Below are 60,948 nucleotides of genomic sequence, written 5' to 3'. Positions count from 1 at the left end.
TGATCTTGGTTTTCTGGTGACTGTGGGAGAGGTTGGATGTTGTGGTTGAGGTTGTTGAGGCTGTTGATGTGGTTCCTGAGGAAGGTTCAGCCTTGCTCTGAATGGAGCTGGGATTTGCAGAGGCCTGAGAACTGGTCTCTTCTCATCTTTAGATATGAGATCCTTAAAAGCCCTTTTATGAAGTTTAAAAGGTTTGATCTCATCTGCAGCATCAAAATCCACTTCTCCAACAGTGGCATTAAACAACAATTGGCAAAATCTTGAGAAATATATGACTTTCCTGTTCTCAAGCATTCTTTCACCAATATTTCTAAGAACTAATCTACCAAAATCAAAAGCAGTAGAATAGATCAGAGAATACCCGATCTGTAGCATGTCCATTGGAATAGCATCCCAGTTTGTAGATTTCTTCTGGAAAGCTCTGGTAATGCAATCAAAGAAAAAACTCCACTCCTTATTGAGCCATGGACGCTTCAACTGACCCAGTTTATCCAGAGATTCGTAGTACCCCAATTCAAGCATCATTGTTCTGAGATTTGCATCTCCATTGGTAATGTACGCAGAATGTTCTGGCAAGTTGAGTGCCTGACGAACTGTTGCTGGAGTAACTGCATACTCCTCCCCGTCATAGGAAAACACAATTGATGGTGATCCATCTGCACCACCATTGTCATATGTACCCGACTGCCAAAAGCTGATGATTTGGCTTCCTGAAAGTCTTGCAGGAGCGGTGAGAGCGGTACCGATGACACTCTGTGCCAAGAATCGCTGAAAGGGATGATAATCCCTTGGGGCTTCAGCAGTGTCAAGGATGGCTGCATAGTTATTAGGAACGAATTCAACACCTGCCAAGATAAAAGCTGTAGTGGCCATTAGAACAGAGATTATGAAAAGAAGATGTTTGAGGAAGTGTGTAGACGAAGATTTGAATTGCAGAGAACAGAGTGTAAGAGTTTTTGTTTAGAAGGTGAATGTAGAGAGTAAGTGTAAAATTGAATAATAAGCAATAAAATCTGATCTGAAAAACTCTTCAGATTTTGTTGAACTGAGCACGCATGGGCTTTTTGTTCAATCAGACACCTGTCAAAATGTAACTGGTAGATGAGTGTTAGTGGGATGGAGAAACGAGAGTAATAATCATGAGTGCAGTAAAACATGCGCAGTAATAAATGCTGATTACACGTTCTCCTATTAAAATGTTTTGCATGTAAACCCACTAATAATACATCCGTTTGAAACACATTCTCTTCACATTCTCTGAATATTTGAAAAAAAATCAAGATCAAATCTCTCGAATTTTTAAACTCTGAGATTTAAGACAAAGAAAATAAATTTCTGCGAACCTCAGAATAAAGACATAATTTTCAGAATATTCGTCAATAAATCAGAGTTTGTTCTAAAATCCATAGCTCAATAATGTGCTTGTGAAATGCGTGTGTGGTCATGTTAAATCAGAGAATATAAAATTTCACAATTTCGTAATTATAAGGTAGACTTTGAATAATTTATTCAAACTCTCAAAACTTAGACTAGGACATACTCTGAAGATAATCAATAAAATAATCTACCCCTTTTTTTTTTTTTTTTTTTTTTTTTTTTTTGTCAGGACGCTTCTCAGTGTGAGTGAGGCACGACCTTTAAATATACCATTGCATTAGTATTTCTCCAGTAATCAGAGATTGTGACTGGTCACCATAGATTATTAAATCTTAGCAATTACTTAATACCAGCAAATGTTTGGTTCTTCCCAGTCACTGTCATATTGACATCTAAGATCTCAAAGGAGTACCATGCTTATTTTTCAGGGGGTTTTGTCTCAGGTAACAAAAACATCAGAGTTTATAATCACTGTCTAGTATATGAGAGAAAATTTAAATTAATCAGTCTCACTTATAATTAAGATATGTGAAGTAGTAGAGTCTCAATGATATCAGCATGCATAGTGTGAACTAGTGTAGCACAAAATTGAGATCAGGATTAAGGAACTTAGCTGAGATTCATGATTACTCATTCAGAACATGCTTCATGGTATCTTCATAGGTGATTTGTCTCAGAGAAGATAAAAATGAGATCACTTATCAAGATTCAGAGTTTTATAAGCATCAGAGAATATTATCAGAGAATGTTATCAGAGTAAAGCAAACAGAGTATATTATCAGAGAATGTCATCAGATTTTATCAATCAGAGTATATCATGGCAGATGTGTGAGTAATACATATGGTAAATTTGACAAGTTAAATTTTAAAGATCTAACCAATATGTTTACTCAGTTCCTGATATCATTCCTAGCTCATTCACCAGCCTAGTAAAAGTTGCTTCACTTAATGGCTTGGTGAAAATGTCTGCTAGCTGCTGTTCAGTAGGAACAAAGTGAAGTTCAATGGTTCCTTCCTCCACATGCTCCCTTATAAAATGATATCTTATACTGATGTGCTTTGTCAGAGAATGTTGAACTGGATTTCCTGTCATAGCAATAGCACTTTGGTTATCACAATAAATAGGGATTTTAGAGAAGGATAACCCATAGTCCAACAGTTGATTCTTCATCCAAAGAATTTGAGCACAACAGCTGCCTGCAGCAATATACTCTGATTCTGCTGTTGATGTTGAGATGGACTTCTGCTTCTTACTGTACCAAGAAACTAGTCTTCCACCCAGAAATTGACAACTCCCACTTGTGCTTTTCCTGTCAATTTTGCAACCTGCAAAATCTGCATCAGAGTATCCAATAAGACTAAAATCTGATTCTCTAGGGTACCATAGTCCCAATGATGTGGTTCCCTTGAGATATCTGAATATCCTCTTTACTGCAATCAGATGAGGTTCTCTTGGATCTGCCTGAAATCTTGCACATAGACATGTGGCATACATAATGTCTGGTCTACTTGCAGTCAGATAAAGCAATGATCCAATCATTCCTCTATAGTTTGTGATATCCACTGATGCACCAGTCTCTTTGTCTAGTTTTGTTGCTGTTGCCATAGGAGTAGTTGCAGCAGAACTGTCTTGCATACCAAATTTCTTTAAAAGATTTCTGGTATACTTGGCTTGATTTATAAAAATCCCATCTTCAGTCTGGTCAACTTGTAAGCCCAGAAAATAACTGAGTTCCCCCATCATGCTCATTTGGTACCTAGACTGCATGAGCTTGGCAAATCTTTGACAGAGTTTAGCATTAGTGGAGCCAAAAATAATGTCATCAACATAGATTTGAACTAAAAGCAGATCATTACCATGATTCAAATAAAACAGAGTTTTATCTATGGTACCTCTAGTAAATCCACTTTCAAGAAGAAATTGAGCTAGAGTTTCATACCATGCCCTTGGAGCCTGCTTTAGTCCATAAAGTGCTTTGTCCAACCTGTAGACATAGTCTGGATGTTTTGGATCCACAAAACCTGGAGGTTGTTCAACATATACCTCTTCATCCAGTTTTCCATTTAGAAAAGCACTTTTGACATCCATCTGAAATACTTTGAATTTCTTGTGTGCAGCATAGGCCAGAAAGATTCTAATTGCCTCCAATCTTGCAACTGGAGCAAATGTCTCATCATAATCAATACCTTCCTGTTGTGAATACCCTTTTGCCACAAGCCTTGCTTTATTCCTTGTAATGACACCCTCACTGTCAGTTTTGTTTCTGAACACCCATTTTGCACCAACTATGGATCTGTCTTTAGGTCTTGGTACTAGGGTCCAGACTTTATTTCTTTCAAATTCATTTAACTCTTCTTGCATTGCTTGAATCCAATCAGGATCTTGAAGAGCTTCCTCCACCTTTTTGGGTTCTGTTTGTGACAGAAAGCAATGATGTAAACATTCATTTGCTGTAGCTGTCCTTGTTTGCACACCTGCTTCTGGATTGCCAATTATTAAATCAGGTGTGTGAGATTTTGTCCACTTCCTAGCATGTGGAAGCTGACCATTTTCATCATTGGATCCTCCCCCTTGATCCATGCTCTCCTGATTCTGTTGATCATTCTCTGCAGCTCCCCCTAAGTCTGTGCTATCAGAGTTTGAATCAGTATTCTCTGATGAGTTTAAGTCAGCATTCTCTGATGAGGCTTGGGTAGAGTCTGGAACATTCTGATGCTCCCCCTCAGCAATTGCTTCATCATCATGAACTTGTGAATTTTTACTAGAGTTTGCTGTATTTTGTTCACAGTCAGAGTTTGACTGTTCATCAGAGTTTGTTGAATCAGAGAATATTTCTTCATTTTCAAAATGCAGTTCTTCATGATCATCCATATCTGCTAAGCCCATAATTCTTTTGTCATCAAATGACACATGTATGGATTCCATGATGACCTTGGTTCTCAGATTATAGACTCTGAAGGCCTTTGTTATCAGAGGATAACCTACAAAAATACCTTCATCAGCTTTTAAATCAAACTTGGTAAGCTGTTCTGGATGAGTCTTCAATACAAAGCATTTGCACCCAAATATATGAAAATACTTCAGATTTGGCTTCTTTTTCTTCACCATCTCATATGGGGTTTTGCCAAGCTTATTAATCAAGGTTGCATTTTGAGTGAAACAAGCTGTTTGAACAGCTTCTGCCCAGAAATAAGTGGGCAATTTAGCCTCATCAAGCATAGTTCTGGCAGCTTCTATAAGAGTTCTGTTTTTCCTTTCAACTACACCATTTTGCTGTGGTGTACCAGGTGCAGAGAACTGTTGCACTACACCTCTTTCTTTGCAGAACTCTTCCATTGTTGAATTTCTAAACTCAGTTCCATTATCACTTCTAATGATTTTCACTTTGTCTTCAGATCCATGATCCAGTTGTGTCACATGATCCATCAGATGCAAGGCTGTTTCATCTTTAGAGTGAAGAAAATATACCCAAGTGTATCTAGTATACTCATCAACAATGACAAGAGCATATTTCTTCCTTGCAATGGATGGTACATTGACTGGTCCAAATAGATCAACATGTAGAAGATGATATGGTTTGTTTATTGAGAATTCAGTCTTACTCTTGAAAGATGTCTTTCTCTGCTTGGCTTTTTGACATGAATCACACAATCCATCAGATGTCAGTAGTGATTCAGGGAGTCCTCTCACAAGCTTTTTCTTTATAAGCTCATTTATGGAATTGAAATTTAGATGTGAAAGCTTCTTGTGCCATTTCCAGCTTTCTTCTACAGAGATCCTTGTAGACAAGCAAATTGCTTTTTCTTCAGAGTTTGTAGGCAAGTGGATTTCATAAATATTCCCATGTCTGTGAGCAGTTACTGCCACTTTGCCTGTTGACTTGCTTACTATCTCACTGTGTTCTTCATAGAAATCAACATGATATCCTCTGTCACAGATCTGACTGACAGAGAGTAAATTGTGTTTCAGCCCTTGAACAAGAGCTACATTTGATATGATGACATTTCCAAGATTGATGTTGCCATATCCCAGAGTCCTTCCTATGTTGCCATCTCCATAAGAAACACTTGGGCCAGCCTTCTCCACAAACTCTGATAGCAGGGTCTTATTTCCAGTCATGTGTCCTGAACATCCACTGTCCAAGACTAGGATATTCTTCCTGTTGCCCTGCAATCATAAAGACCACTAGTTGTTAGTTTTAAGGACCCAGACTTGCTTGGATCCCTTGGCCTTATTAAGTTTGTTAGCTTTTGCAGCGGTATTATTATCAGAGTTTGAGCTAACAGACTTTGCAACAGAGTTTGTACTGGAAACAGAGTTTGTACTTGCAGAGTTTTTATTAACCTTTAAAGAAGGTTTCAATTGATAATAATCATAATACAAACTATGATATTCTTTGCAAGTATAAATAGAATGCCATAAACTACCACAATGAAAACAAGGATCTTGTGGTTTATATCTAATACTACTTTTTCTAACTCCAGACTTTGTAGGTAAAGAGTTAATGTCCTTGTTCTTCCTGCAAAAATTAGCAAGATGATTAGTATTACCACAGTTATGGCATGTCTTCCTAGGTGCATTTGGAACAGGCATGTAGTTATTACTCTTGTCTATGCCAATTTTGCCATTTCTATTTTTCCTAGGCTCCTTGTTTCTGTCATCAGACTTTACCTCTTTAAGCTTATGTTTAAGCTGTTTCTGAGTCATCAGTCCTATGTTAACCTGTTTGGGCTTTTCAGATTTTAAATTGTTGTTAATCTCTGATTTTGGTCTACATTGTTTAGGCTTAGAGGATTCAACAACAAATTTAACAGGTTTAACCTTAGGTTTTTGAGTTTTAACAAACTCTGTTTTTGATGACTCAGCTTCTGAGTTATCAGTGTAACCTAGTCCCTTCTTCCAGTTTCCACTACCTAAGATATCCTGAGTAGTTTTGCCTGAATTAGTCCATGTTTTAATGATCTCTCTTTCCTTGGCAAGTTCTGATTGAAGAGATGCATACCTCTTTGATAATTCATCTTTGACAATGACAGCATCATCTCTTTCTTTTTGAACTTCCAACATTTGAACTAATTCTTTTTCTAGAAAATCATTTCTTTTCTTTACACTCAGAGTTTCAGATTTTAATCTTTCATTCTCTAAAGTCTGATCTCTAAAACTGATATGTAAAGTTTTAAGAAACAATCTTAACTCAGTTATATCTTCAGTATCAAAGGCAAGAGTAGAGTGAGGTACCTTAGCAGGAGATTCAGTGTTTGCCATTAGAGCATAATTGACTTCTTCTTCTGAATCAGATGTATCTGTCCAGTTTCCTTTCTTGGTGATAAAGGCTTTTTCTTTTTCCTTCTTGGCTTTCTTGCATTCAGATGCAAAGTGTCCCTTTTCACCACAGTTGAAACAGGTATACTTGTCAGTTTTTCCAGCTTTTCCTTCTTTGCCCTCATTCTTCTTAAAGTTTTTCTTGTCATAAACTCTGTCAGAGTTTCTGTCTTTCCTTGAAAAACTTTTGCCTTTGTTGAACTTTTTGTAGGCCAACTTCTTGAAGCTCTTCACCATCAATGCTGCTAACTGCATCATCTCATCATCACTTTCTTCAGAGTCTGAGGGAACATCAGAGTTTGAGTCATCAGAGTTTGATGTCTCAATGTCAGACTTTGTGACATGAGCTTTTCCCTTGCTCTTAGCAGCTTCCTCTTGAACTTTCAGAGCAACAGACTTTGATTTTCCTCCATGTCGTTTGCTCCTCTGTTCCATCTCAAGTTCATGAGTCTTCAGTCTTCCATAAACATCATCAAGAGACATTTCTCCAAGATCAAGATTGTCTCTTATTGTAGTGACTTTCAAATCCCATTTTTCAGGAAGAGCTAGAAGGAATTTGAGGTTTGAGTCTTCAAGATCATATTCCTTGTCCACCAGAGATAAGTCATTCAGCAGTTTGACAAATCTGTCATACAGATCTGTCAGGGACTCACCAGATTTTGAGTCAAAGTGCTCATACTCCTGTGTAAGGATTGTTTTTCTGTTTTTCTTAATGGCCTGAGTTCCTTGACATCTGGTTTCCAGAGCATCCCAGATTTGTTTAGCAGTTTTGCACCCAATCACCCTATTAGACATTGCATTATCAAGGGCACTATGCAACAGATGCTTCACCTTTGCATCTTTACTGATAGATGAGATGTCCTCTGGAGTATAATCTTTCTTTTCTTTTGGAACCATCTTTTGAGGTTCATCTGCAATCCCAACAGAGAGCTTGGTGGGCATATGTGGTCCATCATAAATCCGGTCAAGGTATTCTGGATCAACAGAGTCTAAGAATATGATCATTCTTTCTTTCCAGACTGGATATTCAGATGCCTTAAGGGTTGGGACTCTAAAGGATGAAGCTTGTGATTTTTCAGACATGATTGTGTTTAAGATCTCACTGTAGTAATCTTAACAGAGCTGGCTCTGATACCACTTGTTAGGTCCTATACACTCACTATATAAACAGATATAGTGAACACAATCAATAACACAATTCGACAATATAAGAGATTGAAAGCAGTAAACTGTTATTCACAAAGCTTAGTAGGTTACAAAAACTCTCTCAGTGATTTATATATTATCACTAAGAGCTGCTAGGGTTCTTAACAATGTACTTGATAACTCAACTCATATAGAGTAACCCTAATCTGTGTTTATATAGACACAGTTACAAAATCAATCTCTGATTTGATATCCTATAAATCAGCTAATAAATCTATCAATCAAAGATTGCTCCAGTTTTCTGTTTAGTTTCCATAGTCAGCAAATCACTCCTCAGCTTCTATCCTTCCTTGAAGTATATCCGCTTCTGAGCTCTTTCCACGTGTAAACTCTGTCGAGTCTTGACTATGTAAACTCTGATCAGACTTTATCAAACTCTGTCAGACTTTACTAAACTCTGATCAGCTTCCAGTTTAAACTCTGATGATTCCTGTTCTAAAACAAACCTTAAGAACATTAGTAATCATCAATTATATCTAACAGGATAAATGCAAAAAACAAATAAAATACAAACCTGACTGACCGATACTAAAACCAGAGACTTAACAAACCATGTCAATAGACAAGACTGAGAGCTTTCTTCCTTTGTATTGTTCTTTTTTTAAGTTATTCTGTGGAGTGCAATTCTTTCTTTATATATTTATATATATAAACGGGCTTAGAAAATTTTGAGAGCGACTGTTTATTCTGCTTTACTGTTGAGCCGGCCATCATCAGAATTCTTATGCTTGGGAACTCCTGACCCAAACTATCCAGAAGAAAGTGCAGCATGATGGTTGCCCTACCTTGACTTCCGAGAAACCCAAACCTTCTATCATGGCTTCTACCGTTTCTAATGACTCCCTTTTGGCTGTGTCCAGGATTACGCTCTTCGTGAGCTCCTCTTGAAAGTTTGTTGTATTTTGTTGAAGAACCATAAGGTCATCCTTCTTCCACAACCAAGTGCTAATTATTTAAGCATGTTTTTAGAGGTTCTTTACGTGCATGTGTTTTAAATCCCGGGTGTTAATCTCTTAAAATAAAATCATGTAAAACAAACGGCATTTCTTAATTCATCTACTTCTGCAGAAACATTATATCAATGTGATGTCCACCGTTGTGTATCCTGCCCTAAGAGCATCTCCAACCATGAGAAGTCCTTAGCTAAAAGTCCAGTTGGCTTACCAAAATTAAAAATTATAGCCAATGTCCAAAAAAAACAACACTCCAACCATAGCAAGCCCTTGTCTATAATTATAGACATCCCCCTATGGATGACTATATTTGTCGAACCACTACAGATCTGTAGTGAATTCCACGTCATCTCCCGCAGTTTATTTTCCTCCTTCAGGCTGATTACAAATTATTAATTACCATATTAAACTGATATATTCTATTTATAACAATTTGAAATATTAATAACATACTATTTTTAAATTATAGCCAACCAATATAGCCAATATCATTGAAACACAATGTCTTACAGGTTCAGCAAATTTTACATAATTTCTTACAGGTCCAATTTAGTCAACGATTATAGCCAACGCCATTGGAGATGCTCTAAATGAACCAATGCAGGACCGCAAAGATGGAGCTGAACTATGAAGCTAAATTATGTACAGACTACAGAGGCTGCAAAACTGTCCTTGAATTCTAGATTTCTATACATACAGACTAACAAGGAAAAAGGCTAAACGAAGGTTCTACGTGTACCTTTCTGTTTATAAAACTAATTGAGCTTAATTTACTGCGACACCAAGCAAGTTGTTCCATAGTTAGTTTAGACATACTTAACACCCTTGACACTAACTTCAAATCTACTTGAGAGAAGAAAAAAAGAACTTGATTAGAAGAAGAAGAATCTTCTTCTTGGCAGTTCCGGAACTTCTTTAATATGCAATGTGAACTTCTCATTTGGTCTTTTAGCTTCCTCGCTTTCTGCATCACATGATAAAAGTAGATCAGTCCGTCATATAACAAAATAGATGACCAATATAAGATTGTTGTACATTAACAACTCTTCCGTGCTACCTTTTGAAGATCTTTCTGAAGCTCTGACAAAATTACAGAGGCTGCAGGCTCTTGAGGGTCTACTAGAGTTGCCTTCTGCCTTCTGTTTGCATGGGTACACTGCTTATCCGCACGAACAAAACGCCAGAACAATCGTATTGACTCTTCCAAAATCTCAACCAGCATATCACTGCTAATTACATAGTCACCCCTCTGGATTCCTTTACCCTTTTTTCCAACATTTGATTTGTCGTCTGCAAAGTCGTGCATAAGTGATAAACGAGATTCTATTTCAGCCAGGGGCGGATCTAGGATCTAATCTTAGAGGGGACACCAAAATATTTTCTTAACTCATAAGTAAGAATGCCTTTCGAATTCTATCTCTCTCTTTCTCAGTAGGAGCAACAGTATTTAAATTCTTTCGCAATCCTGGATCAGCTTCAAGTTCATCTACTACAGTTTCTGGGTTTAAATCTGGTGGGTAAGATTCAGGAACATCTACAATTGGAGGCTCATTTACTATTGGCTGGGGAGGTGTTGGAGATGAGGGGGGAGATGTTCGGAGTTTTTTATAGAATCGATGCATAATTGATTAACTGTTTAACAAATATAGGGTTGACATTTTAAGTATCAACTAACGATAATCAAAAGCTTACAAAGTTACAGTAGGGGAAAAATAAACACACCTTAATTTTGTAATCACAGAATTGAGAATTCCCCCTTTTCAGCTGCTGCCTGCTACTCTGTTAGCCTGCTGCTACCCATGACCTAATAATTTGAATTTAAAGCATAAACAGAAGTACAGAACATATATCTATAAATTAGACACACAATGACAATATAAACATACTTTGTTTAATCTTTAGATTCCGGAATTACTCTGCAGAAGAAGAAACATCCATGGATTAGGCGGAGCTCGGACAGGTGGGAATTACTCTGCAGAAGAAGAAACATACTTTGTATTCGGTTTGTATTTGATAGGTGGGTAAATTGGATTAATAAAAAGGTGAGTACTTACTGGGCAGTGGGTAGCCAGGCACAAGCTCGAGAGAACACTGAACAGACCGCAGAGACAGAGACTAAAACATATGATTATATGAATAAACTATTTCTTTGTTTTTAAATTATATATCTATTCATATTTTTAATATAAATATATGTGTACAAATTACCTTTTAGTTCCTTTAATTTTATTAAACCACTGCAACTTACTTGAACTTTTAAGATTCGCGGGGACACCCCTAAATTTTCAAATTTTTTAGGGGGACACTTATATTTTTTTCCCGAAATCACGGCGGTAATTTTTTTTTTTTTTTTAATTAGGGGGGACACGTGTCCCCCCGTGCCCTTTACTAGATCCCCCCCTGATTTCAGCCATCATCAGCGCAACAGACAAAAAACTTAGGTGTTCAAATTATTAGAATTCAGAACTCTGAGATTCTTACCTCTTATTACAGGAATTTGCAGGAAATCACGAAAAACACATCGATGTTTTATGTAGTTTTGTACCCTGGGCCCTTGGAAAGGTTCATCCTCTATAAATCGTTGGACAAGTACTTGAAACTGTTGAAATTCCCCAGCTACTTCATTATAGTGGCGTATCCCACGAGGATCAGAGTCCCAAATATCTAAGGCTATCCCATATTGCCAATGTAGGAAATCCCAGGACAGACACATCTGGCCTACATAAACCATTTCTAATTCAGTCTGCAATTCGTCAAAGAGTTTCTTCTTGGGGTCACTTTCATGTTTTTTGGCTTTGTATTGGTACAAGTTCTCAGATATAATTGAAGCTATATCTGGGATAGAAGTTTTATTGTTTGAACCTAAAATGCCTGGTTCTTTCAGCTGCAGAAAACCTGTGTGACACTGGTGTGTTAAGTGTAGGAAACTAAAATATTAAGAAAACTGTAAAACAGATTATGAGTCCATTACATTGTAAATTACCGCTAGATATTTGTTATATTGTAGCATCTGTTGATGACCATTAATTTTATATATAATAACATATACCGCTACAGTTTTAATAATAGAAACCTCACCAGATGGTGCACCTTCCAAAAGAGGATTATTCTAGAAAAAATTTCTTTGAGAAGCTTAATTAGTTGAGGAGTCTATCTGATTTAGGTCACAACTGTGGAAATATTATAAAATGTATTTAAGAAAGACCAAAATTCTCGAATTCAAAGAAAAACATGAGGTATTAAGATGGGCGCCAATAAAACTTTCACTGGTATTTTCTTGCCAAGGAAACAAACCACCTACTGTATGGCATTGTATTATATATTTGTGTTTGCATACTAAGATTTATAGTATACTCTGAAGTAATGGGAAGTTATAACGGCATAAACCTATATAAAAATACTGTTACAAGGCAGCTTAGGAAAGTGATGACCTTTTAACTTATATATGCCTTAATTTGCATAAGCATCCTTCCTATGCTTAGCAGTAAGCACCAAAACAAAGATCAAGATTTTTATGTTCATGTTAATCTCATTGAACAACATGTACCTTCTTTTCATATTAAGCATAACATGTAATGGACTTGTTCATTTCAGTATATTCGCAATAGATATGAATGTATGATCTTCAATTACTACAGGTTGATGAGAAGTAAGTTCCAGTGATCAGATACGGAAGACAATAAATGACTAACCTATTGCATACATCTTCTGGTAAGTCAAGACATCGAGTTTCCTCATCCTCTCTCTATAGCTCTTGTAAAATTTGTTAAGCTCACCCATTGGATTTTGATGCTGGAACTTTTCTTCAATCTTCCATGGCTTTAAATCCTCCATTATCTTTGGTGATTCAAAGTCCTCTAATATGGTGGGAAGCCCACTAGCTCTTACCTTTTTCAACTCCATCTTCAACTGCTCAACCAAATCTTGATGTTCCCATAATGTTTCAAGTTTATTCGTATCCTCAGTTTCCACAGGAGATCTATTCTTAGACTCCGAATGTTCAGAATTAACTGCACTGCTTATACACTTATCAACTTCTCCCTGATTAGAGTTGTTTGACCTTTCATCAGAATTTTTATGAGATAAATGGTTGGATGTGATCTTATCATTGTTGTCGATACCATCTTCTAATTCTCTAAGCTCTTCCATTATATCACTGTCTTCTCCTTCGAAATCATATGACTCCCGACTTTCATCAGAGTCTGATTTAGTACCATCCATATGTTCTTCCAATTTCCGAAGCTCTTTCACTATATCACTATCTTCTCCATCACCATTATAAGATGCTAGACTCTCATCGAAGTCCGACAATTCATCACTTGATCCTGCCTTCTTGTCATCAACGTTGATCAAATAATCAAGGTCAAACGTTTTCCCGAAGTCTTTTTCTGACAAAAATCCATCTGTACCAATCCATCTGAAATCAGAATCCATAGAGGTAGATTCAATTTCTTCAGAAACTCGCGAATTGTATTCCTCATCAAAATCATCTCCTCTATCCCTCGTAAGACTAACTCTTTCATTTTTCTCATTCAATTCTTGCCCAGTTACACCACGAATCATGCTTTCTTCTGTTACTTCTAAAGGAGAGACATTCAAATGTCTATCTGAAAGACACTCTTCCTCATCATTGACATATTTACTTTCGAAAGAAACATCATTAACCTCTGCATTCTTCTCCTCCACACTAAAAGTAACAGGCTCCCCAGAGAAACTCTTCTCAGACAAATGGTACTTATCTATGCTAGCAGACGGTATAGCTTCCGAGCTAACAAATTCACCATTCCCCCTCTTAGTCGCAATGAATTCGTCATAAGTTGGAAACCTAAAGCTAAGAGCAAACTCGCTTGGTTCTTTTTCCAGAAAACCAGTACCCAAAACATCTTCACTTAAACCTTTTTCTTGCTTCTCATTCACACAACGGGAGACAATCTTGTCATTAGTTTCACATAAAGTGCTTGAACTATGCTCAACAGAATCATTCTTCATGTCCAACCTGTTAACAAAGCATAACAGAAAAGAAAGAAAGAACTAGTTATATAAATAAATATAACTAGTAGAAGTTCCTGATCCTGGCATACTCTTAACCAACATATCATTTTCTGTTCAGCGCTCTTTGAGCGCGGTTAAAAAACGTTGGACGTACTAAAATTTTGTTAAAATCCTGATTGCTGAATATTCATCCAACGGTCAGAAAACGATACGCTAGTTAAGACTTCCCTAACATACACACGCCAAGGACCAGGACCCAACCAGTGACAACAACAAAAAGAGAAGAAAACAAGAATTCACAAGGAAACAAATATACTAAGAATACCTAGAGAAATACGTTGTCAAGGCATCAAACAGAGGAAGCATATATGTAGAGACGACAAAGCAGAATTTGTGGAAGAGACCAAATAATCTGTCAAAAACAAAGCTTACTGCAAAACCCATATTTGGATCACTTCTATGGGTTTAAACAAAAGCTCCTTCATCAATCTCAACCGATAAGAAAACACAGTAGCAAAGATTTTTAATTTTTATCCAACAAAATACTTGACTTCTAGAATAAACAGTATATTTAAATTTATGTAAAAAGGGCCGACGTGTCATGTCATGTCATTGTAAGAAAAAAAACTAGAGTAAAAGGTTGCGAGAAAGAGAGGATAGGTACCTGCGAGCAATTCAGTTGAGAGGTCTGAAGAGATGGTCAAAATCTGAATCAAGTTAAATTCAAGGTTTACGCGTTTCTGAGAACAGGTTATATACATATTTAGGTTGAAATTTCACATCAGTTTGGACAGGAATTTTGTGGGTATGGAAGGTTGTGTGAACTAGGCAACACAATATCGACGTACGTGGGTTATTACATGTTGATTAATGCGTGTGTACGGAAGCTGCGCGTATCACTCTGGCCGTTTGGTAGGAGAAACTGGTAAAGAAAAGGAAACAATTAGTCTATTTTTTTTATTGACTTTTGTTTCATAGAATCTATTAGAGCATGGAGTGTCGATTTTTGAAGAGATCGGCTAAAATCTACTTCTACTTATCTATACTATACTATATTATAATAAGCCAACATATGTATAATTGATAGTCGTACAAAATTTTGGTTTGGCCATCTCTTTTGTAATTACAATTCTGTCACTTGTAGACTTCTCTTACTCTTACAATATTTTATACCGTTTAAATTACAAACACTTTGAGATGTAGTATTAGATAAAAACTCCCCTCTATTCTTTTAAATATAATTTATATACTATTTATATACTATATTATAATAAACCGACATTGGTATAATTTGTAGTTGTCCAAAAAATATAATCAGTTGGTATATATAATTTGGTTAAAATCCAATCCATCAGTACTAAAATACTAATAAAATGATGTTAAAATTTGAATTATAATTAATAAATTACGAATTTTATACTCGCCCGTGCTTCGCACGGGTTAAAGTCTAGTATATATAATTGCCCAACACGTTCGTGTCAAGTCTCCCCTGAGCAAATAAATTACCTAGCTCCGAACCCGAGCCTAACTCCGGGACTCGAACCCAAACCCTCTTCATTACAATTACACCACTCAAACCACTTGAGCTACAAAGTTAATTAATTTTTTTATTCAAAAGCATTAAACACATACATTAAAACTGTTGTATTTATATTCTTTCCAATATCTTATTTATTTGAGATAAGTTATTATTTCAGGTAAGTCTCATATGTTTTTTACATGATAGATTAATATCCATAAATTAATTACTTACGTAATAAATTTAAATTTGAAAAAGAATTTGAACAATTGGGCTCGAGCCATGTTAGAGTTCAAAAAATGGATATAATTCATATATGAATAAAATTGGACGAATTCGAATCTAACTTAATACTTTAAATGAGTACCGATACAATATTAGAGAAATTTAAGTCATGAATGTGAGAAATAAGCACAAAGACTAAAATTTCGGTGAGCATCTTTGAAAGGAAAAATTGATGGACTTTCAACATGGACTATGTCATATTTTTTTTTAATTATGAAAGGTGACTTATAAAGAGATTACAATATTTTGAAGAACATGAAATAAGATAACTGAAAGAATATTTTTGTTTAGTTTACTTTTTGTTTTAAACTTATGAATTCAGAATTCGACGTGTAACCAGATCTCTTAAAAAAAATTATAGATATAAGAATAGTGACAAAGACATCAAATTTGGTGTTAGAAAATATGTCTAAATTATGTGATTTTGGTGATATATGAATTTGAAATATTATAACTTGTGATACAAAGGTGAATTTAGGAAAATTCTATGTTGTTAATCAAAAGTCAACCGAATAATAATAAAACGTGTTTACGAGACCTACTAAAAAGAATTGAGTAAAATTTTAATTGCTTAAAATAAAATAACACAGAGAAATAAGTTATATATATATATGTATATGTATGTATATATATATATATATATATATATATATATATATTAAAGTCTTAAAACTATAATTTTAATATGCCATCCATCAATGTATAACATACGAGTTAAATAAAATGATTCAAACTATAATATTTATATTCTTTTCAATATCTTATTTATTTGAGATAATTTATTATTTCAGGTAAGTCTCATATGTTTTTTACATGATAGATTAATATCCATAAATTAATTACTTACGTAATAAATTTAAATTTGAAAAAGAATTTGAACAATTAGGCTTGAGCCATGTTTCAGACTTCAAAAAATGGATATAATTCATATTTGAATAAAATTGGACGAATTCAAATCTAACCTAATACTTTAAACGAGTACCGATACAATATTAGAGAAATTTAAGTTATGAATGTGAGAAATAAGCACAAAAACTAAAATTTCGGTGAGCATCTTTGAAAGGAAAAATTGATGGACTTTCAACATGGACTATGTCATATATTTTTTTTAATTATAAAAGGTGACTTATAAAGAGATTACAATATTTTGAAGAACATGAAATAAGATAACTGAAAGAATATTTTTATTTAGATTACTTTTTATTTTAAACTTATAAATTCAGAATTCGACGTGTAACCAAATCTTTTCAAAAAAAAATTATAGATATAAGAATAGTGACAAAGACATCAAATTTGGTGTTAGAAAATATGTCTAAATGATGTGATTTTGGTGATATATGAATTTGAAATATTATAACTTGTGATACAAAGGTGAATTTAGGGAAATTCTATGTTGTTAATCAAAAGTCAACCAAATAATAAAAAAACGTGTTTACGAGACCTACTAAAAAGAATCGAGATATAAATTTTACTTGCTTAAAATAAAATAAGACAGAGAAATAAGTTATAGATATTAAAGTCTTAAAACAATAATTTTAATATGCCATCCATCAATGTATAACATACGAGTTAAATAAAATGATTCAAACTATAATTAAATGAATTAATCATTTACAAATTAAACTAATAAAATATAATTAATTCTTAAATGGATAATCCGACGTGATAAGGTGAAAACTAATATTTGATTAAACGGGAAAAGAACAAGAATAGTTTTCCATAATCCAGAATATCGAACACCTGATTTGATTTTTAACAATTGAACATTATATGCTACATTGCTCACCCCTAAGAAATAAGAGTATCAAAATATTTAAAAATGTGAGTTTGCACAAAACTAAAAAAGTAACTATACGACTAATTAAACTAAATATTTCTTATTTTTATGAACTTCATGGTGCCTAACTGACATCTACTCTATTTTTGCTGTTTGAGAATAATATTTATGTGTTATATATACCACATAAACGAGAATAATATTTATTATATATTCTCTTTTAAGTACATAAATATTATTCTCTTTTATGTGGTATTTATACCACATAAATATTATTCTCTTTTAAGTACATAAATATTATTCTCTTTTATGTGGTATATATACCACATAAAATATTATTCTTTTTTAAATTAATTTAAATTTTAAAACAAGAAAAACGTCTAAAAAACATACATTGTCTAAGTAGCATTTTATATTTTTGTTAAATAAATTAAATTTAAATATATTTTATATAACACAAAAAATAAATAATACTTATAATATATAATATGTGACAAGAATAAAAATTATATATTAATTATTCACAAAAAAAATAGTCAATCAATAAAAAAACCTAAAAAAATAACAATTATGTTTATAATAAAATACTAATATTAGAATTTATAGGTAATAATGATAATTTTAATAATAATCGACTAACTATAAAAATATATAAACAAAGAATTCTAAACATACAATATAAAATAAAGTTAATTGTTATTTATTCAAAACAAAATTAGTTTAATCATAAAAATCATCTAAATCCTTTAATTTATAAAGGAGAGTATAATTTCATTTTTATGGAGAAGAAGAGACCTAGGGTTTTGACAGTTAATACATGTGTCTGTGTTGTCCGCTGTTATTAATAGCGGATACCCCTGTGTGTCCGCGGAAAGACCTAGTTTCCGCGGTTATTTACAGCGGATACCTAAAAAATTTTCCTTTTGTCCCAGCCGTCGAATCGACGATCCAACGGCTGTGACACAGTGTGTTGTGTCTCACAATCAATTGTCAGGGAACAGGATCCATTTTTTTTTATTGACTTTTGTTTCATAGAATCTATTAGAGCATGGAGTGTCAAGTTTTGAAGAGATCGGCTAAATTAACCAATCTTTTTAGCTAAGGCTCTTCGTTGAAGATGCTCTTATACTCTTTTTCTATTTTATTTTTGATTTTAGATTTATCCATCATTTTTTATAATCCATTCCTATCTCCCATTCTGTATTGCTTTCTACTTTTATGATTTTTCTTCTATTTTCATTTATAAGTTATTTCAGTAATTATTAAAAATAAAAAGATTATGTAAAATAACTTGGAAAATCAAAAATAAATTTTAAATTATTTATAATAAATTGAACTAATTTATAATTGAAGTTATTTAAAAATGTATTTACATGTTAAATAATAAAATCTATTCTTTTATAAAATATAATAAATTGTATTACACACACACACACACACACACACACACACACACACACACACACACACACATATATATATATATATGACTATTTTGGCATCATATAATTTTTTATTCTATTTCGGGACCAAAACCAAATATTTAATACAATTTTGAAAGGGTGGATAGATGTATAATGGCTTACTATATGCTTAGGCACAAGACGTTTTCGCCAGGATTCGAACCCTACTTCTAATAGTCTATGTCATGATCGCTCACCAACTTGGTAATAGAATATATATTATTGATAAAATCAAAAAGGGATTAAGCTTATAAGAATTCCTTGGTCGGATAGGTGGAAAAAACCTCCTAGTGGTAATGCCAAGTCGAGAGAAGATATGGAGCTGACTCAAAGTAGAATAATGAGAAGTGGAAGGAGAATACCAAGAATCGTTGCGGAGAATAAAAATTATGAAAAAAAAAGCCAAAGTGCTGAAAACTCAAATGCTAATTCAAGATCGTGGAAGAGAATATTGAGTTAGAAGCTTTTGCAAGTCGTGTCGAGAAATTTGTAGGTCCCATACCAACAAACGAAGAACGTGTTCGTAATCCTCTTATTAGTAGGAATAAGGGATGTTGTTCTCGCATTAAAAGTAACAAGGAAATCTCGATGCAGTCCCGAAAGCAACGGACTTGTGGAAACTGCAATAAGATGGACGAATACAATGTAAGAACCAGTCCGCATCCAAAAAAATAAGATGCAGTTTATATGTGCTTTGCTTTCAATTTTAGTATTTCAGTTTGTTGCTTTTTAGACATCTGTAGTCCCATGGGGTTTAGAGTGTTAGACTTGTTTTGTTTTTAATGTAAGCTTTACATTCATTTTCTGAACCAAAAGATTGGTGATTGATAATGTTCTTGTAGTCGTTTATAATTTGTTTAGCATGTATTTTTTCATTTCGACTTCTTATAGTTTTGCTGGTCAATCAGAAGTGGTTCCCTGATAATGAACCTGATGAAAGACCAATAATGCAAAACATTAGATTAAGTTTAGTTTGCATAAGTCTTTGATGATTTTTATGGACACTGACAATCATTAAATGTATGAATTGCAGCATACACGAGTCACCCTTATCCTAACATTGAATTAATAAAGAAGAAACCTCGGGTTGAAATGGATTGGATATCCATCGGGTCGGTTATTTTTGCGATCCCTAATTATATATTATAAAATTTTATATACAGTGTACATATATAATATAGTACACAAACATGAAAGTACACGGTTAATTTAGTGTCGGATAATAGGTTTTATTTTATATAAACAAATGTAGATGATATATATATATATAAGCATATTTTTCTGTAAAAAAATTATATATTTACATATATATAATATAATTATATGTTCAAATTTGTACACAACCATATGCAAATATATATAAAGATTTAATATATATTTTATAAAATAATAAATAGATTTTTTCTAATTATATTTTGATTATATTTTGTTAAAATACTTATGTTAAATGTACACGAAAAGTACACGGCATGTTTCAAAAAGGAATTGAATTTGCGATTAGGTACACGAAATCTAAACGGGTCAAATATGTGTTTCACATTCAAGTACACAAAACATGAAAATACACGACACAAACAGTTTGTCATGTGTATTGATAAGTATTAGAATCTGGTTCTAAGTTTAAGGAGTTTTGATTTTTTAAATTATGAAAAAAATTTAGGTGTATTTGATTTAAATTAAAACAATATATTAGAATTTTGGAGAATTTAGTTAAGATTTTAAATTACCCCGAAAGATATGACAGAATTCCATCAAAACTCTAAATTATACTTAAAAATTTGATTATATTGAATTAAGATTATTTAAACTTTACTAAAATACTTAGGGTGTTCTAATGAATTTGTTTGTACTTCATATAATGATGAATTTTAGATTTGGCATTATCACTACATTTCTTACAATGAAAAATAAAAATACCTTACTCAACTTGGATTCATATAAAAGCATATGAAAAATACTTGTATTTCATTATAATATTAAAATTGTTGCATATAGTATATATGCTATATTGTTGTATATAGCATATATCATGTCCTCTATTAAATCTACTATATATAAGGTACATGATAAAAATCAAATAAAGTATCAAATTTTCATCAATACTAATCTAATTATGCTATAAATATCATTTTAAACCTAATATTGATAACATCTAGTGTTGTAAAAAGCGGGAATCGGACTTAGTCGGTAAAGGCACCGTCTAGCGATTAATCGGATAATCGGGGATTAATCGGAGTGATTAATCGGATCATTAATCGGAATCAATTTAATATTATTTTTTAACTAGATAAATATAAATATATTTATAATTATATTTACAATAGATTTATAATCATATAATTCTATAAATTAAAAAAAATCAATGATTTTATCCACAAAACATCCATTTTCTAAATTTTTAAGTCAATTCATCCCATAAGACAATAGTACAATGTGCCTTAAAATTAATTTTTAATTTTTAATTTTTAATTTTTTTAGATAAGATTTATTTTTTTTAAAATTTACCGATTTTACCGTCTTTTGACCGATTAATCCCGTCTTTATATATTTAAGTATTATGATTTTTCCTTTTTCAATAATAAAATTTTTTAAATCACCAAAAACTTGTAATATGGTTGACTTTTATAACTCTTTAGACTCTAACAAAATTTCCGACTTTGATGCTTTAAAACTTCAAATATAATCCTATATACAAACACTATATGACAGACTATGTTCAAGTATTTTGTACAAGATCACATATATTGTTAGGCAAAAACTTAGTAAAATAATGGAGAATAATTGGAGCATTAAATATTCTATAATATATAATAATAATAATAATAATAATAAATCATATTATTGAACATATTAAAAGTACTTCACTATAATAAACTCAATAAGTTAAATTACTAGCTAAAATTTAAATTAAGTTCATGAATATCACGTCTGTCGTACAATAAACATGAATAATATCTATTATGCTTTCTCAATCGAAAATTTTATTTTTAACTAAAAAAACTTTAAAAAATAAATAAATTTAAACTTGAATATAATAATGTAAAATAACAAAAAGGTTGTTTTCATTAAAGTTTAAGTTGATACTCGTATTTTGTAATTGTACTATTTGATTAAGTCATAAGCTTATATCAAAATTAAATTTATATATGCAATAAATGTCTTAAATTTATAGTTGGGGCTATATGGGATATTGTTGTTAGAAAATAAATAACTATGATATCCTTGGAAAAATTTAAAAAGATTACAACATAAACAATAATATCTTATAATATCTACATTAATGCATTTAAGATGGATGTCTCTATTTAAACATAATGAACAAAGATAATTTTGCGTCACCTCAAATTGTATTAAGTAATTAATTCATAAAAACTGTATCACCATGGTTAATTCTTCCTTGTTTGTATTTGGTTTTCTCATATGCATATTTGTCTGTTCAACTTGTGAGGCTCAGGCAAGTCAATTCTAGTATGCAATGTATTTACCTAGATTTATCTGATTATTAATATTTAATTATTTTTAAGTGAATGTATCGGTGATTATTAATTTTTTCTGTACTGGTTTCGCATGTTGTAGGATACATGGTGTGTAGCTCAAGGACCTGCCCCAGATGATAAACTTCAATCATTTTTGGACTCGACGTGTGCACAATATAATTGTGCTGATATACAACCAGGAGGATCATGTTTTGAACCCAACACTTTACACAACCATGCTTCTTATGCTCTAGATCTTGCTTTTAGAAACACAGGAGATTGTAATGCTGACATTGGAACTCCATCTGTTACTGATCCATCTTTTGGAAATTGTCACTATCCTTAAGTTATATTCATACTAGCTTATATCTCGTGAAATGTAAAACTGATTTTATCTAAAATTTTGTTGGATGTGATCTTTTAAAATAGATCTAAACAAATAGATTTATTAAAAAAACATACGAAAATATAAATAGGCCTAACATTTTTTTTAACGTAGGAACCCGCAGCCGCTACCCTTCGGGTGCGTACTGGGTAAACCCACGAGCTCACGCAATAGCCTGCAAACTACGTGAACTAAATAGGCCTAACATTTTCTATAAGTGTTTTGATTATAATAGAGTAGTTAAAATATCTTTTAAAATTGAAACACCCGTAGATTAGTTCATAAACTGATAAACGAATAAGCCGACTACACGGTAACACACACACAGGTGTGTGTGTTTGTGTGGGCGCGGGCCCACACACATAAGAGTTTTTGAATTAATTTGCAAACTTATAGATTTATTAATTTTTTTTCCGATTATTAATTCACTAAATAACTCAAATATGTTTAACATTTTTCTGCAGAACTATTTTTATATATGTGTTTAATTAGACATTTAACTATTTTTACGAACGTTTAATTAAGTGAAATATATTAATTAATCAATTTGATATTTTTATACTCTAGTTCAGTTTTGGTGAACCATAAAATGATAATCTAAAGATATATAAAATATTTTAAACTAATAATAATTATTTTTGGATGAATGCTTATACACTCAAGTTATAATTACTTTCAATGCAAGTTATAATTACGTTCTAATTAAGTTATGACATTCTTTTGATTTTCTTTGACACTATTTAATTTGAAACTATTTTTAAGTGTATTAGTGCAATACAATATTATATTATGTGTATATATGAATTTTGATCAAGGAAACGAACAACATAAAATATAAATCTAAATTCAACATTGTAATATGTTCAAATGTGCTACAATTTGAGAAAAATTTATTAGAATATCTAATGAAAAACTTAACGATTAAGAATGAAAAAATTAGTGATTTTTAATACAACACACACTTACATTACAAGGTTGCCTAAAATAGAGTAACATAATGCACAATAGATTTTTTATTTTTCTGATTAGGCTACCTACAATATTAGAGCATAACATATTTTCTATGAATTGTACTTCCGATTTTCATCTTTGACAATCCATCTTGGGGTGCTCTCCAAGTTTTAAGAATAGGTTTGACAATAGTCTCACCAGAGAGAAATGTGCTACTTTATGTTCTACGAGGTACAATATTTGTTTCCATTAACTTGTTAGTCATATCCATCCAAAAACATTTAAGTATAGATATCGTGAAGGGGATCACTACTCAATATATTCATTTATAACTTGTTGACATATAAATCTGGAGTTATTGATAAGTGAATGATAATTGTCATTATGGACTTATTAATATGTTACTTTTAAATAAATCTTTTTGACTTGTCGACATTCACACTTCACAATATAAGATTATTGACTTTTTATAGATGTGATTTCATGATATAACTTTCTTCAAAATCCTATATGTGACTTCATGATATAGCTTTTTTGAGTTCTCAATATGAGCACTTCTCGAAATAGTTAAAACACATATCGATACATAGACTTCACAATATGTAGATATGTAGAACAGACACTTCTGAATATTAGTTTTGGATTTCTCAAGATGTAATGAATGTGGACTTATCTATATCTAACTTAGTCAAATTTTCAGTTTTGCAACTTTAATTTTAAAATATAGGATATAAACAATATCGTGAACTTTCTCTAGAAAATTTCAATTTATAGACTGATTGTTATTTATTTTGTAGACAAAGAAATATGGCTTAATCAGTTTTGTATTAAAGACTAGTCTTCAGTTCGTACTTTTATTACAAAATTCACCCAGTGTATATTTTGGACTTCTCTATATGTATGATAAAAACTAACAAAATAATCTTAGTAGTGAAAATGTCATTTGACTTATTATAATGCAGACTTAACTTGTATGCAATAAAATGCACATCATTTTTGTTTCTTCCTTATTTGGTAATTTGGAACTTGGCTCACACCATTTATCTTTAGTTTTGTATTTTTATTTACATCTATAGTATTTCATCTTTTTGTGTATCCAAGTTCGGTGTTGTGGACTTGAAACTTGTGTTATCATAAAAATTGAAGCTTCATTTTACTTTTTTACATGTTCATTTCTAGAGTTATCAACATGACTTTCTAGACTGGTTGATAAATAATTGATATCTATAATTCTAGACATGTTGATATGATTTGCTGACTTCTCGATATGTCACTTATCAACATGATTAAAGACTTATCTACATGTGTCACGATACAAGTTTTGACTTCTCAACATAGTGAAAATACATATCAATATGAGGACTTAACTATATGTATCAACACTTGTCGATAGAGCAACTTTTTCACACAACACTTCTGTGACTTCATATAATATATGGTGAATCTAGAATTATTTCATATAACTTAGTACCTTTTCAAATTCTGTAATTATCTTTGTTCCAAAATTTGTTGAAGAATTTAATGTATGAATAATTATCGGGTTCAACACACGAGGATCAAGAACATTGATATCAAGTATCATTTCCTTCACGAGCATGTCGTGAATGGTATTGTAGAGTTACACTTTGTACCTACAGATTAACAAATTGCGGATATCTTCACTAAACCAGTAGACGAATCCACTTTCTGTAGGCTGGGTGGTGAACTTGGGATGTTAAATCTGAATAATTAATTAGACAATCAACAACTGCAATTTGTTGGTAAGTTCACAAATATTTTAAATGTCCATATTTTTAGGACTTATGAATTTATGAATGTATATAATATTTTATGTTAATTAGTTCAATTAATTGACATGATTATCTGATATAATTTTTATATTAAAATGGTAGTTAGTTAGACTTAATTATTGAATTATTTATTTTCTATTATTCAATTAATGAATTCTAGTTTTTATTTAATTTAGTTAGTGAATTCGAAGCAATTTAGATAATTATTATGTTATTCACTGATTAAATTTTTATAAAATATTAAACTCGAGTTCACGCCTAATGACTGCAATAATATTCCCTATGTTCTTTTTCTATTTTACTCTCCAACTGTTTTTGGTCGTATACATACATAGACCTCCATATATACACATCCACCGAGAGAATTCAAGAAAATCAAACTTTTGAGTCCTCACTGCATTCACATAATTTACTTCTTGTAAATCAGAAGTCATATTTGTGTGTACTTTTCCAAGCTCTTCCATTCTATATAAGATTTTTTCGATTTGGTGAAGTTTTTTCGAGGGTATTTTCGATCTTGTAATTGTCAAAAAATTGCGATTCGGAGCCCATAATTCTTAGAATCTCCAACTCTTAACATATTTATATTATTTTCATTCAATTCTAAATTTTTTTCAAATTAGAGTTTTATTGGTTTGTGTTTTCTCATTAAATTCTATAATTCTCGTAATTTGGTCTCGAATTTTATCGTAATAAAAGTTTTAATCATTTATTTATTTAAATAAAAATGGCTACAAATTTTGTACTCCCAAAGACAAATTACACGATTGTGGAAAATAACAATGCAATTGAATTTCCACATTTTAAAAGAGAGGTTAGGTTTTTAAGCGAATTTTCAGTTGCGCGTTTTGCCGTGACTGAACAAATGCCAGTTGTCAACGAAATGTTGCGAGATATTTTTCTCTCTTCATCTATATTTATCAAGGTATCAAGGTTTAACTTTTTAGATTTAGGGACGGACTATTCATATCTCTGAGAATATCCTGAACAAAGTTTTTTAACTCCAACTAATAACTCTGAGGAACTCAGGATCTAACTGTGAAACAAACTCTGGAACTAACTGTGGAACAAACTCTAGAACAAATTGCAGCAACTAACCATGATTGAAATGAAGTCATTAATAGAGCCAAGTAGTCTCTTTTGAAACTAACAACACAAATTGTAATTGTGCACACTGCCACCAAAAACTCTGCAATGATTATCCGAGATAAATTAAGAGATTTGTTTAGCGTATTAGTGAGTAGTGATTGTTGTCTTGTAGCCGACGTAATAGTTGAATTTGTAGCACCCTCGAGGATTAAATCAATTATGATTAAGGACAAACTTAATGTGGACAATTCCGCAAATCGAATTAAAATTAATAATTTGGTATTGACGTATTCAACCCTCTTATACATCAACTTGAGACTAATATAGCAAGGTAGGTGAGGTAAACTACATTTAACGGAGAAGTGATGAGGTGGTAGCATAGCTTTATTTACTAAAATATGTAGAACAAATAGATAAAAAAGATTACTCAGGCTTCTAAATATTAACCTCACAAATTTTATTAATAATTTATTTGTCACTCATCTCTATTGCTTTTTTTTCCCCCTCCCCCACACATATCAATCTCATTCTTCAATAATAATATGTTGTGATAAAACTCCACCCTCAACAGGGAGGCAAATCGTCCAATATTTGATTGTCAGTCAATGGTTCTCTTCCATTTGATGTTCAAAAGAGTTGTTCTATTCTTGCTTGTAATAGGAACCACAATTTACTATTCCTGTCTTTTTTGTCAAAAAGTAATTTATAAGATCAGAGCAACAAAAAAGGATTATAGGCAATTTAGGGGAGACGAAGATGCTAATTCTAATACTAATGTTATTCAGGCTGCAATCAACAATAAAGAATTTTGGAATAGATTCAGATTCTAAGATTTATTATACGTGTTCGATTATTTTTTTTCCGTGTAAGTGTATAAAGTATATTTAAATTAATAGAGTATTTTATTCAAAAATAAATGATCATATGTTATATTGATCAATATGAGATCATTCTATGCTTTAATAGATTATCGCATGTATTGTATTGGTTGTTAAAAAATAATGCACTGAAATTAAAATTTATTAATATACACAATCATTTAGGTTTCATAATGAATGTCTATCATACAATAAATATGAATAATAAGAATTTTGGTCTTTCTAATTATATTAACAAATTTATTTCTAATTCAACAACTTTTAATATAAATAAAGTTAAACATGAATGAAATAATATAAAGCAATGAAAAGTTGTTTTTAATAAAATTTATATTGATACTCTTATGTTGTAATTGTATTATTTAATTCAATCATAATTTTATACTGGAATCAAATTTTTATATACAATATATGTCTTAAAATTTGGACTATATGGGATATTGTTGTTAAAGAAAAGTAAATGTTCTCTTCAAAAAAAAAAAAGTATGATATTCTTGACACAAATTTAAAAAGATTATAATATAAACAATGATATTGTACATTAATATCTCAATTAATGCATATAACTTGGATGCCTCTATTTAAAAGCAATGAACAAAGATAATCTTATATCACCTCAAATTGTTCCAAGTAATTAATTAATAAAAGCTATATTCATGACTAATTTTTCTTTCTCTGTACTTGGTTTTCTCTTATGCATATTTGTTTGTTCAACTTGTGAGCCTGAGGCAAGTCAATTTTAGCTTGCATCATATATACCTAGATTTTTTATTTAATGATTTTTCAATGAATTTATAAAGGACTTATTATTTTCGTATGTTGTAGGATACATGGTGTGTAGCTCAAGAACATGCCCCAGATTATAAACTTGAAGCCTTTTTGGACTTGGCATGTGCTGAGTATAATTGTGCTGATATACAACCAGGAGGACCATGTTTTATTCCAAAAACTTTGCAGAACCATGCTTCCTATGCTTTGGACCTTGCTTTTAAAAATACAGGAGTTTGTAATGCTATCATTGGCACTCCAACTGTTACTGATCCTTCTTTTGGAAATTGTCACTATCCTTAATTTATATAGATACTAGATTATATCTCGTGAAATTCATGAGTAATATTAATATTTATCTAAAATTTTCAAAGTATAGCACGTATATTAAAATTTAAATATTATTATAGAATTGGCCTTTCGGAATAGATCCAAAATAAGTATGTTTATTGAAGTTTTTGGATTGATATGTTTTATTAAGGCCATTAAAATATATCATAATATAAATATGCCTAAGAGTGTTTAATTGTGTTTTGATTAGAGTGTAGTAGCCTCGTTAAAATATAAATAGAGAAGCTCGTAGATCGGTTTATATACCAATTGATTAACAAACAAATTGACCGTTTTAATATTTCAACACAGTTAGTGTGTGGGGGGTTGCACTCCACAAAAACCACTTTAAAAAGAACAACACAGAACACTAACATAAAACTTCATTTTTCATAAAAAAATATTTTTTAAAATTAACAGAATTCGGAATAGAATCATATATATATTTTTTTGGTACGATTAAATTTACAAAAAATCTTATTATTTTTAGAGTATTTGTCCTATATACTGGTTTTTTAATCTCATTTTTGTTTTTACTACCCCAATTAATAACATTTTCATATTTACCACCTCTTTCAAAACCACATACTTTAATTACTGAATATACGGTACATTTATAAACATTTTAAAAATTTACGGGCTATGCTTAGTGGGCTTTAGCAGTAATAGTTGGGAGTTAGTGCTGAGAGTAACTAATTGAGCAAACTATTGGAGCTGGAGCTAGGGCGTGCCTCTTCTTCATTACCGTCTTTCTTCTTCATCAGCCAAGCTTATTGATTCTCACTCCTACTCTGTTTTGTTGCTAAATTAGGTGAAACTTTGTCATTCTCACTCCAAAGTTGTTGTGAATTTTGTGTTTAATTATGTTCGATTTGCTTGATTTTTGTTTGTTACGTCCCTTCTTCATCAGCCAAGCTTTGTTAGGTCTTATAGCTCGATTTACTTGATTGTTCGATTTGTTCGAGTTGTTGCTCTTATAGCTTGTTAGGTTTAAATGGTTTGAATATGTATATGTGTTTCATTTTTGTATATTTCGGTTGGGGAATGTTAGGGCTTTTTTAGGACAAATTCTACAGTTAAGGCTGATAATTTAGGCTTGATTTGCTTTTGGATAGGTGGCCCCGCAGGGGCACTTATTGTATATTAGGATGATTATTAAAATTGATTGACTTGATTAGAAGGTTGCATGTTAGGAGTTGAGTTGATTAAGTTGACTTAATCAACACGTTAGGAGTTAGTTGATTAAGTTCTACTGTTGAGGATGATAAATTAGGCTTAATTTGCTTTTGGATAAGTGGCCCCACAGGGGCACTTATTGCATATTAGGATGATTGTTAAGATTGATTAAGTTGATTAGAATGTTGCATGCTAGGAGTTAAGTTGCATAGAATTTGGCTAATGTTGAATCAACATAATAATGCTAATATGCAGGGCACTTTGAAACAATGGATGAAAAAACCTGGAAGAAGTGACTCTGTCTCAGTGCATTAGTGGGATTTTTATTTGGGATTTTGCAAACCCTCTATATTTCAGGGTAGTAAGGCATTAGTTAGATGTTGATCCTCTTGGACTGGTATTGCATCATGTCTGCGTTGAATCATCATCTATGTAAGTCGCATGACTATTTAAGTTTGTTAATTTGTTTAGAACTTGTATAATTATATTACGTATATTTGTTGCAGTGATAGTGGTATATAGATGGTTTCATTTTCTGAGTATCTTGATGATAAGAAGGAAATTCCCCAAGCAGATTTGGATATTGGTGCTCATAGAAGCAGACTTGCTTTCTTATTTTACTATTATGGCCTTGCAAAGCAGATATATGGCTACGAGAGCGAGGGTGAGGAAATAAAAGGAGATGAGAAGATGATAAAGACTCCAACGAAAAAGAGAAAGACGAGATCTTTGAAATGAAGTGCTTGTGTTAATTTATTTTTTGCGTCACTAAGTACTTGAAAGTAACTGTGTAATGGTGGTTGGAGATGTAACATGATTCGATATGATGGAATTAAGAATTGTGTAAATGATATGGTTTGAAAACTTATGATTTGGTTTGTTTACGAATTATTTTGTTTGTATTCGGTTGTTAGTTGCATTTCAGGGCACTAAATTGGATTTAAATTTTTTATATCACATTACTGAATTTCATAATATGTTGCATATTAGGTTGGCAAGTTGCATATTAAAATCATAAATTGTTAAACTTGCTAAAATTGCATATTTTTTTAATAAGTTGCATATTGGATTATTAAGTTGCATAGTAGCAACTTTAACAATTTACGACTATAAGTGGGTAGTAACTTGGATATAATGTTGCATATGATATTACTGTGTTGCATGTGTTGTTGCATTGTAGGTTTATACGTTCTTAAGAGGATTATCATGCCAGTGCATGATAAGATTGAATTTATTTGGATTATTGGCCCCGCATGGGTTCTTAATGAAGCTGCACTTTAAATATTAGAAATAGAGTAAAGTTGATCACAAGGTTGCAAATTAGGTTGATATTTGCTTATAGTGTAGCATTTAGTGTTGCTAATGTTTAGAAGACATTATGATGCTGATATGCAACAACAATTAACTTCAAATGCAACTGAAAGTCAGTTGATACCTTAACCTCAAAGTCATAAATATAAAATAGTAGTTCTATTTTATGTACAATAAAACGACATTTATGTCTTTGCTTGAGAAAAAACAATCAATGTGATCATATAAATTAACTAATTCAAGCAACTCTGAGTGGAGGATTTTGACAAGTTCTTCTATTATGTTCATATTGATTGTAACTCCCGCATTTGACTTGTTCATGCTGTTTTGCATTTATCTCCCAAGAAGCTTTGCGTCTTCTTCTTTTGGTCTGCCCACTCTTACTCGTCCTTATGGAGGATATAGTGTCATTGACTTGATATTTTCGGATACTTCCCACGTGTCTTCGTGACCAACAAGGAACATTGTCTCTAAATTGATACTTGATTTTTTTTGTAGATGATTATGGAGACAACATCAGTTCATTGAGAATAAGTCCTAGCAAGGTATTATGGGGCCGTTTGGGTTAGCTTAAAAGAAGTGACTTCTTGATTATAGTAAAGAAATGGAATAGAAGTGGGAAGTAAATAAATTAATAAAGTGTTTGGAAAAGAAGTAGAAGCTGTGAGAGAGAAGCTAGCATTCTCAACTTCTTAAAAGTGCTTCTACTTCTTTACACAAACGGGTCAAGAAAAGCAGAAGCCAGAAGCATCAACTGCTTCTTTCAGACAAACACCACCTATAAGTGCAGTTGCTTGGAATCAGCATCCGTAGACCTTAAAGTTGATGTGGTTTTGATTTTCATTCAATTGGCCACCATGTTGTATTATGACCGTAATATTTTCCATTTATCCTTCACAAAATAATATCAAAAATCAATAGTCAATTGCAACTGCAATCAACCAAATTCAACAATATATAGCAAACAGTATACTTCAGAATGGTCTCGCGTGTGCATAAAGAATTATAATGTTGATTAAACATTAACAACATGCTATGCAACTTAACATACTAATATGCAACTCTCTGATCAACTTAATCAATTTTAACAATGATCCTTATAATATCCTCCCAAGATATATCTAAATCCCTGATTGCAACTTCAATGAGTGCCCCTGTGGGGCCACCTAACCAAAAACAACTAAATCCTAAATTAGCAACTAAATCAACTTTAGAAACAACTTAATTAACATGTTTGTTGGGATGCAATATAACTAAATCACAAAAACCACTACTGAATCAACATATATTGCAACTCAAAACTATCAAGTTCAGTCCAAATTGAAACACAAGTAAAAAATGAACTCTCATGTTAGTTTGGTTGCAAAATTCATAATCTCATATATCATGGTTAGTCAACCAAAAGAAACCTCAATTGCAACTGAAATCAACCGATTTGCAACAATAAACTTCAATTCAATCAGAATAAATTTCAATTGCAACTCAGAGTATCACTCGAATAATCATAAACTACAACACAAACTTACGGAATTAACAATAACATCAACAAAACTATTGTAATTCAAAACTGAAAATCATACTCAAATCTAGAATCATAAGCAATACACAACATTCAATTTCAATTTCAAATCAAATCTACGAAATCGAATTGATATCATATGTTTAAATCTTCAATGCAACTAGAATTGAAATTAGAAACCGAGATTATACCTTATTAAAGCGTTTAGATGCTAGTTGATTCTGACGGAGTGCGGGAGTAAGGAAGAATCGTGGCTGCGTTGGGAGCGCGGGAGTGCGGCATGCGTGGGCTTGTATTGGGCTCAAACATAGGTAACGTATTTTTGAAAATCGAGAGAGAAAGGAGGTATATTTGTAAATAAAACTTATCCTTACATTATTTGTGAAATATATATGTAAAACATATATATGTATAAAAAAAGCCCTTACTTTAAATCTATATTTATTGGTAAACATGTTAACTTGACGTGTTGATTTAATTAGGATTAAAGGACGAACAAGAAAGAACTATTCCGCAAAATTGAATTAGAACCAACATTGGTAAAGACGTATTCTCCCCTCCCCCCCGCCCCCCTTTTTTTCTATGTCTACTTGGGACTAACAATGACCAGAGATACTTTTAATTGATATTGTTGATTATTCAAAATTGTGGCTCTTCTTCTGAATCTATATTGATTGTTATTCTGGTAATTTTACTATGTTATTGTTATTGTGTTGATTTCAATGATCTAGAGGACTTGCTGAGCATTCAATTGCTCATTGTTGTACCTATTAATAATCCGTGAATAGTAAGGAGCGAACATGGCACGTAACCGAAAAACGAACGTGAAACGAGTGGCGCGCAACAATGGCAAGGAGAAGACACGATATGCAAGCTAGGAGAGGGGGGTTGCTGGATGTTCACGTGATGAGGATGAATTTGGGTTATCTTTGTAATATTGTAATATATGACTATGTACTTTGTATTGTAATAATGATTCATACATAGTTGTAAGGAAACGATATGATCGACTTGTGGGGTGAGAGTTTGTATGTTTAGATATGTATGCTAGAGATGGTGTGGCGGCCTGGATTCACGGGATGTGGGTCTGAGGCTAGAGCGTCACATTTGTAATTGTGTTCCACACATATAACTTAAGTTTAACATTTTATAGTAGACACTACTAGAAAAACAGGATTAAACATCACACATTAGACATCGGTCCTGTTTTTAATAGACATCGGTTTTTAGTCGATGTCTAAGGCAATTTTTCTAGTAGTGAGAACTATTATTATACTTATGTTTGATCGAATTTTTAACTATATTTACATATGTCTAATACAATAAAATATAATAAATAAATAGAATTTTTTATTTCTATACCTTGGTTCGGTATCCATGAACCTCATGATAACTTTTAGATATATAAAACATTTTAAATTATAGTAAATATATTCGAACTGATGTTTATGTACCCAAGTTATGAATATATTCAATGGAAGTTTTATTTAAAAATTATTATATTTTTTAATAGAAAGATGATGCTTTTTTTATTATCTTTTACACAAACACGTAATATAACATGTATAAAATTTTTTGTAAGTTATTTTTATTTAGCACATATTTGGTTGGTTCTTTTATTTTAAGATCATGGAGAAAGGATTTTGTAATTGATTCTAGATTTATTACACATGCTCGGTTATTTTTTTTCCTCATAAGTGTGAAAAATAATCTGACTTTTAGATAATATCTTAATCAAAAATAAATCATCATCAATTTTGTTGATCAATATGAGATAATTATATGTGTTGATAGAGTATCTCATATATAGTATTGCTTGTTAAAAAGTAATGCATTGAAATTCAGATTTAGTAATATACACAATCATGTATATTTTTAAATGAATGTTTGTTGTACATGTGTGTGTATGTGTCAATTTTTTTATTTATTGGTTCTCATCTTTTAAAAAAAAAGTCATCGCTTTGAATCGAAACTAAAACACACAAACTTCTAGATTCTTCTTACTCGACCGTTATTTAGTTTGCAGGTTCTTCGTACTCCACCCTTACATTCAACAACTAATATTTCACGTTACGTAATTTTATTAGATAGACGTCTCAAATTCTTTACTTCATATGGATACAGATACAATACTCATGAAAATGGTCTTAGTGGTCTTGTGATATTAACGTGAGGAAATGATATTGAACCATATACTTTCATATTCTTTTTACTTCTTTAGAAAAACATATTCTAGCATTTATATTTCATACTCGATAAAGCAACTTTGAATACATTTTATGATATGCGGCAAGACACATCAAATTTGTATAATCATTTTTTGTGTCCAAATATTAAGCATGCTTAATGAGTTAATTTTTTTTGTTAGTGTAATAAGTTGAGTTTTGATTAAATGGTTCAATTGTTTGTAGCTCATCTGCACATGATATTGCTAGTATCTAGACCTGATTAATCTAAATAATTAATTATATTTATCATATAATTATGTGGAGCAGATAATATCCGACATAAAAAGTACATATTATATCTGTTACAAAAAATGTCGACAAGGAACCAATATGAATATTATGTTCACCGCTTCTATTAATATACATATATTTTACATCTCTGTTTAATCTTTCCAAGCATAAATGTACTTTTAATATATCTATAAAACTATTTCATGTACATCTCACATAAAAATCAAATATAAGTATATAACACGTTATAAGTAGTTAAAATAACAACTATAAATTTTTTTATACAAATGATAGTAGTATTAAACAGGGGTGAGCAACAAACCGCAATGAAACCGAAACCGAAACCGAAACCGGGGAGAACCGGGTAAAACCGATCCAAAATCGAAACCAAAAAATTAAAAATCGATCCGCTTGTTCGCTTTCGAGTTTTATGTTCAGACCGAATCGAGAAAAACCGAACTGAACTGATAATTAAAATAAATAAAAAAGATTTATATTATATATAATCTATATCAATTCTTAAATTAATACATATATTATATTTTCTAAGATGGTAAAATATATATATATAGTTAGACTATATGTTTGTTATTTTTTGCTAATATTTGTTCATTTATCATTTTCTGTTATTTCTGTTTAGAATGAATGTTGCTTAGTATCCTGTTTAGAATGAATGCTCTAATTCTTTGTCGGTAATTTTAGTTTTGATTTTGACTTCTCGATGGCTTCTTAGCTTTGCCTCGATGCAGTCAGTTTGGTTTTAATGGTTTGTGTTTCTTTTGACGTACTCAACTAAGGGCTGAACCAACGAGAAGTCTGTAAATTGAGTTTTCCTTCGGATGATAAAAATTGAAAATCAAGTGAAATAAATTGAGAACACAAGTAGAATTCTGCCATTTATTGGTCTGTTATTTTCTGATGCCACAATCTGATGCCATTTTCAATTTTCTTGTTTATTAAATTTGATAATTTGTTTTCCAAATATACTAATCATATTCGTCTTGTATACTTTCTGTGATGCAGTTTTAAAAACGAAACTGATCCAATTATAACCGAACTGAAATTTTCTAAACCGAAACCGAATCGATAATTTCGATTGCAGATTCGATTTTAAATTTAAAAATCAAGGACATGCAGTTTCGGTTGCGGTTTTTTCTAAAAAAAACCCCAACCGAACCACGCTTTCTCTTGGTATTACAGTACTCCCTCCGTTTCTTATTTCTTTTCTCGTTTCATATGTCGGGACTGTTCATAACATGAGACGAATTACTAATTTATGTTTAATCTATAAGACCAAATATAATCATGAGTGATCTTGTTGGATTCGTATTCACAAGTACTTTAATACGGTGAAATTTTTATATTTAATACTAATACGAAAATAAAGATATTAACGATCAAAAATGTGCATTGGCAAACGTGCTAAAGGCAAACAGGAAAAGTATTAAGAGACGGAGGGAGTACTGTATAGGAGAATGAGCACGTGCGATATAGCAAATCTCAAGGTAAGGTAAGCTACATTCAACGGAGAAGTGATGAGGCTGCGGCGTAGCTTTAACTACAAACATATGCACAACAGATAGATACAAAAGATCACTCACCCTCCTCCCTTTTAACCTCACAAATTTCATGAATCATTGCTTCCTCACTCGTCTCCATTGCTTCTTCTCCTCCTCCCCACACATCAATCTCATTCTTGACTAATTATATGTTGTAATAAAATTCCATCCTCAACAGGGAGGCAAATCAATCAATGGCTTCTCTTCCCTTCGTTGTTGACAAGGGTTGTTGTAGTCTTGTCGGGAACAGGAACTACAGTCTGCCATTCTTATCTTTTTCTGTTAAAAATTCAATTTTTAAGATCAAGGCAACAAGAAAGGATTATGGGCAAGTGGGGGGTGCTGATTCTGATGGTGATGGTGATGCTATTCAGGCTGCAATCAACAAGACTCACAAACTTTTAGCTGTGCAGAAACAACTGATTAACCAGGTTCTCAATTGTCTACTTTGTGTATTAAGTCATAGTGATGTTACAATTAGTCTTTTGTTAGTGTGCATTTGTCACTTTGTGTATTAAGTCTCTTGTTAACTGGATTGTGCTTGAATATATTCAATTGACAAAGGCTTTAATTAATTTAACATTTGTTACACTAAATTGTAAGACCATATTTTGCTTGACATGTTTCATGGCCTCATCATTGTAAAAGTTTGTGAGGATGGGCTTGAGGTGTGGTTCAACATTAGGCCCTGATGATACCATCACAGTTAATCGTGCTTGATTTAGTGTTGTTGATTGGTTAATTGATGCCAATTCAGTACTAGTCATCCTAACTTTCCTGTTACCCCTTGTTTATAGTTATAGTGGTTATGCCCTCTTGTTTTCTATTCCATTGATTGTGCTTCAGAAACTTATTTGTTTCATTTCGACTGGATTGCAGATTGCAGAAAGAAGGAAATTGGTGTCATCTATAAATAATGCAGTGAATGATGCTGAATTTTCAAAACAGGGAGACGGATCTTTCCCTAGTTTAGAGAGTGCTGAAGGTCGTGGTTCTGATACTTTTGAAGAAGGTTATGCTCCAGATTTTCTATCTGGTAGTAGCCATGATGTATCAGTGGATGAGTCACAGGAAGATCCATCCCCAACTATTAGTGAAGATTATGATGAACATACAAATCAAATTGGAAAAGCCCTTATTTTTGAAAACTCTGTGGATTACACTTCTTCTAAAGAGCTGATAACCCCTCCTTCGAAGCAAGTGTATCACAATGAGCTTCCTCCCTTTCTTTCAGCTGCTTCTTCATCAACTCCACAATATGAAAAGTATGAAAGATTGAAAGATTCAAAAGTAGAGGAGCCCCATCATGAAGCCAAAGATGTTTATGTGAAGAACCCTCCTTTAGCTGGGGCTAATGTGATGAATGTTATATTGGTTGCTGCAGAATGTGCTCCATGGTCGAAAACAGGTTCATTGTTTATAAACTCTCTGGATGGACATTTTGGCACGTGACAGTTAAATATATATAGCAGATTATACATAAGAAAATTAGGGTTCAAAGAACTACGGAGACGATGTATACATATCTCTGAACAATATATGACTGATGTTTGTGTCAAATGATGACAACTTCTCCTGACATGTATATACTCTCTTTAACAGATAAATTACACACCTGTGCATGGTCACAACACTACGCATGCATATTCGTAGTGTTGTAGCTTTTCACTTTAATTTTGATTAACCTCTGTAAGCTAAACCTTCCAGAGTTCTCTTAGGTGGACTTGGAGATGTTGCTGGAGCTTTACCAAAGGCATTGGCTCGGCGAGGGCACAGGGTTATGGTAATATTCATATATCGTTTAGGACCTTGCCTTTACAAATTTCATCTTTATATAATATATTGGTGTTCGATACGTTGCCTATGTATGTGAACATATTACCACTAGGTCCACTACCACATTGATACTCGATTTTCTAGATCGTACATGACTGGTAACATCTTTGATAGATAACAGAGTCTAGGCATTCAGTTATGCTTATCATATTAATTTATTGATCTCTAACGTTAAGGTTGTGGTACCTCTCTATGGAAATTATGCCGAGCCCAAGAATACAGGGATAAGAAAGTTGTATAAGGTTGATGGCCAGGTATGTCACTCTTCAAGCACTTATATGAGACTTCTTCTTCTTCTTGTTTTTTTTAACTATAGTATGACTCAACCTTTAACTCATTTTGGTACTGTAGGATATGGAAGTGACTTACTTTCATGCTTATATAGATGGTGTAGATTTTGTTTTCATTGAAAGTCCTCAATTTCGGCATATGGGAGACAATATATATGGAGGGAACCGGACGGTATATATTTATACACTACTTAGCTAATTTTTAGAGAACTGTTTTTCTCATTGGTTGACAATATGCAGACTCTTGTGCAATATATGATTCTGTGTGCATGAGACCCATTAGTCAAGAAAAACGCATTTGATGATTAATAATGATCTATAACCGTAATCATTATAATAAGATTCTACTTATAGCAATTCATTATGCGGTAGCAGATTAGTTGGAGTCGTATCTCTAGCATTATAACCTAGTGATAAGAGGTCGAGGGTTCGAACCTCAGCGGAGGAAATGTGTGCGAGTGAATAAATAATATGATTGACCACAACCAAAAAAGACATATGGCATTGTAATTAGAAATAATTGTACTTTGTAAAATTTACCGCAAGAATGAGTTTGTTGCTTAAATATTACAAATACTTGACTGTTAACGTATGCAATTAAGAGCCTATTTGGGTTAACAAAAAATAAGTATGTACAACTTGAATTACTTTATATTCACTTTATAAGTAGATATTGTTTATTTTAGTTGGATGCTTTGCGTTTCACTTAAAATTAATCTAGTCTTTAATAATTTCACTTTCATGTAAGTTCTGCCTCCAAAAATTAAATTTTGTATAATTTGAAAACAAATTCAAGCTTAAAACAAAATAATTATTATATGTTTATTTTTATTGATGACAGTGAAAAAAAATGTAATCGCACAATGCCACACAAGTAAACTGTAATAATTTTCAGGTAAACATGTGCCAAAATTTACCTTAATCTTTGTAATCTTCTGAACTCGTTTTGTGTTACGCAACCATGTCTGCAATTCAATTGTAGATAAATAGACGTCCAGAATACTGGCCTATGTGAATTATATCTATAAGTCAGTATCATTTCAGTTTAAATTTCTTAGTATGATATAGTTTTTCATGATTGCAGGATATTTTAAAACGCATGGTTTTATTCTGCAAAGCAGCAGTTGAGGTATATATGAAGTTCATGTTTTGTACTGTAATAGTTTCTCTTTTGGGTAAAATATTAGTAACTTCATACTCAGTTTCCCTTTTGCACATCATTTTTAATGAACCATAAAGTTGACTTAGTTCTCTTGTATAAGGTTAACATAGTGTTGAGTAATTTCTTAATGATACTAAACACTGTTAAGATGAACAAATGAAATAGATTTTGCCTTTTATTGTGTCTCATATAGAACGCGGGTAAGTTTTTCAGGAGAATGGCCAAGCAGGCTTAATTAATTAGGAGAATATACTGTGAAATGAACGAGGACATAGTAGTCTCAATGTATTGTCATGTAGTCCACTCCTATAATATACTTGAATTATCACTAATATTCATACAGTTTTATCATAATGTAGAATCATCAGACAATACTTTGTGTTCAAATTCATGTAGAATTAAATCTGACCAGTTTTTTTTGAAATGTCGATCATTGTACCACTTCATGTCTTATATTTTTTTTATGACAATTATTTATGCAACTTGTTATATTATATGTCAAATAAAATGGATCTGGCGACTTTCAGGTTCCTTGGCACGTTCCATGTGGCGGGGTCTGCTATGGAGATGGAAATTTAGTCTTCATTGCAAATGACTGGCATACTGCCTTATTACCGGTTTACCTGAAAGCATATTATCGTGACAACGGATTGATGAAGTATACAAGAGCAGTCTTAGTAATCCATAACATAGCGCACCAGGTTTTTTTTCCCTAAATGTGTGTTTTTATGTTAACAAGTTTCTCTTCACATTTTTCGCTCAAACTTAATTGTTGGCAGTTAGTTAAATGTTAGTGTACCTCTCATGTTTAAAGTGAGGTGAGTCTGTGGTTAGGTGCCACAATGGTGTAGGGCCCATCCTTGAAGCATTACATTGCTTCCCCAGTGGATACCACCTTGACATTTTGAGCAATGCCTTGTTACCTTTGTGGAGTGTCTTTTGTGATCTTGTCATCATGTTAAAGTTTCATATAAATTTGGTTTTTTGTTTTAGTCATTTGTGGCAATTTAGTATATAAATTTAGTTTAAGATGCAGAAAATTACAATATAGGAAAATTGAATAATATATACATGAATGTAATACATTATTCTGCGCTGCACGGTTGTGCACCTCTTCGAACTTGGGCCGAGTCTCCGGTTTCTGAAAAATTAATAGCTCTGTAGTGCTTGAAATGCCATACATCGTGCCTTGTTGTACATTTACATTTTTAGATATTATAGCAAAGTTGAGAACCTGAATATCTGCCGTATGCTAATATGAGTATGCACACACAGAGGCACACATCTATACTATCTTATTAAAGCTAAACATGTAAAAGTTTAGTCGTTGGTGTGTAGTGTGGTACAGTGCATTATAACTGTTAGATCATTTTAACCAAATTGATAAGAGCCGTTAAATTGAATTTTCTATATTTCACTATGAAGCTACTAAAACTCTAAGGTTCAAATCCAGTCAAGAACATATTAAAATCAATTATTAATTTAAACTAAACACACATAAAAAAATTATTAACTATTAGAAATCATCCGTGCATCACACGGGTTATAGGCTAGTATAAATATATGATGGAAGGACAACTTTTTAAAAATCCTAGGACAGCACCTAGGCGACCATGGTAATTATGGGGCTTCCTTTGTGCTTGTATCTCCTGAAAGTTAAGAACAGAGATTCATGTATTACTATAAAATTACTATAGTTTAGTGAACATTACTATAGTTTTTTAAACATATTTTTGTTTGTAACCTATCGTACTATTCCACTCCTATTGAACCTTTTCCACCCAATTAACCAGAATTTGTATGAAACTCTTAGCACTCACGTAACTTTGAATCACATATGTAAAAGGTTGCGATATGAACTATGTTTGGTAAAAAAGGGCTGATTGTAGCTGGAAATACATTGAAAATTACAATTCCAGCCAATTTGGGCAGGTGGTCTGTCAAAAGATATCAGATAGCTTTTGCGAATTTATAAGTTACAAATATATATGAAATGCTAGGAGTACAAAGATCTAATCTGAATGACTACAAAGGTATGGTTAGCCTTGTAGTTTTAGTGCATAGACGATCAAAGTGCTTTGTTGATGCACTACATGGAAACAAGTTGTATTATTCTACTGCCACTACATGAAAACAAGTTGTATTATTCTACTGTAAGAGTTAAATTTAATTTTTCGTAATTTCTCGCAAGTGCATGATGTGCATTTATGAGGTTTCGAACAAATGCTTCACTCTTTACTCTGAAAGTCGCTCACTAGTAGATTTTCATGTCTTATAAAGGAATACATGTTTTTCTTCTTTTCAAGATATTCTTTTGTATTCTGAATACCCTTTCTTATTTTAATTATGTGCTGTATTCAGGGTCGTGGTCCTGTAGATGACTTCGCCTTTGTCGATCTTCCAGCACACTACTTGGACCTCTTTAGGATGTATGACCCATTAGGAGGTGAGCACTTCAATATTTTTGCAGCTGGTTTGAAGACAGCTGATCGTGTTGTTACAGTGAGTCATGGATATGCGTGGGAGCTTAAAACACCTGAAGGTGGATGGGGTTTGCATGGAATAATAAATGAGAATGACTGGAAAATGAAGGGGATTGTAAATGGGATTGACACACAAGACTGGAATCCTCAGATAGATATTCACCTGAAATCTGATGGTTACACCAACTACTCTTTGGATACACTTCAGACTGGCAAACCACAATGCAAGGCAGCATTGCAAAAGGAGCTTGGTTTGCCTGTCCGTAATGATGTTCCATTAATTGGGTTCATAGGGAGACTTGACCAACAGAAAGGTGTTGATCTGATAGGTGAAGCAGTTCCTTGGATAGTAGATCAGGATGCACAGCTGGTTATGTTGGGAACCGGGAGACCTGACCTTGAGCAGATGCTAAGACAAATCGAGAGTCAGCATCATGATAAAATTAGAGGATGGGTTGGCTTCTCTGTAAAGACTGCTCATCGAATAACCGCTGGTGCTGACATATTGCTGATGCCATCCCGATTTGAGCCTTGTGGATTAAATCAACTTTATGCAATGTCCTATGGTACTATACCAGTTGTGCATGCTGTGGGTGGATTGCGAGATACTGTTGAGCCATTTAATCCTTACGAGGAGTCTGGGGTTGGTTGGACTTTTGATAGGGCCGAGTCAAGTCAGCTCATTCATGCATTGGGAAACTGTTTATTGACTTACCGCCAGTACAAGTCAAGTTGGGAGGGGCTTCAGAGACGTGGGATGACACGTGATCTGAGTTGGGATAATGCAGCTGAGAATTATGAGGAAGTCCTTGTTGCTGCTAAGCACCACTGGTAAGTTTATGTAATAGAACTAGAACAGAATGTGTTGCTGCAGCCAGCAGGTGCAGGTGACCATCTGCATCTACTGATACTGTTTAAACAACTTAGTAACTGCAAGGACCTACAGCAGATTCTAGCAGGTAGTAAATATTGAATGCATGGTTAAGAACAATAACATCAGTCCCTGCCAGTGTTGTATTCAATCACCTGTGTGTATATATCTGTCTTTATTAATGTGCAATAACCACCACCTCACTTGGCTGAAATACAATTCTTAGGTCCACCTCTTTCTTGACATTGATTTGCACTAGAAACACGTTTGGGACATAATATAGATAAGCCTAAGTGGCATCATGTGAGTACATATATGCTTACTTTTTGCGTAAGTGGTTTTTTACCACTTCATGGCTTCATCCATTTGCATATCAATAGTCCACCTTTGACCTTTTTTATAGTCAAATTTAACATTTTTTTTACATAAATTTATTATATATTATATAATTGGAAATATTATGAATGATATTCATAGAAAGTAAATGTAATCTTCTTTAAAATTTGTTTTTCAGGTTTATAAAATTATAGAAGAACAATTCATAATTTTTGGTCCTGCAATTTGATTAGAATAGTTAAAAATAAAATCTAATTTGAAACAGAGGTAGTATCAAATAAGGAACATTTAGTACCCCTCAAATATTCATTTCATACGAATAGGATGTAAATTGTAAATAGACTTTTTAAAAAGAAAAAAGGAAAAAAAATTGTTTCTTTTTAAAAATAAACTGTGTCAAACAGGGCTGTTGTAGACTTGCGTGGTCAGCATAAACGTAGCTTATCTGAGAGATTGGTTAATATATTTTCACGAAAGGGGAGAAATACATGGCAACGGGGACATATAGAAACACCCAGACCAATCAAGCGTGGACAGAGGGATTACTTTATAAATTGGTCCACCATTTTTTTTTTTTTTTGAAGAGCAAGTAGCAATATATATTAAAAATAGAACTGATTACAGTGTCCCCAAGCTGCTTACAGCCCACAAAAGAGAGACCTACCAACCCACAGTACTATCATTGACTGGGCAACAAAGCAACCAAAAGAGAATAAGAGGCCTAGGGACACCTACCTAGATACAAACTAATGCAAGAAACGAGTACAGACTGCATGCTCTAAACCAGCACAGCATGCAAAAAGTTACACGATTAAACCGGGTTCTTGGAGGAAGTGGCTTTATCGCCACTGAAACCCATCAGTTCCAGCACTTGATCAACAGACATCAGATAATCAACATCGTTATGGAGGAAGCTTGGGTTGGAGACATAAAGTTTGGGGATGACTGCTTTCAGGGTTCCAAGAATGGCATGGTGCAGTATGTCCCTAGCATAGATCTCCTTTCCAACAGCAGCATTCATGTTGACGACAGAGCTACCAAAAGCAGGGGAGAATCGACTAAGCTTCCCCTCATCCATGATCCTAACAGCCTTCTGTGCAAACACACCATTTTCATTGAAAGAGAAATGTTCCAGGACCTTATCTTTCCCTTTGTCCCTGTACGCCTGCTTTGGCATGTCACCACTGGATTGTTCATCAAACTTGCGTTTTTTGGGCGGAGGTGGGCCATTGATCACCTCACCATCCCCCAGATTTGATTGGATATCAATAGATGGAAACGGCAGAGCCATACCCATGTCCCTTGCTAAGTAATAGTCGAGATCACCCACTGTGCCAGATATCTCCCCGAACGCGACCTTCTTAGTTAGGCCATAGTTTGCCAAGTACGCAGCTGAGCTGTTCATGCGCTGAGGGACGCTAGTAATGACTCTTTTCATCTTGTTACCATTGTAGTGGTTAGCATAGATAGTGTTGAAACTACTATATATTTCCAGTTGCTCATCATTGAGGAAGACGTGTTCCTGATGGCGAATCGTTTCATACACTTCCAAGTTGGATGTTTCAATATGAATCAGTTCCCATCCCTTCTTCTGGGCGTGTATTAGCGCCGTTTGGACGGCAGACATGATCGCTTGCTCTTCAGTGAGATTCGGGAGCAGCCCCAAGGCACCCCACAGCTGCACTCCTCCTGAATCCCTAGCAAGCGCCCCAACACTCACTAGTATTTCATGAAGCAGGGGATCCTAAGAGATTTCACAGAAGACATTGATCTTCTTATAGCCTGGATCAGGAGTTTCCCAGGTGAAGTCCATAGAGAAAGGAGAGAGATGACAGAAGGCCACAAGCGTGAGAGGGTTTGGTGTTGAGAATTTTTATAAGAAAGTGACCAACCAGACCCAGTATATAAAGGCTGAAGTGTTGTGTTATTTGAAATAGTAGGAAGAGCATACTGTACACACATATCAAGGATCAAACGGCATGAAGTGGAGAATTGTAGGATAAAGAGGAGACCCCAGAGAGTTAGTCTGATAAACCGGACATAAGCCGCCTGACATCATCGTGCAGAGCAAAGAAAGATTTGCTGCAGCCAAGATATACTTAGGAAATCTAAGATAGACTGCAGCTAAAAAACCTGGGAAAACTAAATAACCTCCAAAATGACTGACGCTGTTGAGGTGTAGTACTGTATCCTTTTGAGTAGTACAGCTGGTACCTACATGGGCTTGCCTCATCAAACTAACACCCAGATGGGCCATATGACTGAATTTCTTAATAGCCTGGAGACCATATGGCCTTCATAACAGGCCTGATTGATCCATCCTTAGCAAGCAAGTCTGCATTTTCGTTTAACAACCTTGGAACATAGTGGATAAAAATTGAAACATTGATCATGTGCTGGTACAGGAAGTCCATATGCAATATTGGAAAATCAACATGAAGTCCTTTGTTGAATGCATTAACAGCCGTGATTGAATCGGAACAAACCACAGCTCTTTTGTGTTTGATTTGCCGAGTAGCTAAAGAGCTGATGGCAAAAAGAATGGCATGTAGTTCAGCAAGGACTACTGATGTTGTGATAATCGGGCCTGAGAAAGTGAGTATAGATCTACCCTCTTTGCTTTTTATTGTTCCACCAATACCTCCTGATATAGAACAATCATATGTATTCCCCCATGACCCATCCACCGCACAGACAACATCAAAACAATGGTGCTTGTAGGTCCAATATTCGGATGAAAGTTTATGTGTGTGTAGCGCCACCGCACCTTGTGGGTTAATTCTCCAAATTGGTGTGTCCCCGTAGCCCAGTAAATTTGAAGCCCGTCCCCATTTGGACACTCTAATGTAAATTAGTTCCAAAAGATTTTCTTTCTTGATCTTGACCTTGTTAAAAATCAGCTCATTCCTTGCTAACCAAACTGACCATAGCGCCGCCGCTATTACCAAGTGCCAAATGCGCCTGGCAGATGATGAGACCTTACTATTTAGAAGTCTTATCAAGGAGAAAGATAAGCCATCCTTCTTTAGACCATTTAGACTCCACCATTTGCTGATGAAATCCCACGTCCATCTTGCTAATTCACAGTCCCAGAAGAGATGTGAAATAGTTTCCGGATGTGATTCACACCAGGCACACTCACTCGTAAGATTCTTTAAGCGGGCATTTAGAAAAGATCTTGTTGGCAGAACTTTCCACTGCATCCTCCAGAGAAAGGATACTATTTTGGGAGGGCCTTTGATTGACCAGATGATATTCCAGTCCCTATGCATGCACAATGCATGGCCATTTAATTTTTGAATCTCAGATGAGCAAGCTTGCGTGGTGAACTTCCCATTGCCAAACATCCAGACTAATTGATCTTCTCCCTCTGTTATTGAAACTGAAGAAAGCTGAGCAACAAAGCTGTCATAGTTTCCCTGTATGAGGGGGGGGAAGTGTCTCCGGCCAAATATGGTTTGGCCCATTCGTGCGTCGCTCCCAGAGTGAAAAAAACTCTCTCACCGTTGAATGCGGGTTTGCAAAGAGATTATAGATACCCGGGAATTTTTGGCACAACGGCATATCGTCTATCCACCAGTCCTCCCAGAAAAGTATTAAGTTTCCTCCACGTAACAGCCACTTGAAACATTTCTGACCAATCAAGGGGGCCAAATGTATAGTCCCATGCGCGCGTACTATGCTTCTGACTATTGGCGAGCAAGCTTTTGTATTAACAGAGCCCAGGTCATAGTTCCATTGTTGTCCGTATCTCGACACCATCATTTGGTTCCAATAGCTTCCTCTCTCTTTATAAGCCCTCCATGCCCACCTAGCTAACATAATGTTGTTCCTCAGTTTAATTGACCTCAAGCCCAGTCCGCCACATGTCTTTGGGGCACAAATTTTATTCCAACTTAGAGCATGCAGGGTTCTCTTAGCCCCATTCTCCGATTTCCCTCCCCACAGGAAATGTCGACGCACCGATTCTAGCTTGTTTACAATTGTTGCTGGTATCTGAAACAGACTAAACCAATATGTTGGAATACTATCAATCACAGATTTGAGCAGAACTGTCCTCCCTGCTATCGACAAAGAGGTGGCATCATATCTCTGCATTTTTGATTGAACCTTGTGCAGAAGAGGTTGCCAATACTGAATGCTGGCAGGGGAGGCACCTAATAGGGCTCCCAAGTATTTTATGGGGGGCTTGCCAACTTCACATCCCAGAAGCTTAGCCCAGCCTTCCAAGTCTTGAACCGAGTTGTTGAGACCATAAAGCGAGCTCTTGGAAAAGTTTATTCTTAGGCCTGAAAGGATCTGAAAGCATTGTAAGACTCTCTTAACTCCCATAATAGAGTTTACATCTTGTCTTAAGAAAAGGACCACATCGTCTGCAAACTGAAGATGCGTGATGGATTTTTTGCAATTTGGTAGTTGGATGCCATTTATGATTTTGAGTTCAGCAGCCCTGGTAAGTAGCATCGCTAGCACTTCTCCTACGATGTTAAATAGCATTGGGGATAACGGATCACCTTGCCGCAGACCCCTCGATGGAGAGAATTCAGCGGTCGGGGTCCCATTAACTAAAACTGATATTGTCGAGCTCTCAAAAATCGATGAAATCCACCCAATCCACCTGCTTTCAAAATTCATTTTCTGCAGAACCTCATAGACAAAATTCCATTTAATATTGTCAAATGCCTTCTCGAAATCGATTTTGAATACCAGCCCTGTTGCTTTCTTTGACTGCAATGCAAATATTACTTCATTTGCTAGTAGTATGCTATCTGTGATTTGCCTTCCTTGTATGAAGGCAGATTGTGATGGACTAACCAGTGCATTCATGACACATTTGAGCCTTCTTGCCAGCACTTTAGATAACAGCTTCATCACCGAGTTCATTAGACTGATTGGTCTGAACTGTGATGGGGATTTCGGATTTGGCACTTTTGGAATTAGTGCAATGAATGAAGCATTGTAGCCCTTTGGTATACTACCCGTTCTGTGAAAATCCGAGAAGAATTGTAAAATTTCTTCTTTGATTGAAGGCCATATTGAGCGAAGCACAGCTGCATTAACACCGTCCGGACCTGGGGCTTTTGTTCCATCAGAATTTTGCAGAGCTTCAAAAATCTCCTCTATTGTGAAGTCTTTAACCAAGTCTTGCTTTTCCATAGTGCCTAACTGCGGCAGCATATCACCTGCAATATTAAAGATCTCCACAGTAGAGGTTTCTGTTAGCAGCGACTGGAAATGATTATAGAAGATCTGCTTGATTTCCTGTGGGTTGCACACAGGTTCTCCGGCTATATATAAAGAGGAGATTTTATTCGCATGTTGTCGTTTCCCTAAGGCTTGGTGGAAAAATCTTGTATTCCTCTCTGCTTTCAGTTCCCAATTGAGTCTGGATTTTTGACACAAGGAACTAACTTTAATATGCAGAAGCTTGTCCATTGCCTTCTTAATATCTATTCTGCTCAGACCCTCGCCTTTGCCCTCATCTGACCTGTTTTGCTGCTGCACTAAAGCTTTCAGCCTATCGTCGATGTTCCCAAATTGATCTGAAGACCACAATTTCGCTACCCTTCGCAACATTCTAAATTTGGTAGTAAAGCTGTGCGAGCTACAGCGTCCCCAAACCTGATTAAGTAAATTCACAAAGCTTGGTTCCTCCAGTAGATAGTTGAAAAATTTATATGGCCTAGGTCCCCAGTCATCTGCTACGATTGATAGACTCAAAGGGCGGTGGTCTGAAGTGTATCTGTCATGTGCGATGGTTGTCCAATTTCCGAGAGCCAGCCAATCATTTGAAACCAAAACTCTGTCCAACTGGCTACATTTTTGCAGAGGCCCAAACCAGGTGAAAACGGAATTTCTAATGTGTACCTCCATGAGTCCAGCCGAGTCTATAAACTGATTAAAATAGTAACTGTCATGGGCATTATACTGAGTATTCAGTCTTTCATTCTGCCCTCGCACCGAATTGAAATCCCCCAGAACTAAGACATGTGTTTCCATAGTTCCAAGTAATTCAGAGTGTATTTCTGTCCATACCTCTCTTTTGCGTTGATTGTTCTGCGGTGCATAGACATTTACTATTGCAAGAGGCCTGCCATCTAACTTACACATTCCTTTCACTATGATCCAGTTGCTTTTATATTTAAGAGAGGTGAAAGAGAACACACTATTATCCCAGATAGTGAGAAGTCCTCCTGAAAGTCCATTTGATGGAGATTCCACCCAGGCTGAATGCAAGGGGAATCCCAAGGAGGAGATGCATTTCTGCGACCACAGAGCACACTTCGTTTCTTGCAGACACATCACTGCAGGGCGAAGCGTTCGAACTAATTTTCTAACTAAGTGTCTAGATGAAGAGCCATTAGCCCCTCGCAGATTCCAGGTTAAGAAAGATTGTAAATCCATTTAAACAATCAAGGAGAAAGGAATGGAAGTTTACTACAAGTTTTCCTTGATGAGTTCTATGGAGCGTTCCTTAGAATCAGAAGGGAGCAAACCCATCAATCTGCCTGTTTCATAAATTGCTTCAGCTTCATCAAAACCAGCATTTAGGAAGTAATGCGTGGTCTGCTTCAAACCTTCCCCTCTGGTTTTCTTTTTTCTTGGGAGCTTGAAGTGTTTGTTTAACTGAGGCTTCTTGTATTTTCTTGGGCGTCCTCTCTTCACCTGCACTTTTAGATTTTGCAACTCCGCTAGGACCTCCGAGCAAACAGTGCCATCCTCTGATACATTATTATCCACTTCCGATATATACAGATCTGTCGAACTTTTTGGTAGTGAACATGATGAGTCAGCTTCCCTTGGAATCCAATTGGAAGTATGTAGAACAGTTTCCTGAAGGGCTGCCTCTTCCTGTTGTTGAGGCTCATTTGGTGCTGCTCGCTCTGCTTTGGTTGTTGCTAATGCCACTAGAGGTGGTTCCCCCTCTACTTGAAACTGGGACACTTGAAACTCTGTGTGTGCATTTCCTTCAGTTCTTGGTGTAACAGGGTTTATACATGATCCATCCTCACCTTCCTCATCAGAAACTCCTGATTCTGCACTAACCCCTTTAATAGACTCATCCATTCCCATTTGCACGTCACCAGTTACAAAATCTTCTGTCCCATAACCATGTTGGCTTACCAACTCTTCCTTCAGGTGTTCTCCTATTCCCCAGGATTCTGCTAGCAGCACCTGCCATTTTTTCCCTAAAAGTTTCACCTCTGCCGCCGCACAAATAATTTCTTTGTGCATTGTTTCAATCAGTAGCTTGGGCGTTACATAAAACCCGTCCTCATCTACGGCGCGTCCAAAATGGATGATGTCCCCCCATGGCTCGATTAGTTTACGATAGTTATTTTCAGTCCATCCCTGAATGGGAAGCCCTCTAATTTCTATCCAGGTTTGACGGGGTGGAATGAGGTCCTCCGTTGTGACTCTACTCACTTCCATGAACCCAATCTCCAGAAAATCCAAATCAATTTCATCCAAGCTTGAAATGCCGGGGAAGTAGGCCAGAAATTTCTTATTTGATAAACCTCTAATCACTGCATCTTTGAAACCCAATCCATGTACGATCATTTCAACGTTTACTGGAGTTTCCTTCCTAACAGTTGTGAGAAGCACACATGTGTTAAGTTCACCCTGTAGCTGATCGTGAAGATCCAGAGTTGTAGCCTCACCTTTGTCATTTTTGTTATACTGTTTTTCGTTCACCGGTGTGGTCACCTTCCGGACCTTGGGTGTGGTGTTTTTCCTAAAGGGCTCATCCTTAAAGGGTGAGGATGAAGAGTTCGCTCCTTCGTGGTTTTTACAACGGTCTGAAGGCAAGTTGTGCGGGCTTACTACATTAGATGCAACACTAATTCTGGATTTTTTCGCAATTGCCAAATGTAATTTTGAATTGCCACACCGCCTACCATTTAACGCTCCTATGATTTTCTCTGCTTCCTGGTAGTTCATAGCAATTACAAACCCAAACTTATTTCCAAACCTATCCTTCCGTCGTGGTAGTATAATATCCTTAATTACCCCAACCTTTTTGAACATTTGCCACAGGTCTCTCGCATGTATCAATTCATCAAATCCAGTGAAGAAGATAGAAACCTTACCGGATTTAGCTGTCGCGTTGGCTGGTACAGATTTTGCCTGAGCTGGTGCTGGAGAGGCCTTTTTCCCAGCTGGCGATTCTTTAGCAGGCGACAGAAGCACGTCCTTATAGGATGGAGGCAGAGGCTTTGCCCAAGGGTTTGGTAGAGTTTTGTGGTGTATTTGGCCCAGAGCTAAAGATAGAGCTTTGTCACTACCACTCATAGCATCCTTTAAAACTGAGGGCTCCACCAAGTTGCTATGCGCGGATATGAACTGCCTTGCCTCCTGCAATTGAGAATAGAATTTTGTTCTGTTGTTTTTGATTGTTACCCCTACCTGCGAACTCTGTCTTGCGGCCTCAATGGAGCTGTAGTGTATCTGGTTCAGAGCCATACGCACATCCTCCCTCTTTCCTTTTAATGCCCCCACCCTTGTGTTTGGGTGAATGAGGTGTGTATAAGCATTTAGAAAGAGGAGAACTGGGTCTGTAGACTTTTCGATTGCACTCACATCGTAATCTGCAATTACAAGATTATTGGCCTTTTCCCAGCACCCATTGTTGTAAAGGAGCTCGTGGATACTCCAGAGTGCCTCTTCTTCACCATTAATGCCTTCTGCTAGCAACTTTGCCGGTACTTTTCCAATTAGGTAATTGACTCTAGCTATAGCCATAGGCATCAGAGAGTGGTTTCCTTTGTTAATCGCTTCCACCAAATCATAATCAAGGAGGAACCAATGTTTTAAGATTTTGTCCAGCTGCCATTTCTTCTTGCCTTCCATTTGTTGTGCGTTTCCTCTTGGAACATTAGTAGAGTCTTGTGTAAATTGGTCCACCATTAGATATGGATTTTGATTACTTTACAAACAAAGCGAGTGGGACAGTGTCAGTGAACGAGGGGGAAAAAAAAGATGCCATAAATTTATGGATTTTTATAATGTGTGTCTATAGGCACATGCTAAGCATTAAAAAACTAACTCATTTTGATTAGATTTTGCTTATTAATAATGATGAACCATTTGCATATATAACAACCACACCAATCAAAATGACTCAAACACATAAAATTTTGTGTTTAACATGTGCTCATGTGCACACACCAGATAAAACCAAATTTTATATTGAAGAATGTATTTTAACCCATATTTATTCTTAAATATATGTAAAATATATTATTATTAATAATAAACGTTTAAATGTTTAAAATTATAGTTTAAATTAAGTTTTAATTTGAATTATATAATAATATTTCATGTTTTTTTTAAAGCGCACACTTCACGAAAAACAACTTTGTATAGATTGTCTATTAAAGAACACATATATCAATCTTATTATTCATCAAATATTTAACTAGTAAATTAAAAAAATCGTTGAAAATTAATCATAATATCCAAACAATTTCTATAATAGAACTATTTTTGTCCAAAATGATCGACAGTAGAACCAAATTTAAGAATTTTTTTTTTACTAAAGTTGTAAGTGTTGAATTATTTGTGCATACCATATAATGATTAGTATTCTATATTTGTTAGATGTATTTGATGATATCAGAGATTATTATTAGAGTTGTTCTCGGAAGAATATAAGAATTTATCAACAATCAACATTTGACATAGATGAAATCATCAGAACTTGTCATCAGAACTTATGTATATCAGAGTTTGTCAAAGTTGGTTCTGTTTGTAAATATATGTTCTGTAGCCCGATTTCAAGACTTCAGTAGTTATCAATTAAAGGATATGTTTTGTAATTCCCATTTCATGTACATCATATTTATAATTCATAAGATAGCTATGAACTTATATAAGTATAGATTAGATTTACACTACATGTATCGCTTAACGTGACTATATTCGTGTAACTTAGTAACTCTTAAGGATATATGTTCATCCTGTGAGAGACTAGTTTTTATTTAAGTTCACACAGTTTTTTTATTAATATAAAAAATTGTTCTTCATTTTATTATGTTTTGATTGTTAACGCTATATTTATTCCCATTTTATAGCGAATCAACATCTAACAATTGGTATCAGAGTATCCTATTGACATACAAACAGTAAAGATCCAACCAAACAATCATGTTTGACAAAACAAACCAAACTTAGCAACAACCAACCACGTAGTAGATATGAAACTATTAGAGTCCCTATTCTGGTAATGAATGAATACCGAATTCTCGTATGAATTTATTGGAGTCCTTATCCGGATAATGAATGAAAACCCAACATCGAAGGTAAAGATGACCATGTTTCTAAAGGCCCAATAACCTGAATAAGTATAATTTAATATATATAAAACATTTCATTATAATAATTAAATTTAAAACATATGTCAAATTAATATATGTCCCATCATTCCTTAATACATGTCTTTTTTGACTTTTAACTAGTCAAATTGATTATATTTTGACTGAAATTTATATGTATTATATAGTTTGAAAAAATAAGAAGTATACCATTTAAAAGTACATCTAGACTATTTTGAAATATGACTTTTTATTTTCAAAAATAATAAATAAATATTATTTAATATTTAGTTAAAAATGGTCAATTTGTACCTTAAAAAATAGAACCTGTAGTTTGGGACGACAAGAGTATAGCTATTACCTGGTACTTACCCAAATACTAAAAAGCATACTTTTCTCTCATAATACAAGTCACTTTTTTAAAGATTTTTTTGTCCCGCAATACTTGTATATATAAACTTTCAATACAACTTGCATGATTCTTGATTAAAAAAAGGTTAATACTTTATTTCATCATTCTACTCGACCATAACTTTTAATTGGCCTATTGAGTGAAAAAAACTTACAATTAAACAATTAAACATGAAAAACTTACAATCATGATATTAAGCTTAAATTAACTTTTGAACACCGTTAAATTACGTTTGACTTAACATGGAGAAGTTATTGTTTGTTGAGTTTTTTATTAAAAATATTATGTGCATCTCGTGTCGCCCCACATTTCACATACATATCGAGCTCAGAGTTCACCACAAACACATTCCAAACAAATTATAATGAAATGTTTATACTCAATTATTTATACTTGAAGTTCGTAGGAGCTTTCAATTATATTATCATCCTTGAAAATTATTAGTTACTAACTAGGTAGCCACATACATTCATCAACCAATTTCTCCAACTCCCTAATAGCTTTTCAAACCATTTCAACCTTCGATTTGACATTATAAACGTTCTGTCTCTGGATGTGTGTCACCTTTTGTAAGTTTATTAAGGAATTCGTATGTTATAAAAACAATGAGGTACATAGATGTGTTATATAAGAAATGCTGCAACTAAACTATTTTTTAACAAAATAGGTAACTCAAGTATTGTTTCATAACATTCCTCATTTGCAATCAAGACATAATATGAAGGGAAAAGTGAAAGTAACGAAGCAACTTCTAATTAATAATGGCATGTCATAAGTGCAGCATTGCTCATAAATTGGGAGACTAGCAAGTTGAACCCGTTGTTTCTGCCCGGCGCTGAGGTTAAAACATTTTCTCTTGTTGCTGTGAGATCATCACATGGAAGAATATGTAGGATGTCTCTGTTATGTTTTTAATGAAAAATAATGTACTAAACTTTTTTGCGAATTTAAAATGATACGCTTATAATTGATTGAAAGCGTTTTTCACTTGGTAAGCCAATGATGGTTATGTCTGAGTATAATGATGAAACAGAATAGTAATAGCCAAAAAGACAATTTGCGTGATTAATTTTCATTGCTTTTCATTTATTGGCTCATTAGTTAGTTTTTTTAACTTCATACTTTAATCTCAAAAACTTCTTAAAAATTATTATCTTATTTATACTAAGATTGTAAGTTGATTCTCACATTCTGATTTATATTCGACTTGAAAATATGATACAAGTCTTATGTCTATTTTATAAATAATCATTATATGACAAAAAAAACCTGATTAAAATATGATCGGGATAGAAACACTTATATACCTATTTCAATTAAGTCTCATATTATTTTTTATTAAATAATCTTACCTGAATACCGAAATATGATCTATGCATTTTATTTTTAACTCATTACAGTTACAGTTACAGGTACATACTCCCTCTGTCCATTTTATGTGAGCTGGTTTGACTTTTACGGAGATTAAAAAAAAATAGTAAATGTAGTTGAAAAGTGGGTAAAGTGGTGGGACCTATCAGTATTTAATAATAGATTTGAGATTGTGGATGAAAGTAGTGGGTGTAATAGTGTTTATTTAAGAAAAAGAAAGTATAAAATAGAAGTGGGTGTAATAGTGAAATGTAGTGTTAAAAAATAATAAGTACCATAGGTTATTTTTTTTGGGACGTCCCAAAAAGGAACAAGGGTCACATTAAATGGGACGGGGGAAGTAATCATTAATATGCAAATGTTTAGTCTCTCCTGTTAGTTTTAAAATTTACAAATATACTTTATTCATTATGATAAATATAATAACTATTATCATATATACTTAATCAATTATAAGAATATTAGTTTACAATTATAATATTTAATAGTAGTGTAACACCCCAGTCCCACATTGAGAAGTGTGGAGACTTTAGTTCAGTGTATAAGCATAAGTACTACTACCAATTGCACCAATAAATCATGATCTTTTGGGGGCTTGTGGTGGGCTTGTGGATTACCCAAGTTGCTGCAATTAGGTCAGTTTATTTCGGCTTATTTCTGGATTCGGAGTTCGGGACTTGACCCGATTTTCGAAAAAGACTCGTGATTTGACCCGGGTTGTTTCATATGGTATTCAGAGCCAGGTTCTCGAAAATTTGATTCGTCAAATTGCCGGAGGTGGGGACACGTAGGCTAGTGGTATTATCCCGCAATGGATAGAGTTCCGGAGGCGGGGACACGAAGCCAACCGGTATTATCTTACAATAGCTAGAGAGGTTCGATCTGGGCCTATGGGCTATCCGTTTCGGCCTAACGAGGACGTCAGGAATTTAAGTGGGGGAGTTTGTAACACCCCAGTCCCACAACGAGAAGTGTGGAGACTTTAGTTTAGTTTATAAGCATAATACTACTACCAATTGCACCAACAAATCATGATCTTTTGGGGAGCCTGTGGTGGGCTTGTGGATTACCCAAGTTGCTGCAATTTGGTCAGTTTATATCGACTTATTTTCGGATTCGGAGTTCGGGACTTGACTCGATTTTCGAAAAAGACTCGGATTTGACCCGGGTTGTTTCAGTAGTGCATTTGTTTTAAACTAAATACTCATTTTTTAAATTGTAAAATTAAAAATGATATTTATTATCCGTAATCATATTTGAGTGATCATAAACTACCCATTTAGAATATATATATATATATATATATATATATATATATATATATATATATAAATACGATGGAGGCTCATATTTGGTTTGGATTTAAATTTCGAATACTCGCATCAGTTTATAGCTGAATAAAATGATCCTGAATCCAAATCTGAACACAAAAAGAAAACGATTATCGATTCCCTAATCGAGCAAAGTGGTATCCAGTTCCACCCCGATCATTTATAGCCCTCCTTACACAAACATATCAGAAAAAGCAGAAACCCATTTTTTATTTTAAAAAAATCCGGACCTCTTTAATTTTAAACTGTTATATTAGTCTTTATTAATTATAATTAAAATATATTAAAAATTTCTTTGGAAAAATATATTTTGGGATCAATTTTTTATTAGCCGTTTATGGTTTATACTAAAAACTAGTTGAGAAGCCGCGCGTTGCGGCGGCCAATAAAAATTATATTAATGATTCAATATTAATATTTATAGAATAAAATATTTTTTGGCTGTCTATAAAAAGTATATTAATGTTTCAAAGTTAATATTTGTACAATAAAATAAATTTATATTATAAAAATCTTGATATAATACCAATACTAATATATAAAATTGCAAAATTGGACTATAGTTCATGGTGAAAAAATGAAAAATAAATTTATACACGTAATTAACAATTTAAAGCATGACGAATCTTAATTATTTTTTTTTGAAAAGTAATCATGTTCTTGCATTGTCACCTTCCTCCAATTTTTTTAATTGATTGTGCACAAAAACATCTAACTTAAATCTGTGAGATAGCGGTCTATAACTCCCTTCTTAAAACTTGCTTGAACGGAGCAAACAGATAATGCATGAATAATTTTTTCCCGTATACAAAGTAAATCATATAAAAATTAACGACAACAAACATGTCTGATGAACAAAACATATATTATAAAAGAATAACCAACAAACATACATCACTAATAGTTTATTTTGTTGATATCAACCATCAATATCACGTCAAGACTATATTCTTTTCCGTGTTTGGATTTGTGGACTCCGATATAACGGTCTATAACTACCTTTGTTTGCAACAATCTTTGTTTTTTTAATACTGTATAAACAGCCTTCACTTATCGTTGCAGAAGAATCGAGCAAAAGAAAGATAATTCTAATTTTTGATATTTTTTATCCAAAAATTTCAGAAAATTAGAAAAATAGAACGGAGCGATGTGAGAGGCGCCACCTACACGCCCCCTCGCTTCTCCTTTAAAAATCGAGATCGGGTAAGAGAACTATTACCAGAAAGAGGTAGGTTTGTGGTATTGAGAGAGGAGGTTGTGTTTAGATGATCCAAAACCCTACGATCTATACGGGTATTTATAGGTGCAAAGAGACTTGTTTGCTACTCTTTCCCATAATTAAATAATCTGAACAAAATCAGAATAAAATTTTCAAGTTATTGTATTCCATAAATAATCTATATTTCCCATAATTAAATAATCCGAAACAAAATCAGATTAAAACTTTCAAGCTACTATATTCCATAAATAATCTGAAACAAAATCAGATTCTGAAACTTGCTTCTAATATACCCGAAACTAAAAAAGGTAGTTCTAATTTTTGATATTTTTCATCCAGAAATTTCAGAAAATTAGAAAAATAGAACGGAGCGATGTGAGAGGCGCCACGTAGACGCCCCTCGCTTCTCCTTTATATAAGTATATTGATTTATCTAACATGTTAAATAAAGATACTTATCTAACCTACTCAATAAGAATATTAACCCAACACATTTATTAAATATGTAAAATTCTATTTAAGTAAAAAATATTATTCTAATATAATTTTATTTTTATAATTAAATAAATATTATATATATAATAATAAAATAATAAATATTATAAATAACCTTTACACTAGTTATGATCGAATAAAAGTTGACGTAGCCACCGTCTCTTTTATCTGAGGGGCTTTCACCGGTGGAAAGCTCCAATCTTGTCTTCTTTTCTTATTATATTAGTTAATCTCTTGTTTTCTTCAATAAGTTCCCAATTTATTTGGGTTTTGTTTCGTCTTTCTTTCTATGAGAATTTGGTTTTTGTTTTGGTTTTGTGTGTTCATTATGTCCGGGATTACAAATCTACGGGATTTTCATGATGTTGATTCAGTGATATGGTGATGCATTTATGGTCGATTGCTCAAAACAATATTGGGAGTATTACAACATGTACATATCTATTTAACAAATCGCTTGGTTGCCTACCGAAGAATGAAAGATTCAATGGAGATATGATTCTGCGTTTGTTCAATTTCGATTATATTTGTAGATGATGTATGGCTTTTTATTATTGAATTATTTTCTTAACAAAAAAAAAAGTAACCATAGGATAGAAAAAACATGGGAAGTGATGAGTCATCAGCACTTTATAAAAGGCAAGTTGAGGAATCAAAAAGTGAGAAAAGAAAAAAGGGAGAAAGCAAGGGGGAATGTGAAGGCCACATACAACTTGTGGCTCAAATCTCCCCTTCTCTTTGCTGATGTGGAGCCTCAACTCTACTCTCCTGGCCTCTAGTACGTAGCTGCACAACTGCAGCAGCAGTAGCAGCAGCTTGTACAAACAAAATCAACAATCTCTCTCTCTCTCTCTTTCCGTCTCTCTCTGTCTCTGTATCTAATATGATTAGTAAACTCACGGCGGATGCAAAAGATCCTGCAATAAAGATTTTCGGCAAGACCATTCAGCTCCCATCAGCCTCTGATTCTACCCAAGTTGATGAGCATGTAGAGTCGCCTCCCGAACATATCGGAGAAGAACAAGAATCAAATAAGGTACAATTGCATTCATCGTTTCAAATTATAAAACCACTCATTTCTTAGAAACAAATTCAATTTATGTATACTGGGGTTTCTACATATACATCAATACATGTACTTCTTAAGTTTTAAGGTAAACTATGTGCTTGCTTCATTCAATCATTAAATTAGGCTTGAGTTAAACTTCAAAGATGTTCTTGTTTTATAAATATGTAATTACAATAATGTGGATATCGTATCAAATCGCTAGAAACATTTTTCTGAATACTAGTTTTGGTTTTCAATCATCACTACTAACTAGTATATTTTCTTTTACTTGCATGACTAAACCCGTATACCCTGTTTGCAGTTTTTAATTGCCCCGTGCGGAACTTATAAAACTTGTCAAAATAACAATATGAATAATTCTAGAATTTAATGACCGAAACATAGAGTAATTGATAGGCATGAATTGAATTCTCATTTTATTCGGGCTTAAATTTTAATTAATTATAACATCTTTGGAAAGGGTATTTTTAATTATTGATAGCATGTTTGGTTAAAGGTTTAACGAGGATTCAGGGATGGGCTGGGTAGGGTTGCAAAGGTTGAAATTTCAAAAACCTTGTCGTGAGAGATTTTGAACGGTTTATAAGGAGTTAGCTCACAGTTAAGTTTTGTAGAATTGTTTTCATTTCTTCAACACCCCGATTTGGGTGTTGTGAAGGGATCCAATCTGCAGTTAAAATTTTCATACCTGATATGTATATCGGCTGCATTTGTGCATTGTTGTTGTCCTCTGGTTCTCACATGATGTATAGAGCCCACCAGTGTAATAACTTCTACAGAAAATTTTGGTGATTGGTAAGTGGTGAAGCTTAAAGTAGATGTAAATGGTAAAGTGAAGTACCAAGTACTGTAGTATATCCCTTGCACTCTTTACGAGTGGTGACAGTGGTTGAAGGTTCAAACCATGTCAAAGACAAGGTACTGGAGGAAGGGAATAAAGTTAAATTTAAAATTTTATTTTGAAAATTAAAGAGAATATTGGATGCCTATATTAGGTATTTGTGTGATTGAATATATTAATTCTCAATGTATATGTTAATCTTTAGTTTTGTTTGTATGCTAGCTTATATGTTGTGGGATGCACGAGCTGCTTTTAATATATTTTGTCTTATTATTTGTATTTTAATATTGTATTTTTTATTTATATTTACTTTTGATCAAAAGATCAAAAGTT

The 60,948-nt window shown here is 33.6% G+C and overlaps 5 protein-coding genes and 1 long non-coding RNA gene across 10 annotated transcripts in view; 4 read left to right on the top strand and 2 right to left on the bottom strand.

Annotated features, from left to right (window-relative positions):
* Positions 1-9,506: 9,506 nt before the first annotated feature.
* Positions 9,507-14,735, bottom strand: LOC108206069 (uncharacterized). Of its 5 annotated transcripts, none has more exons than XM_017376244.2 (6): positions 14,513-14,735; positions 14,174-14,327; positions 12,549-13,852; positions 11,338-11,751; positions 9,914-10,146; positions 9,507-9,820 (listed from the first exon to the last, which is right to left on the bottom strand). In XM_017376244.2, exons 2-6 carry the CDS (start codon positions 14,290-14,292, stop codon positions 9,557-9,559), a joined length of 2,334 nt encoding a protein of 777 aa, XP_017231733.1. In that variant the 5' UTR covers positions 14,293-14,327; positions 14,513-14,735; the 3' UTR covers positions 9,507-9,556. The 5 variants fall into 5 exon arrangements, with proteins under 5 accessions (XP_017231733.1, XP_017231734.1, XP_017231738.1 ...); XM_017376245.2 differs by having other exon boundaries at positions 14,174-14,305; XM_017376249.2 differs by lacking the exon at positions 14,174-14,327 and having other exon boundaries at positions 14,513-14,734.
* LOC135150604 (uncharacterized) lies at positions 10,153-11,331 on the bottom strand. The gene is made up of 4 exons (XR_010288762.1): positions 10,911-11,331; positions 10,743-10,828; positions 10,579-10,660; positions 10,153-10,488 (listed from the first exon to the last, which is right to left on the bottom strand). It is a non-coding gene; the product is annotated as an uncharacterized LOC135150604 (long non-coding RNA).
* Positions 14,736-22,274: 7,539 nt separating the features above from the next.
* LOC108207334 (major pollen allergen Ole e 10-like) lies at positions 22,275-22,714 on the top strand. Its single transcript, XM_017377790.1, has 2 exons — positions 22,275-22,346; positions 22,469-22,714. Exons 1-2 carry the CDS (start codon positions 22,275-22,277, stop codon positions 22,712-22,714), a joined length of 318 nt encoding a protein of 105 aa, XP_017233279.1.
* A 3,507-nt stretch (positions 22,715-26,221) lies between these two features.
* LOC108207333 (major pollen allergen Ole e 10-like) lies at positions 26,222-28,532 on the top strand. The gene is made up of 2 exons (XM_017377789.1): positions 26,222-26,419; positions 28,287-28,532. The coding sequence occupies exons 1-2, from the start codon at positions 26,222-26,224 to the stop codon at positions 28,530-28,532; spliced, it is 444 nt and encodes a 147-aa protein (XP_017233278.1).
* Positions 28,533-36,526: 7,994 nt separating this feature from the next.
* On the top strand, positions 36,527-43,407 carry LOC108209516 (granule-bound starch synthase 2, chloroplastic/amyloplastic). Its single transcript, XM_017380459.2, has 8 exons — positions 36,527-37,014; positions 37,463-37,991; positions 38,302-38,366; positions 38,596-38,673; positions 38,771-38,881; positions 39,794-39,838; positions 40,399-40,572; positions 42,233-43,407. Exons 1-8 carry the CDS (start codon positions 36,778-36,780, stop codon positions 43,187-43,189), a joined length of 2,196 nt encoding a protein of 731 aa, XP_017235948.1. The 5' UTR covers positions 36,527-36,777; the 3' UTR covers positions 43,190-43,407.
* A 15,934-nt stretch (positions 43,408-59,341) lies between these two features.
* Positions 59,342-60,948, top strand: part of LOC108206883 (cyclic dof factor 3) — a 6,373-nt gene continuing 4,766 nt past the window's right edge. The window contains exon 1 of the mRNA XM_017377313.2: positions 59,342-59,741. Coding sequence (XP_017232802.1) covers positions 59,589-59,741 — 153 coding nt within the window. The 5' untranslated portion in view covers positions 59,342-59,588. The remainder of the gene's footprint in view (positions 59,742-60,948) is intronic.

The sequence above is a fragment of the Daucus carota genome, chromosome 2, assembly GCF_001625215.2.
Source record: "Daucus carota subsp. sativus chromosome 2, DH1 v3.0, whole genome shotgun sequence".
Lineage (NCBI taxonomy): Eukaryota > Viridiplantae > Streptophyta > Magnoliopsida > Apiales > Apiaceae > Daucus > Daucus carota.
This window is presented reverse-complemented; position numbering and strand designations above follow the sequence as displayed.

Coding starts and splice junctions, on each gene's coding strand:
- LOC108206069 (XM_017376244.2), bottom strand. CDS start 14,292: ATGGGTTTTGCAGTAAGCTTTGTTTTTGACAGATTATTTGGTCTCTTC. Junction 13,853..14,173: donor TTGACAACGTATTTCTCTAG/GTATTCTTAGTA, acceptor CTTTGTTAACAG/GTTGGACATGAAGAATGATT. Junction 11,752..12,548: donor CCAGAAGATGTATGCAATAG/GTTAGTCATTTA, acceptor AGTGTCACACAG/GTTTTCTGCAGCTGAAAGAA.
- LOC108207334 (XM_017377790.1), top strand. CDS start 22,275: ATGGTTAATTCTTCCTTGTTTGTATTTGGTTTTCTCATATGCATATTT. Junction 22,347..22,468: donor GTTCAACTTGTGAGGCTCAG/GCAAGTCAATTC, acceptor CGCATGTTGTAG/GATACATGGTGTGTAGCTCA.
- LOC108207333 (XM_017377789.1), top strand. CDS start 26,222: ATGGCTACAAATTTTGTACTCCCAAAGACAAATTACACGATTGTGGAA. Junction 26,420..28,286: donor CTTCATCTATATTTATCAAG/GTATCAAGGTTT, acceptor CGTATGTTGTAG/GATACATGGTGTGTAGCTCA.
- LOC108209516 (XM_017380459.2), top strand. CDS start 36,778: ATGGCTTCTCTTCCCTTCGTTGTTGACAAGGGTTGTTGTAGTCTTGTC. Junction 37,992..38,301: donor TGCTCCATGGTCGAAAACAG/GTTCATTGTTTA, acceptor GAGTTCTCTTAG/GTGGACTTGGAGATGTTGCT. Junction 38,674..38,770: donor TGTATAAGGTTGATGGCCAG/GTATGTCACTCT, acceptor TTGGTACTGTAG/GATATGGAAGTGACTTACTT.